This window comes from Electrona antarctica (assembly GCF_951216825.1).
Source record: "Electrona antarctica genome assembly, chromosome: 10".
In the NCBI taxonomy this organism is placed as follows: Eukaryota; Metazoa; Chordata; class Actinopteri; order Myctophiformes; family Myctophidae; genus Electrona; species Electrona antarctica.
This window is the reverse complement of record NC_136791.1, coordinates 43,817,352-43,889,440: the sequence shown is the minus strand read 5'-3', so window position 1 is coordinate 43,889,440 and position 72,089 is coordinate 43,817,352. Positions and strand designations below refer to the sequence as shown.

The window sequence follows — 72,089 nt, the reverse complement described above, 5'->3', positions numbered from 1 at the left end:
GGACTCTGCAATGGCACCAAACTGTTTTTCCTGAGAACCCTCAACAACAAACTGCTGCTGTGCAAACTTGCAGCCACACAAAAGGAAGTCCTGATCCCTCACTTTCCAGAAATATCACTACCTTTCACATGATCTGTGGTGGACATGTCACATTGTGTGGTTGATTCATCCCTTATCTGTGTCTCCTTTTCTGCAGGCTCAACCATGACAATCTCTGGAACCAGAAACACAAACACCCCTTCCACATCACCCCACTCCTCCACGCCCTCCTCTGGATCAGCTGCCAAATACAATTGTTCCTTTGCTAAGTTGGCCTTTCCACGACAACTGCGTCTTCCCCAAACCATCCCCATCAACGTAAGGCTGTTGCATTCTTACAAGTCTCATTGTTGATTAGTCTACATAACTGATAATCAAACATAGACATAGCATTGTCATTCCATTCACAACATACCTGGTGGAGATGTCTCAATGTATACTTTATCCCTACCTTCTCTGTTTCCCCAATTCTGCAGCCTCTGCAATGTATAGGCTGTTGCATTCTCACAAATCCCATTTCTGATTGAACTACATCACTGAAGATGATGATCCCATTCTGCAGGCTCTACTGGCCAAATCTGTGCAACCTCATGGCACTGCAGCTTCTTTTACTACACATTCACTGTTAACATTAACATTCTTTCCTAAAAAAACACTCAGACTCCATTAAAAATACACTGAGAACTACATTTTGAAATGTTGTGACTTTGTCTACCTTTGCTCTCACAATTTCCTTCCTCCGATTTGCGACGCGCAGGGAGCTAGGATGAGCGGGCCGAAGGCCCGCGAAATTCTAGTTTTATACATTATTTAAATACATTTTGATTAAAATAACAACTGTCCGTTGCATATCTGATCTCCACATATTGGAATATATTTATTTTAATTATCATTGGTCATTATATAGCTAGTTGAAAATTTGTCTAACTTAAGCCCTAAATTAGCCTGGCTAAAATGGGTTTGAATTTATAACATCTCTAGCCGGTTGCATTTAATACATTATTTAAACAAATATTGATAATAAAAAACGATGCATATCTGATCTCCATGTATTGGAATAAATTAATTTGAATAGCCATTAGATCAATATTGACGTAGTATAGACATAGACGGAATTTATACGTCTATTTCAGGTTTAAATATACCATTTATAGCTACTATCAAATTGTCTTTTTGGGGTTAATCGGGTCGGAGAGAGTAAACTACAATATATATTGTAACAAAGCAGTAGGAGTTAGGAGGCAGCAAGCAATGTAAACACTAGCCATTCTCTTCTCCTGGATTCCTGCCTGTCGTCGATTTTGTGCAGTAAGAAAAGTAATAAAGAAGTGGAGAAGAGGATCGAGAAAAATAAACAATTTCATTGCTACAAATAGGTGAGTGCTAAATTATGTAATAGAAAATATTGTTGGTGTGTTTCAGTGACCGTAGTCCCGTACATTTATCATTTTTCTTTCTAGTTTACAAGACGGCTTTGGCCTAGGCTAATTTAGCAAGGCTTGCTATCACATGCTAGCCGATGCTACCTTTCTTCATGGCTTGCATTGTTTTAGTTTATTCATGATTGTGAATGAATGTATTTCTGACACAAACGTTTATGTTAAACTGGGCGTTTAGCACCGACTGATTCCAGATTGTTGTTTTTTTCTTCCAAACGTGAATTGTTTATGAAGCATGTCGTACATGTGTATGCTAGGTGGCTGCGTTACTGGTTGCATTGTCTGCTCGGGCTCATGGCTCTTCATAGTTTAGCTGACTGGTTGTTTGTGCGAGAGGTCTCAGCCAGGTTCACCTCCCGTCCGAGGCTACATTGGTGGCAGTGGTGTGATTGGGTTCTGTATCCCTTGGAATTAAGCCATCCAGGATACTGGTTATTCATTACCATCAAATAATAAGTTATGTGGAAATAAGTTATTGAACAATGCAAAACCTTATGCATTATATAAGCAAATTAAATCTATAAATATATAAAAAAAACTTTTACTAAAATGTTTAATGGTTATTAATCACCACAATCCTGGATGGCTTGATTGTAGGCTTAAAATAATTGATATAAATATGCTTGAAGATATTGCTTGGGGGGAAAATAAATGGTGGTTGTAATGATGGCACCAGCAAATGGCTGCCACTGCTATGCCCTATTAGCCCACTTCATTATCATTATGTTTGCAAGGCAAGTTATACAAAATGTGTGTGAATTACCCAGCCTTATGTCTACGCCCAAACGCAATGCAGTAGTCTCACATTTATTTTTAATGTCAACCACACCAATGCAACTCCTTGAAACTGCTTTTGGGGTTAATGGTTGCAAGGAGTTGTATGTTGCATGGACAATGAGTATTTGTGGATTAGGGCATAATGCAGTTAAAATTGTGACACATTATGGCTTCTATATCAGCGATCTTAGCTGCTATTATTTTATTGGAAAATGTTGTACATATAAACAAGCATGACCATTATAATGCTTAAAGTTAATATTCTTTGGGAAGAAATTTGAATTTGGCTTCATGAAAAATTACAGTAACTTTTAAAATGTCTCAATTATTGACTGAATACTTTATTGACTGAATACATTTGAGCCTCTAAAGAGGCTCAAATGCTGAATAAATAGTGGGCCCTGGCATCAAAATGGTTGAAAACCACTGCTTTAAAGGAACAGCCAAAACTGAACATTCTTTCATCTCACCCTTCTGACGGTTGGAACAGAGGTCAAAAGTGTCCATACACAGGGAGGTTGCCTGCACAACTCGGGAGAAAATGGTGACTGGTTTTCTCTGGCAACCTTCCTGTGTGTTATATTATGAACATTATTCACCTGTGGTCCAGCGAATGGAGGAAAAACTAAATGTAAAAACAAAAAAACACCCACCACCATTATTGAGACACACACACACACACACACACACACACACACACACACACACACACACACACACACACACACACACACACACACACACACACACACACACACACACACACACACAGTAAACAATCTTTAAAACAACAAAATATTTTTGTGCAAAGGCAAAACATAAAACCTCTGATTAAGAACAATTAAGAACACTTTGAGTTATTCTCAATGTACTCATTGCAGTTAAGGGTGCAGCCTAACACATTTAGCACAAGGTTTCCATCACACATTGACTGTGTCTTCTCATTCCCTACATCGACCATTCAAAGTCCACCAGTTTCCTTGTGAGTTTGCCCACGTGTGGGTTGACAGTACGACGCAGATTTGGAGCCTCTCTCATTACATTACATTACATTACATTACATTACAGTCATTTAGCAGACGCTTTTATCCAAAGCGACTTACAATAAGTGTATTCAACATAGGTAGGGAACAAAAACTACTAATCACCAGAAGTCTTTAGTGCATTTTCTGCAAAAACAAGCAACCAAGAGTATACCTAGCGCTAAGGTAAAAGTGCAATATATCAGCTACCTATTTCCTTAACCGGATGAGACAAAATAGCTAAATCAAATGAGCATGAGCTAAAACAATTAAGTGTATCGACTAAACAAGATCCAATAAACAATACAACAATAGAAAACAAACGTTCGTACAACTAGTTAACAACAAGTAGGTCAGGCAGAGAGGAAGGGTAGTGTTTCCTGAAGAGGTGGGTTTTCAACCTGCGGCGAAATATGGGCAGTGACTCTGCTGTCCTAACATCAGTGGGGAGTTCATTCCACCACTGTGGGGCCAGAACAGAAAAGAGTCGTGACCGTGTGGATCGGCCAGAAGGACCCTTGAGTGACGAGGCAATCAGTCGCCCCGAGGTGGCAGACCGAAGTGGTCGGGCAGGGGTGTAGGCATCGACCATAGCCCGGAGATAGGAAGGAGCTGTTCCTTTCACTGCCCTATAGGCTAACACCAGGGTTTTGAACTGGATGCGGGCCGCTACGGGGAGCCAGTGTAGAGAACGGAGAAGGATGGTTGTGTGGGAGAACTTGGGGCGGTTGAACACCAGACGAGCCGCAGCTTTCTGAACAAGCTCCAGAGGTCTGATGGCAGATGCCGGAGCACCAGCAAGGAGGGAGTTGCAGTAGTCCAGGCGGGAGATGACGAGAGCCTGGATGAGCACCTGGGCTGCCTTCTCCGTGAGGAAGGGGCGAATCCTCCTGATGTTGTAGAGGAGGAATCTGCAGGACCTTGTCACTGATGCGATGTTTGCCGAGAACGTCAGTTGATCGTCCAGGGTCACACCCAGATTCTTCGCAGTCCGAGTTGAGGTCACCACAGCATTATCAATGGTGATGGCCATGTCTCGGTGCGGACAGCCCTTCCCCGGGAGGAACATCAGCTCGGTCTTGTCCAGGTTGAGCTTCAGGTGGTTTGTCGACATCCACGCCGAGATGTCAGCCAGACAAGCAGCAATGCGTGCCTCCACTTGGGTATCAGAGGGGGGGAATGAGAGGATCAGCTGGGTGTCATCGGCATAGCAGTGGTAGGAAAAGCCATGGGAGTGGATGACAGCACCCAGAGATGTAGTGTAGAGAGAGAAAAGAAGAGGACCCAGAACCGAGCCTTGGGGAACCCCAGTTGTGAGCCTGTGTGGTTCTGACACAGACCCTCTCAGCATCACCTGGTAGGAGCGACCCGTCAGGTAGGATGCAAACAGGGAGAGTGCAGAGCCTGAGACACCCATCCCCTCGAGGGTGGAGAGGAGGATCTGATGGTTCACCGTGTCGAACGCTGCAGACAGGTCCAGGAGTATCAGGACGGAGGAGAGAGAGTTCGCTCTAGCGGCATGGAGCGACTCCGTCACTGCCAGCAGGGCAGTCTCTGTCGAGTGACCCACTTTGAAACCAGACTGGTTGGAGTCCAGGAGGTTGTTCTGGTGGAGATAGGAGGACAGTTGTTTAAAGACAGCACGTTCGAGAGTTTTAGATAGGAAGGATAGAAGGGAAACCGGTCTGTAGTTCTTGATCTCAGAGGGGTCAAGTGTCGGTTTCTTCAGGAGGGGGGTGACTCTGGCAGTCTTGAAAGTAGAGGGAAAGTAGCCAGATGTCAGAGAGGTGTTAATAAGGTGGGTTAAGAAGGGAAGAAGTTCAGGTGCAATAGACTGCAACAGAGTGGATGGGACCGGGTCCAGAGAGCATGAGGTGGGGCGACTAGAGGTAACAAGGAGAAGGACCTCGTTAGGGGAGAGGGGAGAGAAGTGGGATAGAGAGGGGATGGGGGGGGGAAGAGGAGTAGATGAAGGTAGAGAGGGGGGGGTGGCAGGCAGAGGGGTGTGGGCAGTGCGCAGGGCACCAGCCGGGGGAGGAGGGAAGGAGGATCGGATATCGTTCACCTTCTTGTCAAAGAAGTTGGCGAAATCGTCAGGGAGGAGGGACGAGGAGGGAGGAGGGGGTGGTGGTTGTAGGAGAGAGGAGAAAGTTTCAAAGAGTTTTTTAGGGTTGGAAGCAGAAGCCTGAATTTTAGTGCAGAAAAAAGCAGCTTTAGCAGCTGATAGAGAGGAGGAAAAAGTAGAAATGAGAGATTGGAAGGTGAGAAGGTCCTCCGGGAGGTTGCCCTTTCTCCATTTGCGCTCAGCCGCTCTCAGGCTCCGTCTCTCAGTCCGCACTGAGTCCGACAACCAGGGGGCAGGTGGAGTTTGGCGTGCAGGCCTGGTGGTGAGGGGACAGAGATGGTCGAGAGAAGAGGATAGAGTAGAGAAAAGAAGATCTGTGGCGGTATCAGGGGATAGAAGAGCAAAGGATTCAGGGGCAGGGAGAGCAGAGAGAACAGAAGAGGAAAGATCAGTGGAGGAAAGTGAGCGAAGATTGTGACGTGAGGAAATCATGTGGGTAGGGAGGGGCTGTGAGGGGGGAGAGGAGAGAGAGAGAGAGTAGGACATGAAGTAGTGATCAGAGAGTTTCTTACCCTTTTCACTGGAAAGAGGAGTGACAGACAGGTTAGCAATAGAGCAGCCTCTGGTGAAGATCAGGTCCAGTTGGTTGCCCGCCTCATGGGTAGGAGGAGATGGGGAAAGAACTAGGTCAAAGGCGGCGAGAAACGAAAGTAGTGGGTCTAGCTGCTTCTCAGTCGGGAGGTTGAAGTCACCCAGAAGGCTGAATCCAGAGCCATCGACAGGGAAGTGGGAGACTAGATGGTCCAGCTCCTCCAGGAAGCCACCAGCAGGGCCCGGTGGGCGATAAACAGCTGCAATGGTGAGCTTGACTGGATGAGAAACAGTGACCACATGAAATTCAAATGAGGTAGGAGAGAATAGTGACAGTGAAACAGGGGAGTATTTCCATTTTCTGGAAATGAGCAGACCAACCCCACCACCTGTCCGCACGGCTCTGGGAGTGTGAGAGAAAGCGTACACATCTGACAGAGCCGCGGGCGTAGCAGTATTTTCTGGTCTGATCCAGGTCTCAGTCAGAGCAAGAAAGTTAAGGGAGAGCAAGGATGCGTAAGCTGAGATGAAAGCAGATTTGCCTTCCACCACAGCCGAGTGGCAATTCCAAAGCCCTCCCGTTACCACTTGCTCGACGTGAGTTGAAAGAGTAGGATAGATGAGATTAGTTGTGCCGCGACATCTGGGTGTAACCCAGTGTTTGTGCGACCGCCAGGAAGAAGAGAGGACAGGAATAGGAAGAAAACACATTGTAGATCACTAAACATATACTACAATACACTACTATGTCTATCACACTACTATATATGTCACTAATCAATGCTACAGCTTGTCGTTCAGTGACGAAGTCGGACTTTGACAAAGTCGCCTGTCGCCTTTGTTCGCCTGGCCTTCGTTTGCTGGACGCCGCTTAACAGCTGACGCTTTCACCTGGTGGTATAAGGCCACTCCAACTGATTGCTAATCGTCTGCCAGGAGTGCTGGCTAAAGCACTCACTTCACACTTCCCAAGGAAATCAAGTGGCCTATACTACTTATCAAGTGGCCTCTTACAGGGTGAAACTAATTAAACTAGTCTACTAGCCTACTGTTTCAACACAAACAATACAACTATAAACTACTGACTACTACACAAGCTAATAATATACTACTAATACAAAAGCACTTAGAGTTACACTAACAGCAGTTTGCTAAAATACAGAATAATGCTACTTACTCAACTAGACAGGTCAGGAGGTCTGTTCACTTCAAATGTTGGTTATACACTCTCTCAGGGTTAATGCCCAAGAAGCACCTGTAAACAATAAGCCAAGACAACAACTATTAGTTTGAAATAGATGTATATATTGCATCGTTTATACGTTTATACGGCACATGCAGTGGCGCCCCTTTCCCATTCAGGACGGGAACCCCTTTGTGTTTAAGCATTATTATATGTTATACTTTAGCTGTTGCAAAATAACAGATCTACAAGCTCATAGCTACGCAAATCTTTGAATATAAATATTATTTCACAGCAAACGTTTTTATCTCGTATCTTTGCTTCTGGGAGGTTGCTGGAACAACATATTTTCAGATAGGGGTCCGTGGCCAAGTACAGATAATTCTGGGGGTCCTTGACATGAAAAAGGTTGAGCACCACTCCAGAAAACTGTTAAGATTTAGAAGACTATACTGTAGTGTAGTGTAGTGTAGTGTACTGTACTGTTCCATACTGTACTGTATTGTTCCATACTGTAGTGTACTGTACTGTACTGTTACATACTGTACTGTTCCGTACTGTACTGTACTGTACTGTACTGTACTGTACTGTGCTGTACTGTCCAATACTATACTGCTGCGCCCTGTGTGTGTGTGTGTGTGTGTGTGTGTGTGTGTGTGTGTGTGTGTGTGTGTGTGTGTGTGTGTGTGTGTGTGTGTGTGTGTGCGCGCACAGTGGAATGGGGTGTGGCCTAAAATGTGATGTAATTTGCATCAATGCATGGCATTTCATGCAAATGCAAACTGTACAGTAAGTATGACAGTTGCGTGGATGCACACAGTGCGTGTTGTCTGGACAGGCATGCAGTAGGTGTTGTGCATGGAGAGCTGTGTGGTTTGGTAGGAAAAGGCGGACAAAGGCACGGGCGCAGCGCTGTCTATTAGTGTGGCAAGATCCTACACCACTAAAATAAAGTAGTACTGAAGGCTAAGTAACATTGATTCAATTATTATTGATTCAAGTATCAATGTTGCAACAATCCAGTACAATGTTAATTTCAGACTTACCTTTGGATGAACTCCAGGGTGCATGCAATATCCGCAGAATTTAAATGATCAGCAACATCAAACTGTTACGCACTCACTGACCATCGTTGATCTAATTGATAGTCTTTTGCACACCTCATGCAAGAGATTATTGAAGGGATAGTTCAACATTTTGGAAGCTGCAACATCTCCAAAGCGCTCGTATGGACAAGTTGTTACTTGCATATTCACCACGTTAAAATTACCTTTTTGAGGTAAATCCAAAAAAAAATTAGCGTGTTGAATTTGCAAATAACATCTTGTCCATAGGAGCGTTTGAGTTTTTGGAGCATGTTGTATTTGATTAGTTTTGAGGGAGTGAACGAGCGTACCACAGGCTTCCATTATATGAGCTGAACAGCTGGCCTGTCTATCGCTCTGTTCTCCACATTACAGGCACAGCTGATTAACGGCATATAATAATTATTGGAAAAATACATGTCAAGACACCGATCTGCTTATTTGAAAAAATCATGTAGTATTTATACATTTTTGGGTAGCTAGAAATAAATATAAAATCCAGATAAACAGTACCTTGGACAATCAAGCAGGGGGTGCTGGGTAAGGTCTCGGTCCTCTGCACATCAGCGGCTGTGGCACATGCCTGTAAGATAAGACTTAACTGTAACTTATTTATGGTAGCATAGATTCAACATGGTGCATAAAAGACTGACACTGACTTAGAGGTTAATCAGAGGGAATGTTGTGTTGTGTCAACATGTAAATTAATGTGATTAAATGTATACAAGTGTATACAAGTGAACTAGTCTAGTGCAGTCACAATCTGCTATTTATCTTTTAAACTTACATTAGTCCAAGCATGATGGTGTTGTTGGGCTCCTTGAAGTATGCCATCAGGAGCAGGACAACACATGCAGCCTTGTCCGAAGTCTCTGGGTCATATTTAGCCAGGACATCCGCGATCCCTGGATGATCCCTGGTTCCTGGCAGAACTGAATAAGCATACTGCCTTTGTTGTTCAGGGCCTCTTGTAACTTGGTGAGGATGGAGACGTCCGTAAGGAGACCAGAATGGTTGAAAAGGCCTTTTTGTGAGAAGAGAAAAGGCCATTCGTCCACTATCTTCGAGATGGCTGGTGAAGGCACACTATTAAGGTACCGGCGCTGACTGATATAGGTCGTCTCCATTAGAGGTTCGGCTCTAGCTGCCCCACCCATCCCTTCCTCTGAGTAAATGTTGTGCAGTCGAGTTTTCATTTCTTCTAAGGTTGCCTCAGTCTCTCCAACAGGAAGTTCTGCAGGGCACCACCTGACACATCCATACTGATCCAATGGACCTTTTGCCATTACTCTGGCCCCATCTGCAACCACAGTGCGGGGTCTTCTCTCTGTGCGTCGCCGAGCAAGAGTATTGTTTCTGTTTTTATATTCCACTCTCGTTTTAATTTGCTGAAGAAGAGCATCACAGCCATCTCCATAAACATTATTTTTCCCGATATCAGAAAAACTTTTCGGATAGTCTCTTACAATGCCCTGCGCAATGCTGCGACATGTTGCTCTGGTTGGGTTGAGATCATGTTCCAACATTTGGTTCACCACTTCCCTCACCACATCTTTTCTGTCCACTGCTGATGGCCTTCTTTGATTTTCCACTGCATTTCGAATTGCTGCTGGCATCCTGTCCCACCTGACCCTGAAGTCCGCATGCCATGGCCTGCCAGGCAGTGTGGGTGGAGACAAAGAAGAGCTCAAAGAAGAGCTTGGGGGTTCCGATGCAGGAGGTTGAGTTGTTGAGCTTGAGGGGGTTGGAGAGGAGACAGCAAAACCCGCTAGTTCAAGGCGTGGAAGTCCTACAAGTAAGCAGACAACAAATGATGAATACTAGATAGAGAGAGGAAGAGGTAGATACCAACATGGCATTCTTCCCAGGATCCTGTGGCCCCTCCTTGTCTACGCAGTCCCTATCTCAACAGTTGAGACCTTGGAGAGGAGGGTCAGCAACCACCTCTGGAGATGGCTCTGACTACCAAGGAGCCTGAGCAGCATTGCACTCTACGGAAACACCAACAAACTGCAACTGCCTTTAAAATCCCTGGAGGAGGAATTCAAGGTAACTAGAGCCAGAGAAGTGGTTCAGTACAGAGACTCAAGTGATCCGAAGGTGGCTAAAGCAGGGATCCAAGTGAGGACTGGCAGGAAATGGAGGGCAGAGGAAGCAGTTCAAGAGGCAGATGCAAGGCTGCGCCACAGGCGCCTGGTGGGAGTGGTCACACGAGGCTGAGCAGGGCTAGGTTCCTTTCCGAGTCCCCAATTGAACACCTCCGCCTTGTTCAGGAGGAGGTGAGAGCAGCAGTGGAGGAGACCAGAACTTGCAAGGCTGTGGGAATGAAGCAACAGGGAGCTTGGACGAGATGGGAAAACGCAGTTGAGAGGAAAGTGACCTGGGCAGAGCTTTGGAAAGCTGAGCCTCACCGCATCAAATTCCTCATCCAGGCAGTGTATGACGTGCTTCCAAGCCTGTCAAACCTGCACACATAGGGCATAGCAGAGACACCAGCATGCCCACTGTGTTCCAAGCGAGGAACCCTGGAACACATCCTCAGTTGCTGTACAAGGGTAGCCTGGCTAATAAGCCAGACCGAATCAGCTGTTGGCACAAAAACAATTGCCTGCCGGCGGATTGCGGTCTGGAGAGGCTCAATTGTATGCCCATTTCCTACACCAGAGAACTGGTGTGGCCAATCGGGACACGGTATGCAATATGGGTGGGCTTTGGTACAGTGACATTCAATGCTTGAGACCTTTGACTGACAGTAGCTCTGACCAATTGCGTCAAAGAGAAAATGTTTGAACCCGCCCCCCGGGAAACAAGATCCATACACAGCATCTCCAGACTCAAATACCACACGACGTGTGATTTAAGTCTGGCTTATTAGCCAGGCTAGTACAAGGGCACTTGGAGATGGACGGTACAGGTGGAGGCATGACCAAGTCCTTAAGACCATTGCTGAAGCCATCAGCACAGGACTGCAGAGTGGGCAAAGCAGTTCCGACCCTCCAAGAAAACCATTGCCTTTGTCAGAGCTGGGGACAAGCCAACTCCTGTCAGAAGAACAACATCTGCAGGCATCCTGATGTCTGCAAGAGACTGGCAGTTGTTGGTGGATCTTGAACATCAGCTGAAGTTCCCCAGACATATTGTAGTCACCACCCTGCGACCAGACATTGTCCTTGTGTCTGAGTCCACCAAGCAAGCAGTGCTGCTGGAGCTGACAGTCCCGTGGGAAGATCGCCTGGAAGAAGCCTTTGAAAGGAAGCTCTCCAAGTACGCAGGACTGGTCAGCGACTGCCAGCAGGCTGGTTGGAGAGCAAGGTGTTTCCCTGTGGAGTTTGGATGCAGAAGTTTTGCGGCCAGAGCCTTCAGTAGCTTATGCATCGAGGGAGAGAGAAAAAGGAGAGAAATCCGCAGTACCACCGATGCGGCAGAGAGAGCCTCAAGATGGCTGTGGCTCAAAAGAGGGGAGCCATGGAGTCATGGTAGCTAGCTAGCCGTCTGGACACAAGCTGGGGTCTGATCAACCCTGGCTGGGTCACCTGGAGGAGGGCGTATGATGTTGAAAGACCCGAAACGGCCTAAGATTCAAGGAACATCACTGAGGATGTGTCCAGACTAGGGATCAGTAGATGTATGTACACAGTTAGTATTATTATTTAAATAAGAATCAAAATCTACAAAGTAACAAAGCATACAAGCATCTGCCATGTAGTGGAGTGTAAATAAAAGTACTGGAAATTGAAAATACTCAACACCTCAAAACAGCACATCTAAACTTAACCTTAACCCTCTCCCAACCCTTAACGCACCCCTCATCAACCTTATTCCGGTCGTTTTAACGCACCCCTCACCAACCTTATTCCGGTTGTTTTAACACACCCCTCACCAACCTTATGTCTAAACTAAGTATGCACCCCCTTTCGACCACTGTGATTAAGGAAATCGTTATTTGAGTGACATTTTAATGGCTAATCTCTTTCTCAGTCTCCTTCTCAGATAAAGGAAGAGGAACCCGCCGGAGATGAGTGTAAAGGCGAAGCCGCATGGACACATCTTGGCCGTTCTTGTTGTCATCCATGCCAATGAGTGAGGACAGGAAGGTGAAGAAAGAGCTCAAAGAGGAAGAGGACAATTCTATGCTGGCAATTATGAGCCATGCAGCGGCTCCCCAGTCAATAAAATGAAAAGTGAGTGCGTACTGTTGGTGAGGTTCAGAAGACACCCCTGGATGCTACAGACATTATATGTTTTCAATCAGTAGAGTTTTAATGGCATACTATACAACTGGTCGTTTCGAGGAAGCAATCTGATTGGTTGAAGTATAAGCCATCTAGCCGTGCTTCAAACGAGCATGATCGAACACCGAAATCAAGACAAGACTTGTTTGCATCAGGGTCCTCCATTTTCAATTCATCACAACATTTAAAGACATACAAATATGCACTTCTATGGAAAAAAGGGAATCATATACAGTTAAATGAAGTAAAAAGATTGAAAAACATGTACAGTATATACAGTAAAGAGGGTGGGGCCTTTTACTTTTTTACAGGGGCTAGTTTTGAATTGCAGCCCTCAGTATCCTTACCTTTACTCCCGTCCTTATCCTCCTATTCCTCTCTCTCTCTCTCTCTCTTCCTCTCTCATAGGTAAACTGGAGGCTCTGTGTATGGGAATTGTTCCTGAACAAAACTAACCTGCACTGGGTGCCATTTTGCTTCTTCTAATTCGTTGTTTGTCTCTCATCAAGTGGTTGTTTCTTTGTGTGTGTCAAGATTTTCCTAATCATAAAGAACATTCACACCTGGCCAATCCTGCAAACTTTGAAAGCCAATGTTAGCCAATTCGGATGGAATATTAAATATCGGACAGATCTGTCTTGAACACATGACTATAGAGATAGTGTGTAATGATTTGCAGAATCATTTTGGACAAAATCTGGAGGAGTAATATCCAAAAATGTGTTTTTAAAAAGTCGGCCTCCTGGTGGCGCTATAACAGGCCGTTCTGGAAAAGTTTGCACAGAGGTTCATTGTTTACATCTAGGGGGTGTGTGTGCAAAATTTGGCATCGACCGGGTTAACGGTGCCGGAGATTAGCTGGTAACAGATGGACAGACGGACGCACACACGGACAGACTCACACACACACGGACGGAGTACAAAACATACTCTCTCCCCATGCCTTCGGCCTGGTGGAGACAAAAAAGAGTGAAAATTTAGCAAATTAGACTACAAATGATTACAAATGGTGTCATTGACCGAATAGAAATGGAAGGCCAAGCAATAAAATAATCCACAATGCACTTGTCTTTTGTATTAGTATGTATTAGTCTATGTGGAAATGAAGCAAATAATAAAGAAGTTACCAAGAGCCATTAATGTTGTTATTGTATCAACTGGGCCCTAGCTTGTCCCATGACATTTTCATCATAATCTTTATTTCAACCCAGAGTACAGTTAAGGCCCATATTTTCAATGTAGCCAAGCGGCAGTGGCTCAGGGGTAGAGTAGAGTGGCCGGCAGAACAGCAGGATGGGAAATGTCAGGTTCACAGTTCGATCCAGGGCTCCCCCAGAGTTAGTGTCGAAGTGTCCTTGAGCAAGACTGAACCCCTAATTGCTTCTGATGTGCAGGTTGGTGCCATGCATGGGTGCCTTGCATGCCATCGGTGTGTGTGCGTGCATGTGTGTGTGCGTGGGGGTGAATGTAATGCATAATCTATGTAAAGCGCTTTGGATAAAAGCGATATAAATTACATTCTGACCACTTAATGATATTACACAATATTTTGTAGTGTGGCTCACAAGTTCAGCTATTTGAGTATATCCCTGTTTGGTCTGTTTTACTGTTGAGTGAGAAAACAATTTTGCACTTGGAGCTAACCATCTGGGAAATTATTTGGACACCCCCCAGTTTGGGAACCACTGTTTTAGAGTAATCAACTACAATGAGGCAGAGGCATCATAATGGGAACAGGAGTATTGGGCGACCAGACAAACTGTTCATTTGAGTATCCACTGGCGGAACAACTTGGTACCTGGCCAGGGGGGTGACCGCACAAACCTGACTCCCAAAGTACATTGTTTAAGTCAAAGATGCGCAGCATGGCTTTCATATGGTAAATATATAAACTTTGGCTAAAAGCATGTGTTTAATCCACCACCACCATCACTTCTAATGTTTTCAGTCTGTCAGTCCCTCCCACCCGGCATCATGATCTGAAACACAACTGTCTGTCATGGAAATAGGCTACAACCGAAACAGACTTCCTCTTCCTCTTCAAAATAAGAGCTATAGGCTACTTGTAATATAATGATTAGTCAACATTAGTTTTATTTCTTAAGTGAACTTAAGATAGAGCCCTTCAGTTAAGTTCAGTTCAAGGTCAAGGTCAAGGTAAACTTTATTGTCCATGAGGGAAATTTGTCTTGGGCTTTCACCCCAGCTACAGCCACATATAAAACATCAATGACAAACAAAAATATGTTATTGTATGTATATGTATTTTAATGTAGCCTGCTCATAAATAGACTGTAGAGAGGGGAGTTGTCTTACCCTATGATCTTCCCTGCAGTCTGCACCAATCTGAACAATTTGGACCTCAGTTGCACTGAGAGATTACCGAACCAAACTGTGATGCCAAACCTGACCAGGCTTTCCAAGACTGCTCGATAGAACACTAACATAAATCTTTGGTCAACACCATGAACCCTGAGACGCCGAAGGAAGTGCAGTCTTTGCTGTAGTTTACTACAGAGACTGTCAATATGTGTGTATTCCAAGTCAGTGAGTTGTCAATACAGATCCCCAAGTATTTATATGAGGAGACCTGTGAGATGGTCGAGTCATGGATGACCACAGGCCTGTGATCACCAATACTCTTGGGGTCAAACACCATCTCCTGTGTCTTCTTAACGTTACGAATAAGGTGGTTGTCATCACAACACTTTACAAAGTTCTGTACCTCTAAAAAGTAGTCAGCTTAATCCCTATCCTTATCCAGAAGGGCTAAGATGGCAGTATCATCCGAGAATTTAATGATGTAATTGTTCGGGTTGCCACTTCTACACTCATTTGTATACAGAGTAAAAAGGACAGGTGAGCTAACGCAGCCCTGAGGTGCTCCAGTACTCAGGGTTCTGCGCTCTGACATAGTGCCATTCACACTGACCCTTTGTGTACATTTAGTTAGGAATGAATGGTACCATCTAATAATAAGAGGATGGACATTAAGGTCCCTCAACCGCTTTATTAAGAGATGTGGCTGTATTGTATTAATGCTGAGCTGAAATCTACAAGAAGAAGGCGTGCATAGGCTTTGTTATTGTCCAAGTGTTTCAAAAGAAAATAGTCCAAGGTCAAGACTGCGTCCTCTATACCCCTGTTGCTCCTATAAGCAAACTGAAAATCATCCAATGAGCAGCCTACCGCTGCCTTCAGCAGACTGATAATGATTTTCTCAAAACATTTCATGACTACTGAAGTCAAAGCGACTGGGCGGTAGTCATTATTTTCCTTGCAGTCTGCCTTTTTGGGAACAGGAATTATAATGGAGTCTTTCCAGGTGGGCGGAACAGTACATGAGTCCAGTGATTTTTGGTAGATGGGACACCAAGCCTCCGCTAACTCCTGACTGCATGAATGCAGCAGCCGGCCACATATCCCATCTGGACCTGAAGCCTTCCGGGGAAAACATCCTCTGGACTTCACGTTGATCCACAGTAATTCCCAGATCACTGTGTATGGGTACAGACTCTAGGGCAGCATTTTGTTCATGCAAGAAGTCAGCTGTTTCAAACCTTGCATAAAAGTTGTTTAATTCGTTGGCCTTTTCATTTGAAACACAAACACCCTTCTTAGCTGGAGCCATGTTGGTCATGGCCTTCATAGATTCTCACTTTTTTTTGAGTGGTGTAAACCACTCCTACAACTGGCTTTTGTGTGCAGAAAAAAATGAGCATGGTTGCTATGTTCAAAATAATTTCTGACGTAATTAAATCACACCCGGGTGAACTGGATGACCGTAGCAACCATGGTCATTTTCTCTGCACAAAAAAAGCCAGTTGTGAAATCACATCCAGGTGTGATTTCATTACGTCAGATCAGAGCTGATCATGCTATATAAAACCTTACACCACTCAGTTCACACGGGTGTGATTTTTTTAATTAGAAGAGGAGCAGTAGGCCTCAAAGTTTCAACCCAGAGTACAGGGGTAGTATAGAATAGTAACTAATTTGATCACTCAGAGTTCACAATTGCATATGAGAATTTGCAAGTTCTACAAGTTATAGCATTACTATATCAAAATAATAATATATACTTAACCAGATAAAGTGCACCTCGGGCCACAGGTCTCCACCAGGGCAGGTCAGGTTGTGGCCTCCTGGTGGCGCTATAATAGGCCAATGTGAAAAGGGTGCCATTTCTTCTTACACCTTGGATGGCAATTGGATGTTTGCCATCCAATGTGTTTTTGCAAAACTCCACCTGTTGGTGGCGCTATAACAGGCCAATGTGAAAAGGGTGGGATATATTCCTCAGCCTAGTAGGAAAGTCTGTTAAAGATTTCACGTAAATTGCACGGTGCGTTCATGATTTGAGGAAATTTGTTCCAAAAATGTGTTTTGCAAAAATCCACCTGTTGATGGCGCTAGAACAGGCCAATGTGAAAAGGGTGTGATATATTCCTCAGCCTAGTAGGAAAGTTTGTGAAAGATTTCATGTAAATTGAACGCTGCTTTCATGATTTGAGGCTTTTTGTTCAAAAAATGTTAGCCAATTAGGATGGAATATGAAATATCGGACAGATCCGGCTTGAACACATGACCATAGAGATAGTGTGTAACAATTTGCGGGATTTTTGGACAGAATCTGGAGGAGTATTATCAAAAAATGTGTTTTTCAAAAGTTGGCCTCCTGGTGGCGCTATAACAGGCCGTTCTTGAAATTTTTTGCAAAATAGTTAAAAAAGGCAAAGACGTTTAGGGATAAGGGGTTTAGCGGTGACGAAAATGGAGCCCCAACATCAGCAAGAGTGTACATGTTGCCAACAAGAATCTGTATGAGGGAATACCAAGGGTGAGCCAAAAATAGCAGCCAGGAGAATGAAACTAGCACAACGCTGCCAAAGACTTCAAGAACAAATTGGTGCATGCTGTGGGAGTGGGAACCAACACACGGGCGATCATGAGGTCATGTACTCAAGAAAGATGCAGGAACGCAAAGTACCAACGAACTGGCCAAATTAAGGAGAACCGGGATGACTGGAAGAGACAATGGAGGGCTCGTCTGAGGACGACCTAGAGAGACTTGGGAACAGAGCGCCTTTCCGACGCACTGCCATTCCTACCATTGAGTTCCATTGATCGGAATGGCAGGGTGTCTCGCATTTTGAGACTTGTACACTGAGTTAGGGATCCGTGCCTTAATTAATGGCATTTAATAAACTAGAGGTCGATCCTTAATAGGAATTAAAAAAAGTTCTGGGCTGGCATGACAAAGTTCTGAAAATAATCAACACAAATCAAATTGCTTTGAAAGGTTAGTGCACCGGGTTGCACTTGCATCATCTTTGGTTCATGTGTTGCTTGTATTATATCCCTCCCAAAAACTCCCTAAACTACACTCGTATCCAAAGAAAATACTCCCATGGTTTTTATTTTAACCACTTTTTATAACCACCTCGAAATAGTCGATCCACAAGTTCACAACACCTTGCATCGCAAGACGCTGTGAGCAGACATATTTGCTATTTTGGCCGAATGTTCACACACAGAAGAAAAGCGATGCTATGGTTAAAGTTAAGCCTTTATTGCCAGCGATATTGGAGAGATCAATGTGAAATGTGGAGAGAGAGAGAGTAGGGGAATGACTTTCAGCAAATTCTACGGCTTGGCTGGGAATCAACGGACTCGCATTGGTTCAGGCGTGGTATGGGCCTGACATTGACTGACATTGACTGAAGTTGCTGAAAACATATTTATTCCGATTGCATTTTGACCTGTGAGATGTCTACCTGACCTATTTGCTGTTTTGATTTTGTTTTTCTTCTTGACTTGTTATTAATCTTGTGTTTTAATTTGATTGTTTGTATTACCTTGTTGACCACTGTACATCACTTTGTAACTTTTGTTTTGAAAAGTTCTTTATAAATAAAATGTACTTACTACTTACTGATCGGGTCACCAGGGTGTTACGGACGAACAGACTTCCTCTGTTAGCTGATCTAAGTTCGGTTGGATCTTGTCCAGACAGACAGACAGACAGACAGACAGACAGACAGACCCTTTCGTAAATCTCTTGCCTCAGAGCGATGCTGTTAAAAAATCACTCTTATTCAATTGTCAAAAGTTAGTGAACAAAGAAAAAGAACATTAACCAGTCTTATACAAGAAAAAAACAGCCTTTTCCATGAATTCAGACATTGCTCATTTGTCAACTTAACACCAGCTAAATCAAAAAGACAATCATGTCCTCAAGCTGTAGCTTATAGGAGTGGAAAAAAAGAATAGTGCATTAGTGCAATTAAAAAGAAATATCACAAGACTGATGCATATTCCACACTGAAACATACAACAATGTTAAGTGTAGTTAGTTGACAACAATGAGGAGTGAGACATTTCACTATATTAAGTGTATAACCAAACTATAAAGAGTGACAGCGTGCTCCATAGTATTATCAACAAGATGACAGTAATAATTTGGATATCATAATAATCTGGAAGTGAAATAATCTAAATATTGATCTGTAGAATTACAATTTAAAAACAGTTGTTTGTATAATATTTATATTTTATGCTCACTCAATCACTTATACTTATTTCTCTTTCACATTTGATTTTTTTGATTTATTTTTTGATTTCTGGGAGACTGGTGCAAGGCACAGGTCCTGGACCTGGTGAGAGCAGGAGTGGACCTGGTGAGACGTAGGAGTGGACCTGGTGAGACGTAGGAGTGGACCTGAGTCGTAGGAGGGGCCCGGACAGGAGTCAACCCACAGAGCCTAGTCCTTCCACGCACCAGTTCCTCTCACTCCCAGTTCCGGCAGAGTAGTTCCGGAGCATCGGATTGTGTGGCCCTGGTCTTTCCCTAATGGGACTGATCGAGGGTAGCTACTGGGACGTAAGTCGGGACTTGGTCACCTGAGTGAGGGGTATGATGTTGAGAGACCCAAAACCCAGATGACCTTGGGATACATCACTGAGGATACGTCCCAGGTGCATCCATGCAATGTATTTTTAGATTTTTGTTTTTGCTGTGTTTATTTGACAAAAATAGTAATGGCACGCTGCTTCACATGTTACGTGGTGTGACTCCAAGAAAGCGATGATTCCATGATAATGGAAGAAGCTGTGGGCTGTTATACCTGTGCTCACATGTAAATAGCATCATATACTGTATGCAGTATTCTCAGTGGTGGAAAGCAACTAAGTACTTTTACTTAAGTACTGTATTCAAGTACAATTTTTAGGTATTTGTACTTGAGTATTTCCAATTTCAAGTACTTTTACTTCTACTCCACTACATCTCAGAGCCACAATTTGTACTTATACTTCAGTACAATTATTTGAAAACTAGTTATTTTGGCAATTTTAATTTTGATTAGAAAACATACATTAACCACTCCAACCCTATAATTTCGGCCATTTGAAAACAGATTTTCAAAAGATTTTGTACAGTTTGAACTTGTGAAATGGGACATTCTGCAATATGAGTACTTTTACTTTTAGTACTTTAAGTACATTTTGATGCCGATGCTTTTGTACTTTTACTCAAGCACATTTTCAATTTCGTACTTTTACTTGTAACAAAGTAGTTCTAAATTGCAGTATTGGTACTTTTACTTAAGTAAAACAATTGAGTACTTTTTCCACCACTGAGTATTATGCAATACAAAGAGACTGGAATGCAGAAAATGTGATGGGACAACTCTACCCTACAAAGATAAAGTGCAGTAACAAAACAAAGAATCAAACTGATGTAGTACTTCAATAGAGGGTACAGGTACAGTATGCGCGTGATATCATCGTACCTGGAAGTTATGCGGGAACGCCCACTGAGTGGCAAAAAACTACTTTCTGGCCTTGACAGCCCATTCATCCAAACAGAAAAGTCCTGTCTGATTGCATTAAACAATGTTAAACTCACCAACATTGCAGCTGTACGGAAATCTTGAATTATCCTCTTTCTATCTGCAAAGTTTTTGTTTCATAACAATCCACCATAGAAACGTTATGAGCTACTTTCTGTCAAGAAATGCCCTGCATTTGATTATTTTTGTGTCAGAGTTTGGATGTGCTTGTTTTCAATAACACCATTTTGCTGCCTCCTGCATTATGTGACATTTAGAAACAGGTGGTACGCAGGACGGTTGAGTGATTTCCAACGAGCGCTTCCAAACTCCAACACCGCTCCATGCTGCTCAATGTTTTGCCACTCAGTCTAGATGAGGGGGGGCGTGTCCTGATGGGAAAATCATGCATGTGCATACTCTCTATTGGCCAGCCAAATGGGTTACCCATATACGAGTGTAATTCATTGTAAATCTATCCATGATGTCATTGTTTATCCGCCTGGAAATTAATCATACAGGCTGATTTGAACTTTGAGACAAATACATTTATAAGCCAAAGTATCAGAAAATGTTTGTTTTACTATTGTTTTTTTTTCATTTTATCTAGATAGATTCGTGGGATATCTTTATATAGCCTATACTTCTTGCACATATCATCACTATCTCAGTGTCCTTTTCACAATCATGACACAACAAGTTGTTGCTGTTTTTGTGTGACACTATGAGAAAAAGAAAATCACACGTGTGTGAAGTGAGGGGCGCTCTTATCATCATACATCATCTCATTCCGGCCAATCGCAATTTGTCTCTTCACTTTTCTGTCTTTCACTTTACCGTAATCACTTTTTATCCTCAATATGCACTTTGCTCAGCCAATCAAGTCATCGCTATGGGGGGGTGCATAGCCAATCAAATCATCGCTATGATTCACACAAACACACAGAGCTGCAAGGGCACAAAACAAAACAAAAAAACAACGACATAGAAATATGGAGATACAAGGTTTCTGCCCGACAGCAACAATGTGTCGTATCGTATCCTATAAAATCAAAGGTTTTTGTCTGCTGGCACGACCTCCAATAAAATCTGCATGAATACGGTGAGCTTCTCCAACACACCGGGACACAGCTTGTAATGGATACAAGGCACATAGACCAATACTCCACTCATCATGAATGCAGTCACATAGAGGTATTCAATTTGAGGGTCGTCTATGATGGGCGCCAGTACGAGGAAAACCGCAGCGACGAGGACCAGTATGGGGAGTAAAATTGGCACCTGTGAAGAGAAATATCGAAACGTATGTATGACACACAGGTCTGTAATTAGAGATGTCCCGATACTGTATCGGTATCGGGAAAAGTATCGGATCGGCCCTTATTTGGGTCGATCGGTATCAGTGAATATGCCAGTCTAACCACCGATCCGACACAGGGGTAAGGGACACTATGGCAGGTAAATAAAATGTTGGGGCAATGTGGAGTTTGCTTTGGAGTAGGGCTGGGGCGGTATGGGATTTTTATTACCGCGGTTATTGTCGGCCCCCATACCGCCGGTATGGCGATAATTACCGCACCCCCCCCCCCCCCCCCCCCCCCGCGCGCGAAAAAAAATCCTCCGGTTTTATAGTGTTATTTAGTCCGGTGGAACACCGTGTATGGAGATGCATAGAGCAGGTCTGCAAATCCGGTAAAACACCGTATACGGAGATGTATAGAGCAGCTGTGTCTCTCTAGTGCAGTTCCAGTGTCATTCCTCCATGCGCGGCCTCCCCTCACAGCTCACACACACACAGTGGCACCGTTACAGAGACAAGACGACTCATATAGCTTTTCCACGTTTTTCTGTTGTTATCCAGTTTACCAAAATTAAATCCACAACAGCGCTATTGTGAAGACACTTGCGCAGCGCGAGGCAATTAACCCCAGCTGCAAACGATCCGGACTTTGATTGTGTGATTATAATATAAAAAATCCTTTTGGGCCAAATAACCATTCTGGGCGTTGGGGGGGGGCGTTAGCTATCAGGAGGAGATAACAGGGGGTGCAGGCAAACAGAGTTTTGGAACGGATATTATGGACTAGTTTTATTAAGGAAAGATTGGCATGTCAATGCCGCAACACGTGTTCGGGTGTCAATCAAATCAACTGCGTCAGACATCTCCCGCAGCCCGCTGTTAAAAAAAGAAATAAAAAAGCGAACGGATTTCACATCATTTCAGATCAAGACAAGCGTCTTTTTCCTGCGATCCCATTGATGTCACAACAGACAACATTTATAGGTGGGTCTGGTTTGGAGTAGCCTAATTTAAAACATTGTCCGACTTTGTTTTGAGCGAATATTAATACCTCGCGCTATTGTAACAGCCAGGTGCATCGTGCATTGCTCAGACCGTCAGAGAGAGAGAGAAACATGTAGCCACGTGTAGCCTATGGATAAGGGCGCATCGTTGTAACAGGTTTCAACTTTGTATTGATGTCTGTCAGCGAGAGACGAGAAGAGAAAGGGAGAGAGAGAGAGAGAGAGAGAAACATTAGGCTAAACGTGTAGCCTATGGATAAGGGCGCGTCGTTGTAACGGTTTCAACTTTGTATTGATGTCTGTCAGCGAGAGACGAGAAGAGAAAGGGAGAGAGAGAGAGAGAGAGAGAGAAACATTAGGCTAAACGTGTAGCCTATGGATAAGGGCGCATCGTTGTAACGGTTTCAACTTTGTATTGATGTCTGTCAGCGAGAGAAAATAAAGGGGGAGAGGGAGGGAGAGAGAGAGAGAGAGCTCAGCTGTACAGACAGGACGGACAGAACAGTTTTTTTGACTGACTATAAGAAAAAGTCCTTCTGCACACCTACAATGGACAGGTGCGTCGGATAACTGGAACTGAGAAGTAGAGAAAAAAAGAATCCCGCACACTGTTCACTTGGAATCGCAATGGCAACCATTCTCACTCCAATGAAATGCCCGCTCAGCAGCGCATCGCATGAAACAAACACCTCACCATTCAAAAACGTCCCCTCATCATGGAACCTAAAATCTTAAACATATTAAACAAATTCCAAGTTAACTGATAGATTTAATATATGATGAATTGAAAGGTTCAACTTCCAGCCGCTCCACACCACGCAGCAACTGCGCGCCTCCCCAGTCCCCAAGCCATGAGTTAACATTATTGCTTGATTGATTGATTTAAGTTTGTATTAACAGTTTACAGTACATTTGCACAACTCAATACAAAAACTGTTAACTGTTACTCTGTGAGTGGACGACACCATAAAGCATTACACTTGTTTACAAGAGGGTCCACCTTGTTCAATTCATCATAACATTTTGTACACTATACACTTCTATAAAGCCAAAAACAGGAAATCATCATAAAGGAGGTAAAAAGGGGGAAAAACATATACAGTGAGGGGGGAAAGGGGTGGGTGGGGGTGGGTGGAGTCAAGGGATTTACATGTCTTAATGACAGTTGGTAGGGCGTTCCACATTTTTGTGGCATAGGAGTGAAATGAATTTAGGTGGACCCCCTTTTAAACAAGTGTAATGCTTTATTGGGTCGTCCACTCGCAGTTAACAGTCTTTGTATTGAGTTGTGCTTGAAATGTAGGCTACTGTAATTCTGCAAACTGTTAATAAATAGTTCAATCAATCAATCAATCAATCAATACTTGTTTGTGCCGAATCTGGGTTGCAAATGGTTTGTTGAACTCCCTCTGGTGTTGCTGGCATATGATTAGACTGACTGAGCCTCACTGTTTATTATGATACACTTTATTTCATATCAACCATATGCACTTAGGCCTAGAACCCAGGGTTGGGGTTAGAACTAGGGTTAGGGTTAGAACCTAGGGCGCCAGAACAGCACGGACAAAAAAAACTTGGGAAAAAAACAAAAAAAAAAACACTTTTTTTTTCTTTCTTTTTTTTACCGCGGTAACGAACCCGATACCGCGCTATGCGTTGTATACCGGCGGTATGGCGATATTGCGGTTATTGCACCCAGCCCTACTTTGGAGTTGCCCAAACTGCAAGTGTACATTTGCGTGAGGAGTCTGCTATAAACACAACATGAGATATATAGCTAGATAGCTATAAACACAACACGAGATATATAGCTGATACAGTAGCTATAAACACAACACGAGATATTTAGCTAGATAACTATAAACACGAGACACACATGAGATCACAACACTGGTATCGGTATTGGCTAACACAGAAATTGAGGGATCGGATCGGAAGCGAAAAAAGTGTATCGGGACATCCCTATCTGTAATGTGCAGGGGTGTAGTGTGGGGGGGGGGAGACGCAGGGAAGCGGCATCCCCCTACTTCTCTCACTCCTAAAATGTTTGGGGGGTAAAAAACATGTTTTTTTGACTTGTCATCATTTACTTTTATGGATACGATTAAGCATTGCAAACCCCTGTTTCTAAATAGGCTATACACCTCTGCATATGTTTTATAGTTTGTGACTGTGCGCGTTGCGCACGTGCACACAAATGCACGCATGTGAGAGCACGCACGTGTCTTATGGGGCGCCGCGTCCCCCCCACTTCTAAAAAGCACTATACAACCCTGGTAATGTGTGCTATTTATAAGCAGTGGTTCTCAACTCCTGCCTTGTGGAGTATAAAGTCAAATGGTTAATTTGTATATATACCGCCTTTATCCAAATTATTATATTAATACTCCATTCACACTACACCAGCGGTGGAGGAAAGCATGCAAGGCACCAATGTGAGCAGTTAGGGGTTCAGTGTCTTGTTCAAGGACACTAATAACTCAGTTTCTCAAGCAGTCACACTGCTTTCTGAGCTCATTATTTCTTATGGGCACGGATGAAACAGATTGAGATTGAACTCACCCTGTATGGTCTGGGGAGCTCTGGTTTCTTGATCTTGAGATAGAGGAGTCCAGATATAGGCCCTCATTTATCAACCGTGCGTACGCCAAAATATGGGCGTACGCCGAAATTACCGCAATTTTCGGCATTTACCATTTGCGCCAACGTTTGATTTTGAACTTGAGCCAAGACAAGAACCACGTCTGGTCGGGAGCTGTCGTACGCTTTGTCCTCACCTGTTTTTCTGTCGTAGAACAGCGGAGCAGCATTGTTTGACCAGCTGAGAGGCTGTCACAGGCATCTAAACATATGTAGGCTGTTTATATAAAACTGTATAGGTATGGGATAAATGTAAAAAAAATTAAAAAAAAAAGTAAAAGAATACATCAACGATGTGTCTTTGTGTCATATGAAATTAGTAGGAGATTTCCAACTTTACAAGCAAGCAATTAAAATCGCGCAATTAAAAACAATGTTGCAACGTATGCTAAGCCATTTAAACAGTGTTTTGCATGAGCTCATACATGCGAGGATTTGGGCTGAAATATTTGTGCTGAAATATTTCCATGACGGGACGTTGGAGAGTAGCCTACTATAGTGCAGTGGTGCAGCTGCGGAGAGTCCCAGCGTGGGTAGCCTACTGTTACTGTAGCCTAATCTACAGCAGGCCGATGTCTTTCTGGAGTTTGGTATGTGCAATCTCCTCCTCGTTTAATAAACCCGACGCGTCGCTCGAATGCCAAATGTACCGTGCCAGCGCAAGTGGGAACCGCATCGGAGATAGGTAGACTACCCAGCCAGCCCACCACCACCACGTGCCAGCCACATGAGGCTATACGGTTTTGGCTGCACATTCATATATTGACAGTTGACAGCCCCCCCACTGCAGCGACTAGCGACTGCGAGGCAATCTAAAGACTCTCGAACGTGCGGTGCATGGTCAGTTGGTCACGGTGTCACGGACGGACCACAGTGATAGAGAGACAGACAGACAGGACAGGAGGAGCACCTATGCAAAACAGCAGCGTGTGTGTGCCTATTTGTTATTTAATTCATGGTTCACAGGTTCAGGTTTTCGTTCACTAATATATCTTGTTGTATATTAAATTAAAAAGACTTTAATAATTTAATATACAACTCTCTCTCTCTCTCTCTCTCTCTCTCTCTCTCTCTAGTTGCTTGCAAATTGCGATATGTGCGTGCGTGCGTGCGAGGGGGGGGTGAGGCAGGCAGCAAGGGAAGCGAAGCGAGAGGAGAAACAGACAGGGTAGGCCTTTATACAGCTTTATTTAATTCATGCAGGTTTATTTATTTAAGATACAACAAGTTGCAAGTTGCCTTGCGTGTGCGTGCGTCTGTGTATGAGAGAGGGGGCAGCGAGGGAACCTTTTTTTTCTTCCTGTAACCATGGTTTCCAGGTCGTATGGCAGTTGTTCATGTCGCAAAAACGAGGGCGAGGCTTGATTTCATAGGGCGTGCCAGATAGATTTCAGCCGTCACATTTATAAACGTCCGAACGAAATTAAGGAAGAAACAGCTGTCTGCGATCACTTTGTAAATGCCGACCCGACGTGGGTGTACTACGAATCCTACACTCGAATTTGGGGCAGAATTTCCACTCGATTGATAAATGAGGGCCATAGTGATTGCGTAGAAAAACCAGCGACTGAACCTGACAATATCAACGAAAACAAACAAGATATCTTTGTACACATTTTTTGTGTCGTGTCAAATTTGCACAGGGTCACACAGGGTGACAAAGAAGAACCTAGTTATACAAGTGCATGAACAAGGTTACTCTACAATAAGAAGACATCAAATAGCCTACTGGCAGAAAAGATCATGATAATTATCAGTCCATCGCTACCCTCTGGTGGTCAGCGAGAGGCGTGATACCATTAAAGCGACATTGACATTTGGTTGATCCTTCGGTTGTTTACCTGCCTGAGTAATGGGTATTATAGAAGTCAATATATTAATATAGTGATTAAGGAATCCAGAATGAGTGACTGCATACTGTGTATATGTGGTCTTAACCACATATACACAATATAGGCTACTTAATTGCTTGAGTCCCCCAGGAGTCTGTACTAGGCCCCCTCCATTCCCCCTTGTGCTAAATTCCGTCTACAAGCTCACAAAACACATAGAATGCAGGATGTTCGCTCGTCCAGTGTATGGATTCTAGGGTTCATGTCGTTAAAATCACAGGAATGCAAACAAAACAGATCCTACAATAATAAAACCTGTCCTTGGCCTCTTCCTTTAGCCGCCTGTTGTTGCTCATATTAAGTATACCAAGACTGGTTATTGACAGAATCCGCTTTGTTGCATTTAAAAAAAAGTGTTAAAAGTGTGATTTTGAGACCTGGCTTTTCAATCACAGAGCACAGACAGACATAACAGATAAAGATGATTGACAGTATTGTGACTTGTATGAGTCATACCCAATCCATAAAGCTATACTGACTTACTTACACAGAACCCATTCTGGGCGGGAACCCCTTTTGGTGTTTTACCCCCTCAGGCCGGGAACCCATTTTGGGGTTCTGTACAGTATGTACAGTATTCAAAAATGTAAAAAAAAGTTTTTCAGAAAACTTAGGTCAGGATTTAGAGGCGTTTTTAGAATCGGCCTCAGGCCTAGCTATACAACCCAATATTCTACCAAAGTTCAACATCGCTTTACATTACAATAAATTGTAGAATGCAGCCTATACATACTGCATATAGGCCTATAGTCAATATACAGTAGGCCTACGTGTCACTTTTCCAACTTTGCCTGTGCACAAAATTCATGAACTTTTAATAGTGTAAAGTAAACGGACAGAATGTGATAGCAGCATTTACCCGTGGGATAGATCAGGGGTTCTCAACGTTTTTGGCCGGGGACCCCCGGCAATGCTTTGGCAATGTCTCGGGACCCCCGCCCCGCCCCCTCCCGACCCCCAATATAAACGATACAATAACCTTAATAATAGAGACAATACACCACATAATAATAAATAAATACTTAAACCAGATATAATCATTAGGGAGGTGTATGTATGTACTATGTGCACCTACATTTCCATTTTCCAGCAATTCAGTTTAAAAAAAATAATAATAATAATAATTTGGCGACCCCCCCGAGGGGTCGCGACCCATGGGTTGAGAACCCCTGGGATAGATGACAGATTGCTTATCCTTACCCTAAGTAGTTGACGATACTCTGGAAGTCCCCAGGAATCAGTACTAGAAGTGAAATAGTTGTTGTGAAGATCAAGGCCGGAGAAGGGGTCAGTCTATGGACATGGGCCATGGCCAATATACCTGGCTATGAGGAAAGACAGTATAATTCATTATGATCATGATGCTAAATTAGTGGTGGGAATATTAGGTTAGTTAGCAAAGTTTAAGAATATGTAGCTGATAGATGTTTATACATGACTCAAGGATGTCCCAGGCTACAAACACCTTTTCCACAAATGTTTTGAAGGGAAGACCTCCGCACACTCAAAATGACAGGTGCATCGGCGGCAAAGCAGCAGACTGCAGCCATGTAGAGAGAGAGGGAGACCCACACACTGTCACTTGCTGGTTCAAGAGCTTTATATTTTATGTCCAAAATGCAACGTTTCGGTCTTTCGACCAGATGCCTGAAGAAGGTTGAAAGACCGAAACGTTGCATTTTGGACATTAAATAAAAAGCTCTTGAACCAGCAAGTGACAGTGTGCGGGTCTCCCTCTCACCCTACCCACAATGCATTGTCAAAATCGAGAACACATGATTGTTATAGGTTTTTGGGTAAAACATTGCAAGTCACAATAAATATCAATATAAAGTATAGAAAGTGTTCTAACACTGTCAGTTTCTGTGTATTGCATATTGAACTAAAAGATACACTATAGGATGGATTATTATTGAATTTCCAGAGCTAAAGGATAGGTGAAGATATAGGTTTAAACTTGCTCTTCAGTGTTGTGCAAGGGCAGACCCTGTGGTGTGTGTGTGTGTGTGTGTGTGTGTGTGTGTGTGTGTGTGTGTGTGTGTGTGTGTGTGTGTGTGTGTGTGTGTGTGTGTGTGTGTGCGTGCGTGCGTGCGTGCGTGCGTGCGTGCGTGTGTGTGTCGATGGAGAGGGCCACTATGTTTCCACACTCACTCCAGAGAGCCACATTGCATATTACTGTCGTAGCAAAAATAGCCAATCTACAAGCTCAAAACTTTTGAGCTTGTAGATCAGCTATTTTTACTATATTTGAATTGAAATCCTGAATAATTTTTTGCCATTTAAAAAAAAATGGAATCCTGAAAAGTAAAATGTTTATTTAATTTCAAATGCATTTAGTTATAGATATGTTAACTTTGCGAAGAAAATCCAAATACATTGGACACAAAAAAAGACAATAACATTGTAACACTAGACATTAAGCTACTAATAGCTCCATCTCCATTTATTCTCAATTCATTGTGCATAAAGTGAAGTATTTAAAACCTTTTTTTGTTTTAATCTTGATGATTATGGCATACAGCTCATGAAAATCAAAAAATCCTATCTCAATGTTGAGGTGTTATGGAAGCCCAGGTTTGCTTTGATAACAGCCGTAAATTAATTTGTATTGTTCAGTCTCATGTCTCACGCCTTCCTCTTGACAATACAACCTAGATTCTCTGGTTCCATTTGTACACTCTCTGAGTTAAATTAAGTTTGATTATACAATATGTATTGGGGTCCCAGAGATAGAAATGCAATAAAATGGGGGGTCCGTAGCCTAATTCAGGTCAAACCGGGGGCCCTAGAGCCGTAAAAATCTCCTCTTATGGGGGTCCTTGGCATATATTTTCAAATTGGGGTCTGCAGGTTATAATGAGTATTATTTTAGGGGTCCTTGACATGAAAAGGGTTGGGAACGGCTGCTATAGGGTTCGTGTGGTTAACCCATTTAGACCTGAGGACGATTCTACAAATGTCTTCTAAATCCTGACAGTTTTCTTGAAAAACCCATGTTTCTATGTCAGTCGTTCTCAAACATTTTCATGTCAAGGACCCGCCCCCCCGCCGACCCCCATCTGAAAATATGTTGTTCCAGGGACCCCCCAGAAGCAAAGATTTGAGTTAAAAACGTTAGCTCTGAAAGAATATATATTCAAAGATTTGCGCCACATTTTCACGATTTTTCAAAAGTAGCAGACCTACAAGCTCGTAGTGTGCCACGATATGAGCTTGTAGATCTGCTATTTTTCAATAGCTAGAGCATGACATAATTCTTAAAACACAGACAGGGGTTCCCTCTCACCATGTGTCCTTCCCTTGCAGCAACAAAGCACACACGTCCACCACTGAAGAATTTCCCGTTCAGACAACCAAAAGCAGACAATGCTGCAGCCACGGACATGGTCCAACCCCAGCTCCCTAAGACCTTATTTCTGCAAGGAAAGGAAAGAAAAGAAAAGAAAAGAAAAGAAAAGAAAAGAAAAGAAAAGAAAAGAAAAGAAAAGAGAAAAGAAAAGAAAAGAAAAGAAAAGAAAAGAAAAGCAAAGAAAATATGTACACTACAACTTAAAAAGCCATGATATGAGAACTGCACCACACCTGATAGGACTGATGGTAATTATGATACAGTGTCAGCCGATGGAAAATTGGGATTATGATTTGTATTTTTGCTTGACCGTTAGTTAGTTGACATATTTTTGGTACGTTCCTGTCACTGTCAACTCCTATTGACCTCATGCACTCCACTGCCATCTTGCCAGCAAGGTGCTAACAAGGTGCAATTTCCCATTGACAGCCCATTGATTGTATTAAACAACGTCAAACTCACCAACATTGCAGCTGTACAAAAAGCTTGAATTATCCTCTTTCTATATCTGCAAAGTGTTTGTTTCATAAACATCCACTAAACATGTTATGAGCTACTCCCTGTCAAGAAATTCCTTTCCGGTGATTTGTCGGAGCTTGGATGTGCTCGTTGAATATCACTCAAGTCAACAGTCCATGCGTACCCACCTGTTTTGAATTTGCACATAATGCAGGAGGCAAGCAGGAGGTTGCTTTACTGATAACGACACTTGGAAAAATAATTATCTGCAAGGAATTTTTAGGAAGTAGCTCATAACATGTCTACGGTGGAATTTTGAGTGGTGCTAGCCACTTGGTTGCATGCTGAAAATAGCAGATCTACACAACGTTGTGAGCTTGTAGATCGGCTATTTTCAGCAAGTGTAAAAACAGTCATTACGACAGCATCAAGGCCCGCCATAATAAATTTCAGTCGACTAAATCAACTGTAGATGTAGTCGACTGCAATCTTATGATATTTAGTCGACTAAAACTAGACTAACACTAAAACATTCCGGGTGACTAAAATGTGACTAAAACTAAATGGAAACTATTCAAGAGACTATGACTAAAACTAAAATCAAAAATTGCTGCCAAAACAACACTGCTTCCCGTCACTCCAGCTCCTGATTAGACAGAAAACAATGCTTTTTTCGTGTCCGGATACCAATTTTATCCAATCATTATGAGGATATGGATTTATTGCAAATTGGAAGTGATGACACAAATAATTGAGCGGACACATTTTGAACTGGAACACTATATAAAATTGAGGCTGATAAACGGGTATACTTTCTCTGGGGTATATACAATTATTTTCTCAACAGAAAAGGGGGTTGGCCCATACCGGAGGTGGGGTTGGCAAAAGGGCCTTTCTGTGTGGAGTTTGCATGTTCTCCCCTAGGAGAACATTTTTCTCACTAGGGTAGGTACCCTCACATGTTCTCCCCGTGTCCCCTAGGGTAGGTACCCTCACATGTTCTCCCCGTGTCCCCTAGGGTAGGTACTCTCACATGTTCTCCTCGTGTCCCCTAGGGTAGGTACCCTCACAAAAACATGCAATCCTGGTCTCTAAACTGCCTCCTCCTGGCCAGCCGGGGCACCTGATGGAGGGGAAAGGAACTGGTCGGAATAACGTGTTCCTTCCACGTGCTACGTCCAACCAGGGAAACTCCCCTGTCAGGTGTAAAGGAGCGACTTGGACAGAAGCATGAGTTCAAGTCCGTTGCTCTCCCCAGGTTGGCGGAGGGTGTGTAGAGCCCAGGATCACATTCGATAATTGACACAGGGGTGAAAAATGTGTTACAAAATCGTGGGATAAAAATGATAAAAAAAAGAATAAATAAATAAAAGGGAGTTGTGTCTTAACTTACCCCCAGGTAACCGCCACTGTACTGGTGGACATCATCTCGCTGGGCGTCAGCACCGTCAGGTAGCTCACATTCACCAGCAGATATAACACTGTCACCATGGGAACGGCTATTAGAAGAGCTCTGGGAAGGTTCACCTACAGTATTAGATAGAGAAAGAATGATCAGAACCAGTGTTGTTTTTGGCAGCAAATTTATATTTTAGTTTCAGTCATAGTCTCTTGAATAGTTTTCACTTAGGGTTTTAGTCACATTTTAGTCACCCGTGTTAGTCTAGTTTTGGTCGACTACAATTTAGTCGACTAAAATGTATTTGGGCAGTGCCTTGATGCCGTCGTACTGGCTGATATTACAACATATCCGATCTACAAGTTCACAGTTTTATTTGTTGACAAAATTGTCAAAATATTCAGTCTTAGTTTTAGTCATCATAGCTTAGTTTTCATTTTGTTTCCATTTAGTTTTCGTCAGTGAAAAAAGGTAGTCAACGAACATTTTTCGTCTTATAGTTTTAGTCGACGAAATCAACACTGGTCAGAATTAGTTTAGTATAGTTAGTTTATTTATCAAAAACTAGGCCGTTTTGCGCTAAGGTGTGGAGACGGTGACACACACACACACACACACTCACCGTCTCCACACCTTAGCGCAAAACGGTCTTAAGCTGCGCACTTCTTAAACTGCGCGCAGCTTAAATTCTGAGTTTTTAGACAGCTGGTGGATGGAAAAGAAGCTCCACCTCCGCGGACTTTTTGGGCGGAGGAGAGCGTTTCCGGGAATCTGGCCGTCGCGCAAGTATTCCGCGGAGGTGGAGCTTAATTTCCATCCACCAGCTGTCTAAAAACTCAAGCTTTAAGCTGCGCGCAGCCGAGAACGTGCGCAGCTCTTTCGACAGTGTGGGAGCACCTACACACACGCCTGGAAGCCACCGCCCACTGTGATCTCCTCAGGCTCTGCTCAGGAGAAGAGAAACAGCGGAGGAGGAGGAATTGTCGCCTCACCATTTCGCTTATTCCTTCTACATCTCTGTATATAAAATATAGCTAACTCATCGAAACTCTTAGTTACATCAATATTGTTCTTCGCCAATAGTTGGTTTGTGCCAAAGTATTACGATTATAGAGTTCGCATTGGCCAATTCCATTGCCACCGCACATTCACAGCCATTTCCCATCGCGGTGGTTTGACCCAGAGCCAACTCATAGAAGAGTTACGACATTGAGGGGGCAGAAACCGAGCGCTCGAGCGCTGTTCATGCAGGCTGAACTGAACAGTTTCGGGAGACAAACACAGCAGTTACTTTTGCACCATGCTAATGCCTGCTAAAGCTAATGTTGACAGCCTGTGTGTGTGCGTGCTTGCAGGAGAGAGAGGCAGGCGGAGCGGAGGGGTCTCGTGCGCGCAGTGTGTGTGGAGTTTATGCTTTGAGAATTTCTGCCCTCTTCCATGGTATTTGCAAAAAAAACAAAACATTCTCCCATGTTGATAAGAGTATTTTGAAAAGCACTAAAGCAGTGGTTCTGAACCTGTGGTCTGGGGACCACCAGTGGTCCTTGAGGGGGTTCCAGGTGGTCCCCAGCTACATGATGGAGACTTGGTAACCAAATGAACCCTTAGAGATCTTTAACTCTTGCGAGTACAATTAAACCAAGTGGGTCCATTTGGTTCAATTTCACACTCTCAACAGTTGAAAAATTGTTAAACATCTGCATTACTTCTACACAATTTGAGAATGTAGCAAAATTAATTTTATCAACATTGGCCTGTTATCTCTCCTAATGGTACCAACATCAATACAGTTCTTTAGTTTGGGTCTGGAAGGCTAAATGTCATGGTGGTCCGTGGCTCAAATGCAGAATCTTGACAACCACTGATTTAAGGTATATTTAGAACGGATAAAAATATGTGATTAATTTGCGATTAACTATGGACAATCATGTGATTAATCGCGATTACATATTTGAATCGATTGACAGCCCTATTATTATATAAGACAGAGGCAACAATTGTGCAAATAGCCAATCCACAAGTTCACAACGACCTTGGACATCTGCTATTTCACAACATTTATCTGTGGAACCATTCTGTTGCTTGTCTGGGTGGGGGGTCCCCAGTTCAAATATGATTACTTTGGCGGGTCACAGCCTAAAAAGGCTCCTAAAATTGCTAGCCTACCACCTTGATATTACCAAAAAAAATGTTGCACCTTGTTGCCTTATCTAACTATTCATTGATTCACTCCCAAAATCCATTTGGCAAAAAAAAAAAAATCACACCTGTGTGAAGTGTGGGGCGCTCACTTCGCATTCTCTCATGTTGGGCTAGTTGGTGTCATTGTGATGTATGTTTGCTCAGCAGTTGCGGATGTCTGCTCAGGAGGTTTGAGTGTTTACTCAGACCGAAAACAAATTAGAGGGAACATTGCCGCGGACCACCGCACCAACCTCCGCAGGGGCCCCCCTTATATTAAACACACATCTATACGGAAGCTGCTGGTTATTATTCATATTGAATCAATTCTTGAATTGAATTGATTGAATATAAGGGGGGTCCCTGCGGAGGTTGGTGCGGTGGTCCGCGGCAATGTTCCCTCTAATTTGTTTTCGGTCTGTTAAATCAAGCTACAGACAACACATTCCAAATAACCTCCATTTCCTCTAATGACTTGATAGTCACCAATGTATATAGAGCAACACATAGTCATGAACAATTCTTACACACATTAACCAACTTCATCCAACACAATTCGAAATCACACATTCTAATGGGCGATCTTAATTTCTGTCAAAAACAAAACCCACACCATCCACTAAAACAATTATTAGAGGAATACAACTTCCACCCAGCCATAGAGCCCCCTACAGCCACACACATGGACGGCAGATGTCTTGATCAAATTTACATTCAAATATTGATATGTACCCAGTGCAGTTATCGACAGAGGTAGTAGTTGTTTGCACCAGTAATTATGTAGTTTTCGAAAGGACATCACATTAGTGAAGTGTCTTGTTTTTCTCCTAGAAGCCAATAAGGACAACCAAATGAGCCTATAACAGTCCATTTGGACAGTCTCAGAGTTTGTTCTAGGGTCCTTTGGTTCCATTTTGTACTAGGCTACACTCAAATGGACAGATCCTGTTGTTGTTTACACACACACACATAAACAGACACAGATATATATATACATTTCAGATAATAGCACAATTCTGAAGATTGTAATCAGCTGGTAATTAATTGATTTGAATCAATTCTTGTTTATCTGTAAAGCAATATAAGACAAAATAAAGAGCCAGTCAATAAAAGGACATCACAAATGATTTGCAGGAATATATAAAAACAAAGTAGGCTACATATTATGCTGAACATGTGGGACTTTAAGAGTGTAAAACATTTATCAACAGAGAGCACAACTCGGTCTAGCCAGAGGGAGGATATTATTTCACGGGGCAAGGCTCGCCGTCTTTAGCGTTGTGTAAGAGAGCAGGTCGTGTGTGTGTGTGTGTGTGTGTGTGTGTGTGTGTGTGTGTGTGTGCGTGCGTGCGTGCGTGCGTGCGTGCGTGCGTGCGTGCGTGCGTGCGTGCGTGCGTGTGTCTCACGTGTCTCAGTCATACTTTAACATACTGGAATTTTGCCATTTAAATTCTAGCCTAAGCAATATTGTCAAATTATGAACTGTGCTCCTGCTCCAGCATGCTTACCTTATCCATCATGTCAAAGATAATGTACTAAAGGTTGCTTATTGGTCCTTATAACTAAAATAGGGGTGAAATATAAAATAAGTCACTTTTTACCTCTGGACGTTTCAGCTCTTCTGTCACGGAATTGAGATTGTTCCAGCCACCATAGGCCCAAAGTCCCTGGTAGAAAGCAATGCCAATTGGACTGATGCCCACAGTCGTGTTGGCAAAGGAGCCTTCAAAGTTGTCAGTGTGGCCCTTGATGAGCATCACCACACCTCCTATAACAATTCCAACCAGAGACAGCACCTTGGCCAACGTGAAGACGATTTGGACTGAGATTGACCAGCGGACGTTCAAGCAGTTCACCGTGGCCAGCAGGATAATGGCAGCCGCGGCCACGCACTTCACCACCCGCACCGGGGGGGCGCAGTCCAAATAGAACGGGGCCACGGCGTACTGAGCAAAGCTCAGCGCGACACCAGCCACACCTGCGGGTCCCTTGAGTAACACCGAGTTGAAGATCAACATGAAGGCAAGGAATGGCCCGGACGTCCTGAGGATGTATACGTACTCTCCCCCCGACTCCTGAATGACGGTTCCCAGCTCGGCGAAGCAGAGCGACCCCATGATGGCCAGCAGGCCACAGCATGCCCAGATCACCAGGCTGGCCCCAGGGCTGCCGACGTTGGACAGCACGGACTGGGGACACATGAAGATCCCCGAGCCGATCATTGACCCCGCGATGAGGGACACGGCTCCGATCAGTCCTATTTCCCGTTTCAGACTGAGTTTCTCCGTCTCGGCGTCCATCGTTACAGTGGCCATGCGGCGCAAACCGTCCTGACACATTCACCTGTTGTTGAACAGGATCTGTGACGAACTGATTATGACAAAATGTGCTCGGTGGGAGCACTCAAACACCTTATTACTCACTGTACCATGCTATTTTGAAGACTTAGCAACAAAGCCTGCCACCACTTTTCAAATTCAGTGACACTGCACCGTGCAATTTGGCATATATTGTTACCGCAAGTCTAATCTTCTACTCGTCTAATGACTGGGTGAGCATTTGCAGATAGGACTGAAGAACCGGTGTGTATTCAAAGGTAGGAAAAAAGTGAATGATTTCTGCCTGCCTGGGTGGGGAAGGACAGTCGCAGACTGGTGCATTAATCTTGTCCTTGGAGGGGTAAAATCCCAGAGACAGGAAGGGCGATGATGAAGAGTTTGGAACCCGATAAAAATAGTTTCAAAAAGTATTTTTCACGCCGAGACGACTCAAAGAGAAAATGGTGCGAGGTTACAGAAGGCATGCAGATCGTTCCTCTTGGATGATAAAGTGTTTCTCTGGCAAACAATGGAATGACGGGGCGTTATATCCCAGCACCTTATCAGATATGTGACGGAGAATTTCCATCTTGCTACTACTGTGTGTTTGCTTCATAGCGCTCACTGCCCACTATAGGGCCTCTTGAAGTTAAGTTGACGTTTACTAACCAATTATATTCACTAAGATTTAGGATTCCTTTTATGTAACGATAAAGGTTTGAGGTTTCCCTTCACCTCTGGGTCGAATATGCACTCTCAGATAACGCGTGCATTCTCCCCCTCACCTTTCTTTCAAGGTTGTGCCTGTCTCTCGCTGTCTCTCTCTACTCCCTCTCCCTGTTTGCCTCTCTCTCTCCCCCTCCCCCTCCCCCCTCTCTCTCTCTCTCCCCCCCTCTCTTCCCTCCCCCCCTCTCTCTCTCTCTCTCTCTCTCTCTCTGTGTACATCTCTCTCTCTCCCCCTCCCCCCTCTCTCTCTTTCTCTCTCCCCCCTCTCTATCTCTCTCTCTCTCTCTCTCTCTCTCTCTCTCTCTCTCCGGACGTTCAAGCAGTTCACCGTGGCCAGCGTGGTCCCCCTCTCCCTCTGCCTCTCTCCCTCTCTCTCTCTCCCCCTCTCCCTCTGCCTCTCTCCCTCTCCCTGTGTACGTATCTCTCTCTCTCTCTCTCTCTCGCTCTCTCTCTCTCTCCCTGTGTACCTCTCTCTCTCCCCCTCCCCCCTCTCTCTCTTTCTCTCTCCCCCTCTCTCTCTCCCCCTCTCCCTCTCCCCCCCCCCTCTCTCTCTCTCTCTCTCTCTCTCTCTCTCTCTCCCCTCCCCCCCCCCCTCTCTCTCTCTCTCCCTCTCTCTCTCCCCCTCTTTCTCTCCCTCTCTCTCTCTCTGGATTCCATGATATGCCTTTATGTCGCTTGAAGATCTTGCCACGAGCACATCTCTCAAATAACATCCGTATATAAATATCACTGAGACAGTTCTCTTGTCATTACTCATTCCTCAACCGTCATAGTGTACAAATTAGCCACATCAGATGTTACAATGCATTACATATAATAGGCAGGCACCAGTGCATTCAAACTGGCCCTTGAACAATGACAAGACAGGATACATGAAGTGGAATAACAGTTGATTATATCGTCTCCCAAGGGCACAGTAGGTTGTGTTTATCAGCTTGTTGTTCAGAGAGGCGCCTGTAAGTTCAAACAGCATTCTGGCCAGAACAGCAGTTACCGGTGTATCTTTCTGTGTCAAAGTGTATTTGACATGGGAAATTAGTACATTCCTTCGATATCTTTGAGGCTATACTGCGTCATTCATTTGACACATTTTATTATAAATATTTATTTTTCGAAAATATATTGTATTTATTTTGCTCTCATTCAGACAGGGAGGCAGGCTGGACGCGCTTGCTTCCATTCTGTGCAGGTACAACAGCGCTTGGTATTTTTTAACCAATGAGATTATTTCCTTGTGTTGTCTCCGGGTAAAATTCTCTACTGCGAGGCCTTCAGGATCACCACTGAGGGCCCTTGCTGTTGAATTGAATGGGAGCGATATAGAGATTGACAGGTTCCTTATAGCCAATCAGATTTCGAGTTTGCCCTGCTGGGCGTTTTCTTTCATATGCCAGTGCCTTTGATGACGTTAGCGTCTTGCCTGTATCCCATCGCTGGGGAAACATTTTGTCCAATGAGAAAAGAGAACTGGTGTTTAAAGGTTTCTGCGCGAGTTCCTATCTATGGGTTGGCTGAGGAGCTAAATTAACAGATTTAACATGGATTTAACTCACAAACAAACGCGGAAAATGGCTGAAGGAGGAGAAGAAACAGATTTAGTGGTGGATATACAGGGCCGCTTTTTAGGTAGTGCGAATGGTGCCGCCGCACAGGGCCTCGCGCATGCTAATAGGCAGGGGTGGTTATTAGCGATACGCACGACGGCTAGAGGCCCCGAGAGTTCTCCCTGAAAAATATCGCATCGCAGCCCGTTCCGTCGCAGTTGATTTTTCACCTATTTAAGCTGCGGTCGGTTCTCCGACGGCCGCGCGTCGCCTCCTCCTCCCAACCGGCGTCACTTCTTCATCCTCCCGTTAAGCGACGCCCAGCCGTCCGGTCGTGGGGCCCCCTGTTGTCCCCCTCTGCGCTGCGCAGTGCAAACCAAACAAAAACAAGTTGAACACATGTAGGCTAGTTGAGTGCACAGCCGCTCCGCTCACAAACAAAACGACTCGTCACTTGAGTGAAGTGAAAAGGTATGCTGTCATGTCATGTAGGACTGTGTGTGGACAAAAAAAAAGGTTTTATTTCAAATAATTAGTCACGCATGGACCGATGACCTCTCTCTCTCTCTCTCTCTCTCTCTCTCTCTCTCTCTCTCTCTATCACTCTCTCTTTCAGTCTCTCTGTCAGTCCAGTCAGTCAGTGTCATGATTTCACAATTTTCTAATTGGATTTTGAATTTTGATCGATCACAAACTGTCTGCAGGCAATCAAGCAAATGTGATTCTTAATATTTATAACAAATAACAGCAACACAAGCAGCTGTTCATTTTTTGGCCAAGCTTAGCATAACGTTTGTAGTAGCTAATTGGCTATTCCAGAGTAATCTAACTTCCGCTGTGATTGGCCGGGCTTTGCATAACGTTTGTAGTAGCTAATTGGCTGTTGTTGGTTATACGTAACCAATCTATGTTTTACAATCGTTTATAAAGACATGAGTTCCATTGGGGCAGAAGACCAAACTATTCAAGCGTTTTGAAGAGAGTCAAGGAAAATTGGACAGAGGTTGTAGCAAGACTTCACAATATTAGTGGGAGGGGCCTATGCAAGAGACTGCGGCAACCACACTTTGCAATTTTTCAAAATTGCGACTTTTCTAGTTATTATTATTATTATGGAGCTTAAATCAATTTAAGCTCCTCACTCGGATGATTCCATGAGTATGAAGTATGATAGTTAAAATAGCCAATCTACAAGCTCACAATGTGTCGATGTAGATTGGCCAGTTGAACTATTCAAAAATGTTTTTCAAAATAGTAAAAAAAAATCACCCCCGTGTGTGAAGTGGGGGGGGGCACTCTGACAAGTACAGCATCATGAATCATCTCATACTGGCCAATCAGAATGCCTGTTGCAGGATGCAACGCACTCTAACACAAACGTTGCTGCACGCGTTCCGAAGTGCCACTTCACAACTTACCCGTTCGAGTCAAGCTTTTGCTAGTTTGACACGAGCGGTGAGAGCGACACATGTGTTGCAGGCCTATAAAGTCACCTAAAGTTCCCTCTCTGGAGGTTCCGCATGTGGGGAAGTTGTGCTGCGCATGTGCAAATATATTATTTCAGAGCGAACTGTTAGGAGAATATTAATTCTCCTTTCGTTAAATACAATTAATTCTCTATAATTTTTCATTTCATAATGTGTATTGGGATTTCTATATAATGCTAGAGGTTACTGCATGTGTTGATCCTCACATTCCAACATGTCAAAGTACTCAACCAGGCTTTCCGCGGTCTAAAGGTTTATACTGATAAATAAGGACAAGGTCAGAGGCTCTGGGTGAGAAGGGCCACTGCCGAGCGTATATTATTCGGCTCGGCAGATGGGCACCTTTTTCTCAGGCGCTTATCTTATCGGGCCGGGAGACTCCCTGCTACAACTCATCAATGGGGTCCGGCCTAAACCTGCACTCCTTGTTGGGAGCAAATCAGTTGTAATCTTGTAATTAACAACCTGTCATGTAGGACCACCTCTTTTTGAAGAATCCTGTGTGTTTATATATTCAAACCAAAGTGATTTTGTTCATGTTCATGCGGAGTCTCGTTCTGAGAACTCGTGTCTGCATCATTTTGTACAATCTTACCATGGAATAAATATACCATCTCAGACCAGACCATTTCTCCAAGAGCTTTTAATTGTCATCGTGTGCATAATTAATCTTGGTCTAACAATTGGCGCGGCGAGCAGAGGTCATCCAGGTCACCGCCCTCCAGGCCCTTCGGGTGTTTTGCCGTCGGCTGATTAACCATCTCGGAGGCTTTCTGCCAACCGGCCCCGGACCGCACATAGAAAACAGCGAGGGGGAGCCGCGTTTCCAAACACCCGGAGGGGCCAGGAGCACAGCGGACTGGATCTCAAAAGAACAAACAAGACATGCACACGGTGAGGTTTTTCTAAAAACTATAAATCTTGTTCCTGTGAATCGGGGGGGAATATTTAAGGTTGTAAAGATAAATTGAGTATTAACTCATATGTCGGGACCGTGTTTACATATGTCGGTCTGAACGGAGGTCCGTTTCAGAGGTTAGTCTAATGGTCTGTAAGCATTCGAGGTAGTGGTGAAACAGAGATTATTCTAAGGTCCGCAAGCATTCGAGGTAGAGGTGCTGCGAAGGTCAGTTTTCTGATGGTTAGTTAATGGTCTGCAAAGCATTCGAGGTAGTGGTGCCAGCAGAGGTTAATCTAAGGTCCGCAAGTGTTCGAGGTAGAGGCACGCGGAGGTCAGTCTTAATATTTAAGGTGTTCTTGACACTTTAAGTGACTGAGGGTATTTATGCTTGTTTAACCCACGGTATAACCAGCCTAGCTAAAGAAATTTAACTAGAAAAGGTCACTGAGATCGTTATCAGTGAGGAATAAAGATGGGCAACCATCGGTCATCATCAAGATTAGGTGATGAGGGACATGAAATAAAACACGGTCCTGTAGTTTTTTTAGCTGTCTGTCTGAATGGTATTTTATGGGTTTTTGACTCACTGCTATTGTCATGCAATGGTCGGATAGGGCGTAAAACAGTGAGGGACGCGCTGTATGTGCGTGTTAAAAAGAGCCAAGGGCAATTTATGGGTTTTTCTGAGAAAGGTACACTGAGTGTGAACCAAGTGATTGAACTTGGTGAAAAGCTAACCCAGACAAAGTTAAGTCTCTCTAAGTAAAGAGAGCATAGACAAAGTCAAACAAAATAAAAAGTCCTAAATGTGCAAAGTTGATGCAGAAAGAGGCAGTAACAAGAGAGATACTGGATGAATGTGTAATGTGATCTCCATAAAGAAGTGTTTGCAATGTGGATGAAGGAAGAATGAGTGGATGACGGAGCAGAGCTCAGACAGAGAGAATGATGTGAAAGTGATGTCTAAAATAGAATCAGTGATGGATGAGAATTCGCAACCTCCCTCTTTACATTTTTATGGGAGCCCCTACTCGCATGTGTTTTGTCTGTATCACCTCTGCAGGCACTGCTGCAGATCGACCCAGATCTTGGTTCCCCCCCCCATACCAGCCATTCTACGCCCTGCCTGCCCTGTCCAGCAAAGCAACCAGCATTCCAGCACGAGCAGAGCCCGCAGCCCTCCCCGCTTCACAGCAGCAGTAACCCCTTCACAACCTATGACGGAAATGGACGTGCATCGTTGGGTTAATGCTTCAGCACCCCAAACGATGCCTCTGCACAAAGTGGACAGCAGCAGCCCTGTCAACACACATGCCTGTGACCTCTGCAACCCCACGGCCTCCTACGCCATATCTCCATATCGACGACCCTGCCCACTCTGGAAGAAACACAGTCTGCACAGATGTGGGCTGCCCTCAGCCTATGGACTTGATTCAACTCAATGACGCAGGCGACACCCAACGCTCGTCCTGCACTGACATTTCAGACCCAGTGCTGTCTAAACAGTGACAGTACAAAAGGGCACACCAACATATTCGACTAACAGCCTATAGAGGACTGGCACGGTGCCCCGATCACAGGGCGCCTCACAAACGTATCATCTGCCAGGTGCTGGGCCCACCTCAAATGAACTGTATCCTGACCCATGGGCCCAGCAAGAAGAGGAGGATGAAACCAACGTACCACCGGCCGACATGCAGACAGCTGACGACAACGAGAGTGGTGAAAAGGGAGGTGAAAAGAACCAACAGCTGAATGGAGAGCGGCTTGCCCGTTACTGAGGGGGAACAGAGGTCAGGGCCGCACGGGGAGGGGTCAGGCGACTCCAAGGGAGACCACGGAGACCAGGGATGATGGAGATGACGGGCGCTGGGCCGGATTGTCTGGTGAGGGGAGGCGGACGAGAGAGCTGGGGCCGATGCTGCACTGTGCGTTCAGACGTCGAGTCAGTCACAGGTTAAGGTTATGCACTCCATACACCCACTCAAACACTACATAAACACGCTCCAAAAGGCACACATACATCCCCACACAACCTGAGAAATAAAACATGTCCCATGCCGTCACGCAAACAAACATCCTCTGAGCCATTTTCATTGCACTATACCACACTTAAATTGCAATCAAGCAGATCATAATCATGCCTTAAAAACACCACACGCAAACAAACACCCTCTGAAACATGAATCACGACCCCACGCCTCATTTCATTCATACACCCCCTGTGCCATGACAATGCACGACACCACCACTTAAGTCTCACACAGAGAAGATTGTTTTTTATTATTATTACTATGTGTTTTAGAATGTCCCTTGTCCACATATGCCTCACAGTGTTCGTTTATAAACTGCCCATGTATTTTTGACCTGGTGTTCAACTGCAGTTGAGGGAAACCGTACTCAAATGTTTAAAGTAAAAGTATCGATACTGCAAAATAGAGAAAAAGGTACATGTTGTTGGAAAGATGGCGAGAAAGGCCATTTTGTTATGTATTTAATGATACGTATTTACCAATATGAATATGAAAAGCCCAATACCATAATGTCGGAAGGGGCAGCGTCTTAAAGCTGCTTTTGGAAACTAAGGGGTTAAAACAGAAAACTCCAAATACCATTTTGGCGTGTAGAGCCATAAACTATTAAGATAACCTTTGAGTTATCAACTAATCAATCATCTGGACTCTGGAGGAGTCCCGTTGAGGAGAATTTGTAAGAAGGTAATAGAGTACAAGTACTCAAGCCAGGACTGTAAAACCTCATTAAACAAGTGAATATTAACTTTATCTTTAATGTTAATATGTTAAACTGTAAATCTATATTAATATCTTTTAAGGATGAATACTTTAGAGGAAAACTACAATACATTGGTTGCTGTCCCTGTCTGCAGCCCACTGGGGCACACCCCCCACACTCCTATACAGCAACGATGCCCCCAAGTAGAAAACACACACAAGCAGCATTCTAACTGTTGTCTGTATTTCTGTTCAGTCTGAGTAAAAGTATCAGAGTATACCAGAATACCTTAGAATGAGTTTGACACAGACGATGAAGGCCAGGAGAAAACAATACTTTATCTACCCGCCAGCTGGGGGGAAGAATTAATACTATCTGTTTTACGCTGGGGCAGAAATGAGATGTAAACTCATGGCACACAGGGCAAAGTTATTGGGAACATGTAACCAAATCCCACAAAATAACAGATCTACAATAATTCAAAATTATCCATCACATGTGCTCATTTTGAGTTTCAGATGGTTTATACATGAGGTTCCAATGTCCTAAATGTATTGTAGTGGTTCAAATATACTACGCTTTGTGATAAATATGAAGCTGGAAGTAACTGAGTTTCAGTATAATATTAGAAATATTGAAGTTTGCTAATAGGCCTAGACAAGTTAGTGAAACTGTGGTTTAAATGTTGACAGAAATGTAGGTGCCTCTGTGATGCAAATAAATTAATAAATAATGACCATTGTGTCTTTAAGGTAATTAGTAAAATTACATAACATATGTTGCAACTAAAGGGAGGAAGGCCTACAGCTGATTCAAGACACATTTTAACCCCCCATTGTGGTAGGGTACTACCCTACCTATCGATGTGTCAAATTAAATTCATATCTATTCCAGCTGGATGATTCTAAATTAGCTTACACACTGCTACATTTGTGACACGCTCCACAGACATGTTTTCGCACCGGTTATGTTCTTCATAGCCACACGGTGACCATGCTCTGGTGTCTATTATTATTGTTAATATATATGTATATATATCTTTTAGATTAATTCTCTTGTCTTTCTTGGCTGCCTGTGCGTCACCATGCAGAGCAATATATTAACTGTTATCTCATAGGAGTATAACCCCCCCCACGCATCCCTGTGTGCTGCAGGAAAACTGGACTGACTGAGGGGACCGTGCAGGCGTGCACAGCCGTGACTGACTGGCAGGTTATACCAGGATCTTGACATTTTATTTTGTTTTAATTCTCCAACGCTTACACGTATGGCGCAGGCAACATGTGCTTTCCTTGCTTGTTTTATCACACCATTTGACAGGCGGATGCATGCCGACAGTGGCAGACTTTGATGGGCACGTGATCATGACCGCTCCTTGAAAACTCCCATGTCCTCTCTGCTGACATGGCGTCCACCAACAGACGCAGTTTTTATTTACGGCTTTGGTGTTTTTCTACTTTCCTTTTTGTCCGCTTTGTTGACAAAATGAGAAGATCGCAGCTGTGTCTGCTTGTGAGACAGCTGTACTGATTTCAAATTACTTTCTCTACCAATTCTTGACTTACAGATTCCGTATGCTCACTTCCTGCTTGAGCAGAAGAAATCTACTACATCCAGTATCTATAGGTAGGTATTGATTAGGTAAGTTATGCGCAGGCGTCCACATTATTCCATAGGCATACCGCTGGAGCCGACCAGGAGGAAACACCGGAGCAGAGGCCAAACCCTTGGCCTCGGAGCTCATAAGATATTTGTTCTGCTATAACTAAAAGTCTTTTCAGGATGAATATTGCCCTGCCCACCCAGGGGCCACAGCTGTCTGCATCTCCAACCTGATGACCTCATATTCGAGGATATCACCAAGATTAAAAATCTCTTCCGCGCCCTATTGACCAGCCCATCGGCAGTATGAGCCCCAGAAAGAGAGACATGGAGTCATGCCACACACTACAAAGGATTCGACCCAGGCCTTCCGGTGATTGGCGGCTTCATCGACGAGGAGATTCGTTTCTACTACAACCAACCTGGCCCAGACCCCTGCCCATCCATCCATCTTCAACCGCTCATCCGTAGTCGGGTCGCGGGAGCAACAGCTCCACCAGCTCAACAGTCAAGGAGCTACGATCTGGCTACTGGCTCCCCGACACGGAGGGCCAGAGTAGTGGACACCCCTTAGTGGCCAGGAGGCTGATTCGACGACGAGGTAAAGTCTGCGCTGGAGCAACACGCCAGTTGAGACAGTGGAGCCTTGTTGTCATACACACATAACTGCCTACCTCTGAATGTCTACCGTCTCTACCTCTCATTGGCACAACCTTGCACATGCATACATACACATGCACACCCCCCAACTACCTCTCACTGAACTACCTCTCGCTGGCACGTGCGCACACGCACACACGCCTGTGCAAGCCTCTACTGCACACGGAAGCACTCGTGTACTCATTGGATTTCCACACGCACGCCGACCCGGACGGACCGAACCTAACAATATGTCACTGGGATGAATGGTGTACCTTCTAATGTCTTAATTGATGTTTGCATGCATGTCACATGTCCACCTGTAGCTCTGCCTGGATTTGGTATCTTGTTTATCTGGGTTATGTCAAAGGTGATGAGGGAGCGGGCCACATGGCCACAAATGGTGTTTGAGGGTTTTTGATTCAAAGTGATTTCACAAATGGTGTTTGAGGGTTTTTGATTCAAAGTGATTTCACACATAGGGCAAATTAATGGGCGTCTTCTCGCTAACCGCATGCCAATTTGTTCTGTTTTTTTCCACAGGCCAGACAATGCTGCTCCCGTGTTGTGGGTTCACTGTCTGACTTTAATCTAACTTAATGCTATACTCCTTTCCTGGGTGTTAGACAGGAGACAGGAAGGTCACTGTCTTCACGATGCCAAATCTTCCTGTTTGATATCTGCAAACAGTGTTTGTTTCCCAGGTGGAGATTTACAATGGACTACTGTACGTAATCAGAATTCTACCTCCCACTAGGTTCCCGGTCTGAACGAGAAATTGTGTTGGCAGCGGGCTAAAGGGAGGCCTGTTGTTGCTGGTGATAAATATGCTGCTAGGGTGATGATTTCATTCGATATAGGAAAACTTGCACTTTGTACGAGGTTGCACCTTTACGTTGGGTACTCGCCCCTCTGGTTGTCTTTTGTGTTCCATTTTTACATTTGGTTATTGTTCAAGTATTTTGATTGTGATATATTTTGCTTTGCTTGAAAACGTGTGGGTGTCCTCTCTTGGTAAAATCAGCCTGAAATGTCCAGCTGTGATTGATGTGCTCTTTTGCAACCATTGGGGGGAATTCCACTGATGTGTGTCCTACGGCAATCTCCGTTGTAATTGTATATTCACATTTGATTGTTTAGTTTAAGTTGTTTAAATAAACAAAAGGGAGGATTGTTAGGAGAATATTAATTCTCCTTTCGTTAAATACAATTAATTCTCTATAATTTTTCATTTCATAATGTGTATTGGGATTTCTATATAATGCTAGAGGTTACTGCATGTGTTGATCCTCACATTCCAACATGTCAAAGTACTCAACCAGGCTTTCCGCGGTCTAAAGGTTTATACTGATAAATAAGGACAAGGTCAGAGGCTCTGGGTGAGAAGGGCCACTGCCGAGCGTATATTATTCGGCTCGGCAGATGGGCACCTTTTTCTCAGGCGCTTATCTTATCGGGCCGGGAGACTCCCTGCTACAACTCATCAATGGGGTCCGGCCTAAACCTGCACTCCTTGTTGGGAGCAAATCAGTTGTAATCTTGTAATTAACAACCTGTCATGTAGGACCACCTCTTTTTGAAGAATCCTGTGTGTTTATATATTCAAACCAAAGTGATTTTGTTCATGTTCATGCGGAGTCTCGTTCTGAGAACTCGTGTCTGCATCATTTTGTACAATCTTACCATGGAATAAATATACCATCTCAGACCAGACCATTTCTCCAAGAGCTTTTAATTGTCATCGTGTGCATAATTAATCTTGGTCTAACAGAACGCAAGTCTTTGCTTCTGGGGGGTCCCTGGAACAACATCTTTTCAGATGGGGGTGCAGCGGCCAAAAACAGATTATTCTGGGGTCCTTGATACGAAAGGGTTTGAGAACCACTGACATAGAAACAAGGTTTTTCTGAAAACTGTCATGAAAAATGAGCTTTTAGATTGGCTATTTTTGCAGACCTTCGGCGGCCTGTAACTCCATAATGTTAGGTCTTTGCATTTTCGGATTCAGCTGCAAATTACCTTTCCAATGGCATGCTGCATGGAGTTATTTTTTTTCAAACTTTTGTGCCCCGTTGGAAGGCTCGGCCCGACGCACGTCGCATCTACTTCCGAAGCCTGTGTAAATAAAGAATGACAAAACTGGTTCACATATTTATTTACAACTATGTCGGTCGCATCGCCGAACCGACTTGCGACGACAGGGTTTGTTTGAGGTTTTCGAGTCTGGCGTCATGACGACACGGTTTGTTTTGGGACTGGTGTCACGACGCTGTCACAGTCAGCATGACATGTCATATGTGGGTAGAGCTGCCGTGGGAACTCCATATATGGTTATGTCCAAGTGGAACTCCATATATGGTTATGTCTGAGTCATACTGAACTCCATATATGGTTAGGTTTGAGTCACAGTGATGTCACTCCAGCGCAGCCATTAGACATTTCGAACATAGTGTTTGCACCCGAATAACAACAAACGGAACAAGGCATGATGGAGGTGCTCACTGACGCGTTCGGGGGCATGAGCGCCCGGCAGCTCGCCGCTCCTGTCGACACGGTGGCGGAAAAGTGGAAACTGCTGCCGGCGTTCCTGAAGGTGAGAGGACTGGTGAAGCAGCACATCGACTCGTTCGACTACCTCGTCAACGTGGACCTGAAGAAGATCGTGAAAGCGAACGAGAAGGTCACGAGTTTGGTCGATCCTACGTGGTACCTGAAATACCTCGACGTCCACGTTGGCACGCCCGACGTCCAGGAGAGCTTCAACGTGACGCGGCCCGTCTCGCCGCACGAGTGCCGCCTGCGGGACCTGACGTACGCCGCGCCCGTCACGGTGGACGTGGAGTACACGCGAGGTGGGAAGAGGGTCGTCCGCCACGCCGTGCCCATCGGGAGGATGCCCGTCATGCTGCGCAGCTCCCACTGCGTCCTGGCGGGGAAGACACCCGCCGAGCTGGCCGCGCTCAACGAGTGTCCCCTGGACCCGGGGGGCTACTTCGTGGTCAAGGGCCAGGAGAAGGTCGTCCTGATCAAGGAGCAGCTGTCCAAGAACCGCATCATCCTGGAGCGGGACCAGCGGGGCGCGTTGGGAGCCTCCGTCACCAGCTGCACCCACGAGCGGAAGAGCAGGACCAACGTGGTGGCGAAGAAGGGCCGCTTCTACGTGAGACACAACACGCTGTGCGAGGACGCCCCCGTCGCCGTCGTGTTCAGGGCCATGGGCGTGGAGAGCGACCAGGAGATGGTGCAGATGATAGGCACAGAGGAACACGTCATGGCCGTCTTCACCTCCAGCCTGGAGGAATGCCAGAAGGCGCGGGTCTTCAGCCAGACGCAGGCTCTGCAGTACCTCGGGAATAAGGTGCGGGCGCCGCTGCCGCGCAGGTGGGCGGGGCCCAAGAAGACCAAGACGGAAGAGGCGAGGGAGTTCCTGGCCTCGCTCCTTGCGCACGTGCCCGCCAAAGAGTTCAACTATCGTGCCAAGTGCATCTACCTGGCCGTGATGGTGCGACGGGTCATCCTCGCCCAGCGGGACCACAGCAAGGTGGACGACAGGGACTACTACGGGAACAAACGTCTGGAGCTCGCCGGGCAGCTCCTGGCGCTGCTGTTCGAGGACCTCTTCAAAAAGTTCAACCAGGAGATGAGGAGCACCGCCGACCAGCTCATCCCCAAGCAGAGCGGCGCGGGCGGCGCCACGGCTCAGTTCGACGTGGTCAAGCACATGCGGCAGGATCAGATCGCCAGCGGCATGGCCGCGGCCATCTCCACGGGGAACTGGACGCTGCAGAGGTTCAGGATGGACCAGAAGGGCATGACGCAGAACCTCTCGCGCCTCTCCTTCATATCAGCGCTGGCCACGATGACCCGGGTCTCGTCGCAGTTCGCCAAGGGCACAAAGGTGGCGGGGCCGCGCTCGCTGCAGCCCTCCCAGTGGGGGATGCTGTGCCCCTCGGACACGCCTGAGGGAGTGGGCTGCGGCCTGGACAAGCACCTGGCCCTGATGACCCACGTCACCACCGACACGGAAGACGATGGCCCTGTGGTCAGGCTGGCCTTCAACCTAGGCGTGGAGGACGTGGGCCTGCTCTGCGGGGAGGAGCTGGCCCACCCCGGCGTCTTCCTGGTCTTCCTCAACGGGAGCATCGTGGGAGCGGTCAGGGACCACAGCAGGCTGGTCCGTGCCTTCCGGCTGATGCGACGGGCCGGCTTTGTCGACGACTTCGTCTCCGTTTCCACCAACGCGACCGACCGCTGCGTCTACGTCTCGTCCGACGGCGGACGCCTCTGCAGGCCGTACATCATCGTGACGGAGGGACGGCCGGCGGTGACCAATGGACACATAGAGGAGTTGTCCCAGGGCCGCAGGACATTCGAGGACTTCCTCCGCGAGGGCCTGGTGGAATACCTGGACGTGAACGAGGAGAACGACTGTCAGATCGCCCTCTACGAGCACATGATTGGCGAAAACACGACGCACCTGGAGATCGAGCCCTTCACGCTCCTGGGGGTTTGCGCCGGGCTCATTCCCTACCCGCACCACAACCAGTCCCCCAGGAACACGTACCAGTGTGCCATGGGCAAGCAGGCCATGGGCACCATCGGCTACAACCAGCGCAACCGAATGGACACCGCCATGTACCTGCTGGCGTACCCGCAGAAACCCCTGGTGAAGACCAAGACCATCGAGCTGATCGACTTCGAGAAGCTGCCGGCCGGTCAGAACGCCACCGTGGCCGTGATGAGCTACAGCGGCTACGACATCGAGGACGCCCTGGTCCTCAACAAGGCCTCGCTGGACCGGGGCTTTGGCCGATGCCACGTCTACAAGAGCTCCAAGTGCGTGCGGAAGCGCTACGCCGACCGCACCTTCGACAAGTTCATGGGACCCGTGCTGAACGCTGCCACGCGCGAGCCTGTCTGGAAGCACCACATCCTGGACGCAGACGGGATATGCTCCCCTGGTGAAAGAGTGAAGAACGTGCAGGTGCTGGTAAATAAGCACGTGCCGACGGGCGCCCGAGGGACGCCGGAGGGCGAGCCCCCCCAGTACAAAGAGGCTCCCGTCAGCCACAAGGGCCCGACGGAGCCTTACGTGGAGAAGGTGATGATCTCGTCCAACACGGAAGGCGACACCCTCGTCAAGGTCCTGCTCAGGGAGACCAGGAGGCCCGAGGTGGGGGACAAGTTCAGCAGCCGACACGGGCAGAAGGGCGTGTGTGGCCTCATCGTCCCGCAGGAGGACATGCCCTTCTGCGACTCGGGCATCTGTCCCGACATCATCATGAACCCGCATGGCTTCCCCTCCCGAATGACCGTGGGCCAGCTGATCGAGCTACTGGCCGGCAAGGCCGCGCTCCTGGACGGGCGCTTCCGCTACGGCACGGCGTTCGGCGGCAGCCGCGTGAGTGACGTGTGCTCGGACCTGATCCGCCACGGCGGCTACAGCTACCACGGCAAGGACTATGTCACGTCGGGGAGCACCGGCGAGCCGCTGGAGGCCTACGTCTTCTTCGGACCCGTGTACTACCAGAAGCTGAAGCACATGGTGCTGGACAAGATGCACGCGCGGGCCCGGGGCCCCGTGTCCGCGCTCACCCGACAGCCCACCGAGGGACGCGCCCGCGACGGTGGCATGCGCCTGGGGGAGATGGAGCGTGACTGCCTGATCAGCTACGGGGCCAGCGCACTGCTGCAGGAGCGCTTCATGATGGCCAGCGACGCCACCAAGGTGGACGTGTGCGGGCGGTGCGGCCTGCTGGCGTACGCGGGCTGGTGTCACTACTGCCGCTCGTCGGGCCACGTGTCCTCGCTGCGCATGCCGTACACCGCAAAGCTGCTGTTCCAGGAGCTGCAGTCCATGAACATCGTGCCTCGCCTCAAACTGGAGCCGTACAACTAGAAAACTCTGTCCATCCATCCATCTTCAACCGCAGGGGAAACAGCTCCACCAGAGAGCTCCAGACTTACCTCTCCAGAGCAACATTAGTGACTTCCTCCTGGGGGATTCCGAGGCGTTCCAAGGCCACAGTCAGCATTGCTATGGAAAATAACCAGTATGCCAAGCATGGCCTTTGAAAGTTTGGAGAAGATCTGATTGATGGGATCTGATGTCCCACCAGGCCTCATCAGTGCGCTTTGTGAGGATGTGGTCTTCCAAGATGGACGTTTGATACAACCTGAACTCATCCTCCACCTGGTCCATAGTGACCCCTCCAGGCAGAATAGATGGAAAGCGTCTGATGAAGTGGAAATGGACAGATTTCCGTTTGGTTATGTCTGCCACCACAGCATGCATCAGCAGCTCATCGCTAAATGGAAATTTGGAAATCATGTGTTCAGCTCCAGCTGAGAAATACTTTCTGATATCTCTGAAAAATGGCTCCAGCTCTAGATGGCTTTGGATGAAGGTATCGGTGTCCTTGCCAATAGAGAGTTCTTCATCACTCAGCTGGTTTTCTCTTCTACTGTACTCTGTTGATTTGATGCCTCTAGCAATTTGTCATTTGTACGCTCAGGGAGCGTACAAATGGAACCAAATCTCTTATTCACTCTTATTCACCCTCAATTTTCTTCCAAATAAAACCCAAATTGAATCAAATGGGGGGTCCGTGGCCTAATGCATATCAAAATGTGGTCGGCCACCACAGTGTGATAAATAAAAACTTACTATTACAATTACTGCACTGACTATATCCCCTCACACAGTGAAACCCATCAGGCTTTACCACATAACCCATTTAGACCTGAGGACCATTCTACAAATGTCTAGCCTGAGGAGCCTGAGGAAGGTCGCAAGACCGAAACGTTGCTTTAATAAAATGCTCTGAACGCAGCAAGTGGCAGTGTGCGGGTGTGTCTCCTTTCACATTGTATATGCCTCGTCATCATGTGTGTGCGGAAGTCATCTATCTATAACTATAATTAGGTGAGAAATGCAGCTTGTGCCTGCATGGAAACTACACAGATATCTATCCAATTGTTCATGTTTATATATCACTGTTAACAAATAACAACTTTAAAACTTATTATATGTTGCATCAACTGCAGCGAGAAAAGGCTCTGCTCTGCTGCATCCAATAATAAATACTAGTCCAGTTGTTTTAATTCAAAGTGGTATATATTCTGTGAAATGTTTATCGTCATTCCGTGTATCTACAAGCTCCAAGTGTTGCGTCCACATGCAGCGCGTTGTGAGCTTGCTGATCGTCGGTGCCCCACTCACCATGGAGCCAAGCAGAGGTCCTCAAAAGTATAGGTAAAACACTGCCAGTCCTCAGCGCAATGGCCCGTTTCGCAAAGAAATTGAGATTTTACTCGTGCGATATTCAGATAATCTTCAATTGTTATAATTCAAAGTGGTATATATTCTGTGAAGTTTATATTTTCATTGGGTGTACAAGTCATGTTTTTAATATGCCTTTATCAAATGATATAGAGAGATGGTAGGGTATAGTGCCCAAGCCCATGCAGCCTGCTTGCTATAGGCCTACACTCTCTCAATTAGGGATTTTCCCAGAGGTTAATTTCACTGATGTGTATACAACCTTTATTCAAATAGTTTCATTTGTATTGGTGCCGAGTGCAAAGCTTGAACAATAGGTTCATTGCGGACCGCTACAGATAAACTGTGGATATTAACCTACCAATAAGGACCGCAGTAGCCTAGTAAGCCTACACCAAGTCTATGAGTGGTGTGTGCATAGCCGCATGTGAAACTATATCGTGCTGTATTTTGCTCTCCATTTCATGGTCATGGTCATGCGAGGAGAGAGAGAGAGAGAGAGCAGAGAGAGAGAGAGGTGTGAATGGAATCGCATCGTGCGTGCGCATATATGGCACATCTCTCTCATGTTTAGGTAGGCGCACCATTGACATGTCAGCATGTGACGTGCCTACATGCTGACAATGTGCGCGCGTGAACTTGTATTAGCCTACATTATAACGTGACATTTATTATACAGCTCGAAAATATAGCCACTCTACAAGCTCACAACTGGTTGTGGACACTTCTATAGGTCTGACTCTGCTATTAATTTCTGTGCAGGACTTGCCAAGTCGCCAGAGCAATGGTAAAGTGTCTATCATTTTTAAATTATATGGAGAGATAAGTCGAGAGTCGGGATCTGGAGATTTACGCACATAGGTCCTCATTCACAAAGGAGAAATACGCCGAGTGTAACGGAAGCGTAACGGAAGCGTAAACAGATGCGGGAAATTCCGTCCGATCACGCAACGTTGTTTTGCCGTGCAATTCAAAGAGCGGTGTGTACCACAGGTACGCAGGTGTATGTTGTGAGGTACGCAGGTGAATGCGAGCGGGTGCCAAATGATCGGAAAATCAGCGGATAACTTCATTTGCATTGATCCACGCCCCATTTCACACCATAAAAGGCGTCAAGCATGACTCAGCAGACAGCAGTAAAAAAAACAAAAAAGAACTATAGGCCTTACAGCTCAAACGAAATAGAGGTCCTCCTGACGGAATGCAACAAAATAATGACATTTTCCAGTATAGTGGTTTCACAAATTAAAATAAAAATGATTGCTGGAAAGAAATTAGGCTATACTGCCGCGGTCAGTCAGTGCTGTGCAGATATATCATGAATATAGCCCTCTATTAATTTCATAATTCCACAGGACCACAAACAAGTTTTTGCACCATTGTATAAAGTATACCACTATAGACCATACAAACTGTACAAACTGACACTCAATCCATCAAAGGACAGGAAATTAAAATAAAATGATCTGACCATGTCAAGCGCCGGAGCGACGACCACCACCTGCAGTCTCTTTTTTTACATCCATATACCATTACATTTGTGCGTGATTCTTTATATTGTCTATAGCCTACCATTAAACTATATAAATCATTTTCCCAAGCTTACAAAACGGTGAACGCTGCTCCGCACCGCTACAGCAATGGCAAGCTGACTTACGGTATAAAATGCAGCTTGGCCATTTATTTATTTAAGTTCGGGACCAAGGCAGCAAGCTAGCCTATACTTGGCAATTATATTATAAAGCCTTTTCTTTTCTATTGAACAATTGCTCACTCACACCTTTGCAGAGGTAAAACATATATCCGATATTTTTATCAGAGCTGCATTGATTCATGCGGGGAATAGATTAATATCATCTCACTGTCATCTGTCTGAATGCCATGTGGAGAATGGATTTGTTCTGATCATGGACACGTAGGCATAGGCCTATAGCTATTTACATTTTCAACCATATACGGCGGGTAGCCTCCTCTTTGTCAGATCTAAGTGCAGGTTCATTTCATGATGTCGTCATATTAAAATGATTCACGGGACATTTGGCACCAAACTTGATTGATCTCATGATGAGATCAATGTAGTAGCCTACAGCCTAGCTATAAGTTCCCCATATTATAATTAATTAAGGTGCACTGGCTTAAAACTATGACTGGCCGAATTGCACGCGCTGATGCAATAATGTGGACTTCTATATTTGTATAGGGCTAATTAGCCCTCGTGACTGCTGTCTGTCTGTCAGACCGGCATGTCTGTGAACCATAGAAATAATCTGTTCTGTCCGGGCCAGGCTCGCCGTTATATTCATTTTCCAATGTGAATTTCACCCAGATTGGACTGTCCACACACACACACACACACACACACACACACACACACACACACACCGACAGTGTGACTCAAAGGAGCTCCGTAACAAAACAATTTCAATAGGCCTACTGCAGGCATTACTACACTAAACAACGTTGGATTCGTACAGTGCAGAATGCAGATAAGTGTATGTTCTTATAATAATTGTGAGTTTGTTTTTTAACATGCAGCGCGAGTCCGCGAGAGCCGATCTACAAGCTCACAGCGCGTTGCACTGCGAGTAGAAAGCTGTCAAGTGAGCAGCGCAATCGCGCATGCTAGAAATATCCTAATAAATAAATAAAAAGGTGTCGGGCTTGCAGGGGCAGTTTCTGTATGGGACTCTAGGCTAACCTGCCTCTAGAATGCTTGCATTTAGGCATACAAGTGAAACTTGGCTTTTATATAAGCTATCATTTTTTTTATGTGCTGACCAATGTTGACACATGCCTACATATTTTATCTGAGGTTTGGGGACTTTTAATTGAGTCAGCATGAAGACTAAAGCCTTCTGAATAAATCTACGCAAGCAGTACACGACCATGAGAGCTGGCGCAGCTTATAGCGGAGTTTCCGACCAAACAACGTCACCGTCAAGTTCACGTTCAACTTCACAACTGACGTTGTTTGGTCGGAAACTCCGCTATAAGCTGCGCCACCTCAGAGGGTCGTGTACTGCTTGCGTAGATTTATTCAGAAGGCTTTAGTCTTCATTCTGAATCAATTAAAAGTCCCAAAATCTCAGATAAAATATGTAGGCATGTGTCCAAAGCATTGGTCAGCACATAAACAAATGATAGCTTATATAAAAGCCAAGTATCACTTGGATGCCTAAATGCATGCATTCTAGAGGCAGGTTAGCCTAGAGTCCCATACAGAAACTGCCCCTGCAAACCCGACACCTTTTTATTTATTTATTAGGATATTTCTAGCATGCGCGATTGCGCTGCACTTGACAGCTTTCTACTCGCAGTGCAACGCGTTGTGAGCTTGTAGATCGGCTCTCGCGGACTCTCGCTGCATGTTAAAAAACAAACTCACAATTATAATAAGAACATACACTTATCTGCATTCTGCACTGTACGAATTCATTGGAAAATGAATATAACGGTGCGGTGAGCCCGGCCCGGACACAACAGATTATTTCTATATGGTTCACAGACAGTCTGACAGACAGACAGCAGTCACGAGGGCTAATTAGCCCTATAAAAAATAGAAGTCCACATTATTGCATCAGCGCGTGCAATTCGGCCAGGCATAGTTTTAAGCCAGTGCACCTTAATTAATTATAATATGGGGAATTTATAGCTAGGCTGTAGGCTACTACATTGATGAGATCAATCAAGTTTGGTGCCAAATGTCCCGCGAAGTTCGCGAATCATTTTAATATGACATCATCATAAATTAACCTGCACTTAGATCTGACAAAGAGGAGGCTACCCGCCGTATATGGTTGAAATTTTAAATAGCTATAGGCCTATGCCTACGTGTCCATGATCAGAACAAATCCATTCTCCACATGGCATTCAGACAGATGACAGTGAGATGATATTAATCTATTCCCCGCATGAATCAATGCAGCTCTGATAAAAATATCGGATATATGTTTTACCTCTGCAAAGGTGTGAGTGAGCAATTGTTCAATAGAAAACAAAAGGCTTTATAATATAATTGCCAAGTATACGCTAGCTTGCTGCCTTGGTCCCGAACTTAAAGAAATAAATGGCCAAGCTGCATTTTATGCCGTAAGTCAGCTTGACATTGCTGCAGCGGTGCGGAGCAGCGTTCACCGTTTTGTAAGCTTGGGAAAATGATTTATATAGTTTAATGGTATGCTATAGACAATATAAAGAATCACGCACAAATGTAATGGTATATGGATGTAAAAAAAGAGACTGCAGGTGGTGGTCGTCGCTCCGGCGCTTGACATGGTCAGATCATTTTCTTTTAATTTAACTTTTTAATTTCCTAATATAGCCTAATTTCTTTCCAGCAATCATTTTTATTTTAATTTGTGAAGCCACTATACTGGAAAATATCATTATTTTGTTGCATTCCGTCAGGAGGACCTCTATTTCGTTTGAGCTGTAAGGCCTATAGTTCTTTTTTGTTTTTTTTACTGCTGTCTGCTGAGTCATGCTTGACGCCTTTTATGGTGTGAAATGGGGCGTGGATCAATGCAAATGATGTTATCCGGTGATTTTCCGATCATTTGGCACCCGCTCGCATTCACCTGCGTACCTCACAACATACACCTGCGTACCTGTGGTACACACCGCTCTTTGAATTGCACGGCAAAACAACGTTGCGTGATCGGACGGAATTTCCCGCATCTGTTTAAGCTTCCGTTACGCTTCCGTTACACTATGGCGTATTTCTCCTTTGTGAATGAGGACCATTGTGTGACATGCTGACAGACAATGAAAGAAACATATACTTCCACTCACAATTTAGGTGGCTTTTAAAATGCGGTACCTTCATTAAAAAATATGATTGGCACCTCATAAGTGTAAATATAAAATCAAATATAATATAGCCTACAATTGAAACCTGCTACTGCAGTGATTTTATCCTGTGTTCAATGCGTTTCTGCGTTTGTGTGTGGACATAGATATCTCTGTCGTATGGCCAGGGATTTTTTCTAAAACGAGGACGAAAATATCTGTTTTGCAAAAGATCCAGAGTAGTGTGGCCTGGGCCTAAATCATGACAGTTTTCTGATATTAGTGGTTCTCAAATTATTTCATGTCAAGGACCCCAGAAATGTTATGAAATTGGCGGCGAACCACATCTAAAAATATGTTCCAGGGACGCAAAGATTTGAGTTAAAAACGTTCACTGTGACAGAATATATATATTCAAAGATTTGCGCCACATCTTCCCGATTAAAAAAATATAGCAGATCTACAAGCTCGTAGCACGGCATTCGGTGCGAAGAAACTATGCTCAACAGAAGGTTAGAAGTTCTATAATCTATTTAATACTGACCAAAGGAGTAATAGCCATACAAGCTTGTAAGATGGAGCTTAAAATAAAGCAGAAGGACAAAGCCTTGCATAGAGGAAAGTGAGAAGTGTAAAATGACAGACACGATCGCCACGCACGCACGCACACACAGTATGTCATTCCATTCATGAGTGCATGTGTATGTGTGTGCCATCTGATTGAATTAATCACTGATAAACTCACTGACTGCATTGAATTGAAGGACCACTTCACCACTTTTCAACTTCTCTTCCTATAATTGGTCCTAACTAATGTTCATGATAAAATACCACCATTTTTTCCTACTCAGTCTGTGTCTCATAGGAAGGCTGTGGGCAGTTCAGAAACCCGTCCACCAGTGACATCATCGATGGTGAATCCAAGCTAATAGAAACGGCAGGCTTTCTTTTCCTGAAAAGTTGCAATGCAAAAGTTGAAGCCATCGTTCTCACGACTATACAAATCTAAATATATTTTAAAACAAATCTTGTTTAAAAAAAAATCTGCCTAATGATGATGTCACTGGTGGACGGGTGTCCAAAAGCCCCAAGGCCCTCCTATGAGACACAGACTGAGTAGGAAAAAATGGTGGTGTTTTATCATGAAAATTAGTGAGGACCAATTATATGAAGAGATGTTGAAAAGTGGTGAAGTGGTCCTTTAAGGATAGTTCAGGTTTTTGAACTTAAGCTGTATTAAATACTTACCATTAATGTAGTGGTTGGAACTGTATTAATTGATCGATTGCCCGAGTCCCGTGGTGGGAGTTCTGCTCTGGTTTTGGTGGGGGGGGGTCACAAATGGCCACGCATTAATCCACAAAACTAACGTTGTTGGTAGTGTTGACCTATTTCTAAAATATTAGCGCAACTTTCATTCAACTTTGACCTCTCTATAACATGGAACTGTTTTTGGGCGTAGTGATATGGACACAAAAAAATTGTTATAGAGGCTTCAAATGAACGAAAGCTGCACTAATATTTTAGAAATAGGTCAACAATAAAAAAGGCGTTAGTTTTGTGGATTAATTTACTTTTAATGTGTGGCCCCCTGTGCCCCCCACAAAATGACCGGAACTACTTAATATTTCACCAAAACTAGAGCAGAACCCACGGGACTCGGGCAATCAATCAATACAGTTGCAGTATTTCATACAGCGCAAGTTAAAAAAAATCTGAACTATCACTGTCAACTGTCACTGTTGGTAGCGCCCTACCAACAGTCGTAAAGGAATGTGGATTTTCTTGGCATGAAAGAAGAACAAACTCGAGCCAAATCTGGGTCGCAATGTTTAAGTCTCACTTGTTTCGTCATTTCATAGTTTTACATATTAATGTCAAACCCTGACCAATGAGCTGTGGTCAAACTGCCATGTGACAACACCATGACCAATGAGCTGTGGCCAAACTGCCATGTGACAACACCATGACCAATGAGCTGTGGCCAAACTGCCATGTGAAAACACCATGACCAATGAGCTGTGGCCAAACTGTCATGTGACAACACTTTGAATAATAAATAAATACACCACGACAGACTTTCAACAATCCGTTTATTAAATTCACAGTTTATCATTTAGGCACTTAGCAATGAATCCACAGAGCCATTTACAGTAACAAGTTTTTAGAACACCACAAAGTTGGTACGGTGACTTTAAAATAAAATGTACCATGAAAATAACAGGACGTCTGTTACACATGTCATCAAAAATAGTACATGAAAAAATTAAATAAAATAAGACTGTATGATTACAAAAAACATCATCATCAGTCTTGATGGAAAGCCATTTATACATATTTATAAATGTGTGGAGTGGTTTGTGGAGATCTGTCTAATCTAATCCAATCTAATCTAATCTAATCCAATCCAAAATATAAAGCTCCCTGTGGTGATGACTGGTTCAAACTCAGAGGGTCTAGTTAACTAGTGTTAACTAGTGTTAACTAGGGGGGGGACAAAGTCGTGAGCTTTATAAATCATTGGGAAACCTTTGAGGGGAATACTGGTCTGATAGAGAGAGACGGCATACATCCAACTTGGGACGGTGCAAAGCTCATCTCTAGAAATATGGACTATTTTATAGATTCATTATGACCACCCAGAGTTGGGACCAGGAAGCAGAGTTGCAGTCCTACACAGCTCTCTGTGCTTCCTCCAGTGCAGCCACCTACCCCACCTATCCTACAAAATAGAACTATTCAAACTATACAAAATAGAACTATACAAACTATACAGTCTATACAAACTATACAGTCTCTGTACAGGCTGAACAAACCATATAGGAAATAGGAGCTGTACACACAAACTTGATACAAATCAAGACCAATACAGTAGTACCACAAAATACAAATATCAAATGTGGATTTCTAAATATTAGATCTCTACGCAAAAAAGGAACACTGGTAAATGAAATCATATCAGACAATAGTCTTGACTTATTTTGTCTGACTGAAACGTGGCTGGGTGAGCAAGAATATGTCAGTTTAAATACAGCCACCCCACCAAGTCACACCAATGCCCATATCCCCAGAGACAATGGTAAAATTGGAGGTGGAGTTGCTGCCATCTTCAATTCAAGCCTAACAATTAGTCCTAGAGCCAAAGCCACCTACAAATCATTTGAAAGCTTGACTCTCAACCTTTCACACCCAAGCTGGAAATCAATACAGCCCCTAATAGTCATTACAGTGTACCGCCCTCCCGGCGCTTACACACTATTTCTATCTGAGTTCTCTGAACTTTTATCAAGTCTAGTCCTTGAGTCTAATAAAATCATCGTAATCGGTGATCTAAATATTCACGCGGACATAGGAACTGATAGCCTAAATAGAGCATTCATCTCATTGATTGACTCAATCGGTTTCTCTCAGTGTGTAGATAAACCTACCCACATTCTCAACCATACCCTTGACCTCATTCTGGTCTATGGTATTACAATAGAGCACCTCATAGTTTTCCCACAAAATCGTGACCTCTCTGACCATTATCTGATAACTTTCGATTTTACATTAATGGATTATACACCACTGGACAAAAATGTCCTCGGCAGAAGTATATCCGAGAGCGCTGTAAATAAGTTCAAGGAAACAATTCCATCAGCCATCAACTCGGTATATTTCAACAAAATAGAAGACCCGCACACCTATAGTCCTTCTCAAATCGATCACCTTGTTGATAGTGTCACAAGCTCATTTCAAATGACACTTGACTCTGTCGCTCCCCTGAAAAGGAAAGTAATAAAGCAACAAAGGCTAGCCCCATGGTACAACTCGGAAACTAGAAATCTCAAGCGAACGTCTCGCAAACTTGAAAAAATATGGCGCTCAACCAAACGGAAAGAATCGTGTATAGCCTGGCAGAACAGCCTCAAAATATACAAAAAGGCCCTCGACAATGCCAGAGCCACCTATTATTCATCCCTAATAGAGGAAAACAAAAGTAACCCCAAGTTCCTTTTTGACACTCTGGCGAAACTGACAAAAAGTAATGATTCCACTGATCCACGTATCCCTACAACTCTCAATAGTAACGATTTCATGAGTTTCTTCAATGGCAAAATAGGAACTATCAGAGATCAAATTGATCTACAACTACTCTCAGCCCCCACTGGACTGCCCCCAAATATGGTGGTCCCAGAGATGGCTGCACACCCAAATATATATATGGACAGGTTCTCCCCAATCGAGCTCTCTGAGTTCACTTCAATGATAACCTCCTCAAAATCAACGACATGTCCCCTGGATCCAGTTCCAACTAGATTACTCAAAGAGGTCCTGCCCCCGGTTGGTACATCCCTGCTCAATATGATCAATATGTCCCTGGTGACAGGCTACGTGCCACAATCCTTTAAGGTAGCTGTAATCAAACCACTTCTCAAAAAGCCTACTCTTGACTCAGGCATTCTAGCTAACTATAGACCCATATCAAACCTTCCATTTCTCTCCAAAATCCTCGAGAAAGCAGTCGCCAAACAGTTATGTGACTTTCTACATAACAACAATATATTCGAAGGCTTTCAGTCAGGCTTCAGAGCTAACCACAGCACTGAGACGGCATTGCTGAGAGTTTCAAATGACCTCCTGACTGCAGCAGATAATAACCTCCTCTCTGTACTGGTATTACTGGACCTTAGTGCTGCATTCGACACTATTGACCACCACATCCTGCTACAGAGACTGGAGCACCTGGTTGGCATCAAGGATGTCGCACTGAAATGGTTCGAGTCCTATCTGTCTGACCGATTTCAGTTTGTTAATGTCAATGACGGATCCTCAACACGTGAAAAGGTCAAATACGGAGTTCCACAAGGCTCTGTGCTTGGACCAATACTTTTCTCTTTATATATGCTCCCTCTGGGTAACATCATCAGGGAACACTCTATAGATTTCCACTGTTACGCGGACGACACTCAACTATATCTATCGATGAAACCGAACGAAACGGACCAACTAGTCAAACTTCAAGCATGTCTTAAAGACATAAAGAGTTGGATGACTCGTAATTACCTACTCCTCAACTCTGACAAAACGGAAGTTATCATTATTGGCCCTAAGCCCCTAAGAGACAAACTAGCCGACGAGAACTTTTCCCTAGATGGCATTACCTTGGCCTCCAAGGCCACTGTAAAGAATCTGGGAGTTATCTTTGATCAAGATATGTCCTTCAAATCTCACATCAAACAAATCTCAAAGACTGCCTTTTTTCACCTGCGTAATATTGCAAAGGTTAGGCACATCCTGTCCAAAAATGACGCAGAAAAACTTGTCCACGCATTTGTTACCTCAAGGCTGGACTACTGCAACTCGCTATTGTCAGGCTGCCCAAGTAAGTCTCTGAAAAGCCTACAGCTAGTTCAAAATGCTGCGGCGCGTGTGCTAACAGGTACCAGAAGAAGAGACCATATCACTCCTTCACTGGCCTCTCTACACTGGCTCCCGGTTAAATACAGAATAGAGTTCAAAATTCTTCTCCTCACCTACAAAGCTCTCAATGGTCAGGCACCACAATATCTCAAAGAACTCATCGATCCCTACAAACCAAATAGAACAACAGTGCGTTTACAGTATGCAAATATGCTTACTGTCCCAAAAATATCAAAAGTTACAATAGGAGGCAGGGCGTTTAGGTCCCAGGCACCTCAGCTGTGGAACCTTCTCCCGGCTTCGGTCCGTGGGGCTGACACGCTCTGCACATTCAAGACTAGGTTGAAAACCTTTCTCTATGACAAAGCCTATAGCTAGACTTGTCTCCAGTACTCGCTCACCCGATAAAGTCATAAGGGTGAGAACTGAGTAAGGGGAACCTCCCACCAAACCCCGCACCTGTGCTGTGTGTGTCTGCTAAATACCATGATTGTACATTGTTTGTGTGGGTTTGTCTCCCAGCAGTGCTTGTAATATACACCGTATAGGCTCCAGTAAGGCCTGCCACTAATCCAACTCCTTCCCCGGAGTCTCTTTTTGTCCTCTTTTTGTCCACTTCGCAGTTCCGTGGACCTCTAATATTTAACCCCCAACTGACTGCCGAGTGTGACCGTGGACCAGGCCACTTCACGGAGCCCAGCAGTCTCCCAGCAGTGCTTGTAATATACACTGTATAGGCTCCAGTAAGGCCTGCCACTAACCCAACATCCGGGGAATCCTTCCCCGGAGTCTCTTTTTGTCCTCCACTTCGCAGTTCCGTGGACCTCTAATATTAACCCCCAACTGACTGCCGAGTGTGACCATGGACCAGGCCACTTCACGGAGCCCAGCAGTCTCCCAGCAGTGCTTGTAATATACACTGTATAGGCTCCAGTAAAGCCTGCCACTAACCCAACATCCGGGGAATCTTTCCCCGGAGTCTCTTTTTGCCCTCCACTTCGCAGTTCCGTGGACCTCTAATATTAACCCCTAACTGACTGCCGAGTGTGACCGTGGACCAGGCCACTTCATGGAGCCCACCAGAAGTGTGACCGTGGACCCGGCCTCACAGTGCACGACCTGGACCAGATGTGGACCAGGCCCCTCCATGGAGCCCACCCTGTCTATCTCTCTTCTATTCTTTCTTCCTATTCCCCTCTACCCCCCCCCCCCCCCCCCCCCCCCGACACGGTCGAGGCAGATGGCCGCCCACCCTAGAGTCGGGTTCTGCCTGACGTTTCTTCCTAAAGGGGAGTTTTTCGTTACCATTGTCGTAATATTGCTTGCTCTGGGTGGATCTTTGTTGGTTGTAAAGTGTCTTGAGACAACTTGTTGTGATTTGACACTTTAATAAAATTGAATTGAATTGAAAAAATTGAAAGTCAAAAATCTCCATATTCACTCATAAACCTGAGATAAAGTATAAGGTGCGTAGCATAAGGTATATTAGATACAAAGTAGCAGCAGGTGTACACTGCATTATATCAGTTCACTCATTGACTGCCCCGTGTTTTGTTCTCATGACCAAATATGGAGTCCATGATGGCAGACGTGGCTAGACCCACAGTATACTGGCAACGGTGGTAACCATGACAACCTGGACTCACTGAGACATGTGGAGTAACCATGGCGACCTGATGTGACCCTCGCTCGCATAGAGACTATCTCTGCTCACACAGAAACACTGAGGAGCCATCCTCCCTCAACCAGAACCCAGCACTTAGCGGTTCAGTGGAAGTGATCTGGAAGGTGTACAGGTGGGTCAGAGTGTCCTCTGAGGACACGTCATAGAAGGACAGAGTCCCAGCGGGACGGTCCACATACACTGCTACTCTGTAGACCCTGTCCTCCCTGTCCTCATGGTCAGCATCCACTGCTGCTCTGTTGGAGCGTCTAGAGGGACTGACAGGGAGGACAGTCCTCTCACTATTGTGCATGACAGAGTAACTGTTACCAACACACCCCAGTCTCCAGGACATGAAATTGTCTCCAAGCCAACAGTCACCACCATGTCCTTTCCTGCTGATTCTTCTGTCAGTCCCTGCTATAGCAACCCCTACACTGCACTCTACCTCAGAGTACCAGCGCTCGCTCACACTCTCTCTACTCAGAACCTGAGGCCAGTAATCAAACCGTTCGGGATGGTCAGGATACTGATGATCCTGTCCCAACACCCGTGTCACCTTCCTGTTGTTCTCAGACAGAGTGAGGCCACAGCTTGCTGTGTTTGTGTCCAGTGTGAGACGATGGAAATCTGATGAGAAAACAGCACAGTAACCATTAAATACATAATTCACTGAGTGACACACATACACGCACGCACACACACGAAGATGTGCACACACGCACGCACACACAAAAATGCAGATGTGCACACACATGGGCACGCACACGAAGATGTGCACACACACACACACAAAAATGCAGATGTGCACACACACACACACACACACACACACACACACACACACACACACACACACACACACACACTTGTGGAGACAGAGAGACAACGAACAGGAAGTCCACATGAGACCTGATCGCGTTTTGGGCAGGCAAGAATTACATTTTTGGAAGGCAAGATGTGTTAATTGTCGTCTCCCCGCACACAATCAGTAGCACTAAAGGTTTTCCAAGAGATATACCTGCCAGACAGTAGGATACAGAGATATACCTGCCAGACAGTAGGATACAGAGAGATATACCTGCCAGACAGTAGGATACAAAGGCTGAAAGGCATGCATTTACATTCCAATGGGTGATTGAGGGTCGCGCTCTACCGCAACGGCCAATCAGCTGTCCACTAATAGTTCTCAGGTCTTGTTTTTGCCCTCTCTTTTTTCTCATTGTATGGATTTTGGCCAGGCCAGAAATGGATTTGGACAGGCGGATGCCTGCCCTCGCCTTATTGTAGAACTAAAGCCCTGAAGTTTACCAAACTATACAGTAGGTGTTAAAAAAAACTCTGTATAATATGTCAATATTGAGAGATACTCACGTCCTTTAATGAGATGAGGATTGAACCGATCTTCTCCACCATGTTTCACTCTGTAGGAAGTAGAACAACAATGCATCAATGTCTGACTGTCTAACACAACGTCTCCACTAGCTGAATTAGCTAACAACAATGCATCGATCATCACATGCCTGAAAATAGTAAAATAGTGGCGATGCCCCACAAACATTACCCACAAATAGTAAAGGGTTCGCCTGTAAACCGGGCCCCACAACAGGGTCTACTCACTTGAGATTCTCCAGCCCAGCAGAGAGCAGCATCTTCATTCCCGACTCATTCACCATGTTGAGACTCACGTCCAATTCTCTCAGATGGAGGGTTAGAGCTGAGGCCAGAACTTCACAGCATCTCTCTGACAAGAAGCAGTTCTCCAGTCTAAATGAAGAATACAACCAGATGAGGAGAGAGAGAGAGAGAGAGAGAGAGAGAGAGAGAGAGAGAAAGAAGGGGGGGGAGGGGGGGGGGGGGGGGGGGGTTGTGGGCGATTGGGCGATTAAAACCAATGAAATACATATTCCTGGATAGAGAACCTACTAGCAACCCGCAGAAGAAGAATTTCCATAAAACTGCAATTTTCAATAAAAATCTTTTCCATCTATTTTTCCAAAATAGATATTGGTCCAAAGTTGACGCTGCATGGTCAACAGTAGAACACTACATTTTGAATGTGAATCACAATGGCATGTTCTAAGTTCGCTAGTAAGAGAAAGGTGGACAGTGAAAATCGGTGGTTCAAAGAAGTATGGACCGACAAATATGCTTTCATCCTACCTCCGTCGAGCACCAAACCAATATGCCTAAGAAAGGGTCTAAGCCTAAGGAATGTGTCCAATATGCCTCAGGAAGGTATCTCTGGAGGTTTGACCGTACTAAAATGGACCTAACATGCCTCAGGAAGGTATCTCTGGAGGTTTGACCGTACTAAACGGACCATAGGGCTGAGCCCCGCTCCCCCCTCAGCCGGCCGCGTGTTTAGGTTTTAAATGTGGTATCTCAGCATAAAGACTACATACATTAGTCACTGTATCTTATCAATATTGTGGTCAGTGTGAGAGTTACCATGATATTAACCTTATCCACTCTTCAAATACTACCACCATCATAAATTAATCTGACCTGAGAATCTCCAGACAACAGTTTGGGCTCTTCAGTGCAGCACAGATGAGATCCAGTCCAGAATCCTTCAAGCCGTTTCCACTCAAGTCCAGTTCTCTCAAACGGGACGGATTGGAGCCGAGAGCTGAAGCCACAACTTCAATGTGTTCCTCTCTGAGCTCACAGCCAACAAGTCTGTAATTACAGATTAAATGTTGATCAGAGAGAGAGAGATGATCAAAACAGAACAGCTAGACCATGTTCACTGTCAAGGAGGTTCCTTGTGGTGCTGACTGAAATGTGTGTGTGTTTGGATACTGTTCTGGCTACACAAATAGCGGCAGTGAGTAACCAATATATAATTTAAATGTGCTCATAACTTTCTATTCATTGATAGGAATACAAACATTAAATAATGAAAATGAACCCAACTCGCTGCTGTTGTTCCACTCTATGGCAGTGCAGTGAAGAAATATTTTCTCTCTCTCTCTCTCTCTCTCTCTCTCTCTCTCTCTCTCTCTCTCTCTCTCTCTCTCTCTCTCTGAGTGAATGGTGATCTAATGTTAACATTCACACTACTAACCTGGCTGTTGTGCAGTTCCTCACAGCTGGGACCAGTCTCAGTCGCCCCTCCTGTGATGTGTTGTATTTCTGCAGGTCCAACTCCTCCAGAACCTCCTCCGACATCAGCAGCATGGAGGCCAGAGCTGAACACTGGGTCTCAGAAAGTTCCTTCTTTGACTCCAGGTACTGTTGGATCCCCTGACTTACTGATGGGTCGTTCATCTCCATCAGACAGTGGAAGATGTTGATACATCTGTCAGGAGAGGCACGGCTATCATTCATCTCCTTCAGGTTGTTGATGGCTCTCTGGATCTCCTCTGGACTGTTCTCCGCCTGACCCAGCAGGCCGCCTAACAGACTCTGGTTGTCCTCCAGTGAGAGACCATGAAGGAAGCGTATAAAGAGGTCCAGGTGTCCACTCTCACTCTGCAGGGTTTTCTGCATAGCAGCCTTCAGGAAGTCAGACAGGGAACTGTCACTGTAATCATCATCTCCCAGGAATGTCTTCAGAACCTCCATGTTCTTCTGTGTGAAACAGTGGAACAGGTAAACTGCAGCCAGAAACTCCTGGAAGCTCAGATGAACAAAGCAGTAGACCGTTTGGAGGAAGAACACATCGTCTTCTTTGAAGAACATTGTGCAAAAGCCTGAGATCAGCAAGTCCTTGTTCACATCAAGACCACATGCTTTCAGGGCCTCCTCATAGAAAATGATGTTGCCTTTGACCAGTTGGTCAAACGCCAGCCTGCCCAGCTTCAGAAGAACTTCTCCTGCATCCTTTATGAGCTTCTCGTTGTCTACCTTGCCTTGTTCAGGATTCTTCATCTTATCTCGCAGTGTCTCACCCATCAGGAAGTAGCAGAACAGCTCAACCAGGGTTTTGGGCAGCCTGACTGTCGTCCCCATGTTCTTCACCATGTTCTTCACAACGGTAGCAAGGATCCAACAGAAGACTGGGATTTCACACATGGTGTAGAGGATTTTAGATTTCTTGATGTGCGAGTAGATTGAGCTGGCCTCGTTCTCATCACTGATGCTCTTCATGAAGAACTCCTTCTTCTGGTCATCTCTGATGAACCCTCGTACTTCTGTCATCCTGTCTACAAACTCCTCAGGGATATGGTTGGCTGCTGCAGGTCGCGAGGTTATCCAGATGCGAGCAGAGGGGAGCAGCTCCCCCTTGATGAGGCTTACAAGGAGAACTTCCACTGGGTAAGAATTGGAAATGTTCGTAAAGCTACAATTTATATTGAAATCAAGCTCGAAATTATTTTCATCATAACCATCCATAACAAACATGACTTTGAAGGGGCTGTTGCTGTAGTCTCCTGACTTCTGCAATTCGTTGAAGATGTGATTAAGAATGTCTTCCTCAATAAATCTGGTTTCCTTGATGCAGCGGTGAATTAGCTGTGCCAAAGTAAAGTTATGTCCTTTGAGCAGATTTAACTGGCGAAACTTGAGCGGGAACACGAGGTGTGGATCTTGGGGAAAACATTTCTTGGCCCAGTCAGACACAAATTTGTGTACGAGAAACGTTTTTCCAATTCCTGCATAGCCAACGGTCAGCACTGTTCTTTTGATTAGTCCAGAAATGTCTTTGAACATCTGACCGAGTTGGATTTCTGTTCCCTGTCCTGCCTTCTTAATCTCCATCTGTCTGACCTCATGATGGCTGTGGATGTCTGTGACATTGATGTCTATATTGTAGAGCGGGGTGAAGACGTTTTTAAACACAACCTCAGTCTGTGTGCCCAAATTTACACTCAGATATGTGTTGTTCATGTTGCGTTGAAGCTGCTCTTCATAGTCAGTGATGTGACGAAATCCTGGTGTTCTCTCCAACAGACCTGTAGCGAACAAAGCAATTCTATGTTTAACAGCCAGAGCGAGAGAGAGAGAGAGAGAGACCGAGTGAAACCTGACGCTGTGTGGACAGGACTTCCCTACACAGACAGACAGTAAACCAGTAGGTGACACTCCTCCGTTTTTGAGCGGTGCACACTGCTCCAATAACTGGCCGCATGTCTGTCTGTCTGTCTGTCTGTCTGTCTGTCTGTCTGTCTGTCTGTCTGTCTGTCTGTCTGTCTGTGGTACCAACAGGTGACAAAGTGGCGCTGTTGAAATTCACTGTGCACAATTGGAAGCAGAGTTTTTAGTGTGACACAATGTAATTATACTGTATATTATTAATTTAATGAATTCATTTATTTTTACCGCTCACTTCACATTATGGTGTCAACAGCAGCTGCTTGACTGGCGACTAGTCCCAGTTTCAGTGTGTGTCTGAGATACCTACATACGTTTGTCGAATCGTCTGACATACTAACAGTCCGTCATGCGCGAGTCCGACATGCGTGGCCGGTTAAGACACATGCGTGGCCGGTTAAGACACATGCGTGGCCGGTTAAGACACATGCGTGGCCGTATAAGACACATGCGTGGCCGGTTACGACACATGTGTGGCCGGTTAAGATACATGCGTGGCCGGTTAAGACACATGCGTGGCCGGTTAAGACACATGCGGACAGGGAAAACGCTAATGTTACTGCTGCTGAATAAGTTCCACTTTCAATAGAAACTGACAGACTACAACTTGTCCAAAATGCGGCAGCCAGAGTTTTAACTAAAACTAAGATGAGAGAACATATTACTCCAGTTTTAGCTCCACTGCATTGGCTTCCGCTTGTTTTTAGGATTGATTTTAAAATGATTTTACTTGTTTATAAAGCTCTCAATGGTCTCGCACCTTCCTACCTTCATGACTGCCTGGATATGTCCCAAACCACCCCCCTAAGGTTTTCCAATATGCTGGCCTGCTCGCTTTGCCTAAAATAAATGGCAACTAAAAAACACGGTGAAGCAGCTTTCGGCTTCTACGGGAACAAACTCCCACTGTACCTTCGACAAGCAGCCTCTGTAGACATTTTTAAAGCGCAGCTCAAGACCCACTTCTACACTCTTGCTTTTAATTGATCTTTAAATTCCTTGTTATTCATGTCTTGTTTTTCTTTTCTTTTTTTTCTCCGTTGCTCTGTAAAGCACTTTGAGCTGCATTTCATGTCATGAAAGGTGCTATACAAATAAAGTTATTATTATTATTATTATTATTATTACTATTATTAGAAACAGACTGTATCATATATGACTGACTGACTGCCGTAAACGATACAGAGACACCTCCCTGACAATAACGCAGAGACAGTTTGTTTATTTTTGTGACCACAAGTCTTATATGAGACGGTTTTAAGATGATCCGATGTTATTCTCCATAGAGAAAAACTTCCATGAACCAGGGGATGAGCGAGTGACATCAGGACTTTAGAACCAGGGGATGAGCGAGTGACGTCAGGACTTTAGAACCAGGGGATGAGCGAGTGACGTCAGGACTTTAGAACCAGGGGATGAGCGAGTGACGTCAGGACTTTAGAACCAGGGGATGAGCGAGTGACGTCAGGACGTC

At 44.8% G+C, this 72,089-nt stretch overlaps 2 protein-coding genes and 1 long non-coding RNA gene across 3 annotated transcripts in view; 2 read left to right on the top strand and 1 right to left on the bottom strand.

Annotated features, from left to right (window-relative positions):
- LOC306930998 overlaps positions 1-31 on the top strand; it is a 943-nt gene extending 912 nt beyond the window's left edge. Inside the window, exon 5 of the long non-coding RNA XR_013790946.1 lies at positions 1-31. This exon is cut by the window's left edge and continues 64 nt beyond it. This is a non-coding gene — a long non-coding RNA (uncharacterized lncRNA).
- Positions 32-19,747: 19,716 nt separating this feature from the next.
- LOC306930853 (b(0,+)-type amino acid transporter 1-like) lies at positions 19,748-37,329 on the bottom strand. Its single transcript, XM_079511949.1, has 7 exons — positions 36,091-37,329; positions 32,303-32,436; positions 30,388-30,517; positions 28,302-28,426; positions 26,749-26,782; positions 25,132-25,188; positions 19,748-21,546 (listed from the first exon to the last, which is right to left on the bottom strand). The coding sequence occupies exons 1-7, from the start codon at positions 36,826-36,828 to the stop codon at positions 21,316-21,318; spliced, it is 1,449 nt and encodes a 482-aa protein (XP_079368075.1). The 5' UTR covers positions 36,829-37,329; the 3' UTR covers positions 19,748-21,315.
- Positions 37,330-48,927: 11,598 nt separating this feature from the next.
- On the top strand, positions 48,928-52,338 carry LOC306930851 (DNA-directed RNA polymerase III subunit RPC2-like; the record flags this gene model as incomplete). Its single annotated transcript, XM_079511947.1, has 1 exon — positions 48,928-52,338. One exon carries the CDS (start codon positions 48,928-48,930, stop codon positions 52,336-52,338), a length of 3,411 nt encoding a protein of 1,136 aa, XP_079368073.1.
- Between the last annotated feature and the right edge of the window lie 19,751 nt (positions 52,339-72,089).

Bases quoted from the DNA above. Each gene is read 5' to 3' on its own strand.
- LOC306930853 (XM_079511949.1), bottom strand. From the start codon at position 36,828: ATGTGTCAGGACGGTTTGCGCCGCATGGCCACTGTAACGATGGACGCC. The intron at 26,783-28,301 runs GTAAGGATAAGC...TGATATTGTCAG, and splicing joins AGTATCGTCAACTACTTAGG to GTTCAGTCGCTGGTTTTTCT. The intron at 25,189-26,748 runs GCCCTCATTTAT...AAATGAGGGCCT, and splicing joins TTTTCTACGCAATCACTATG to ATATCTGGACTCCTCTATCT.